The sequence below is a fragment of the Meriones unguiculatus genome, chromosome X (genome assembly GCF_030254825.1).
Source record: "Meriones unguiculatus strain TT.TT164.6M chromosome X, Bangor_MerUng_6.1, whole genome shotgun sequence".
Classification (NCBI taxonomy): Eukaryota; Metazoa; Chordata; class Mammalia; order Rodentia; family Muridae; genus Meriones; species Meriones unguiculatus.
The window spans coordinates 32,936,292-33,008,380 of NC_083369.1; the positions used below are offsets into that span (position 1 = coordinate 32,936,292).

Sequence of the window (72,089 nt, forward strand, 5' to 3'; positions counted from 1 at the left end):
TGGAACCTGAGACAGACGGGGACATGAAACTCCTGGGGCCATACAATTAGGAAGTGATGGAGTGCTGTTCGAACTCCAGTAGTCTGGTTGCAGGATTTGTTCTCTGAGTTCAAGGCATTACCAGGTCTTCCTTATATGTGCAGAGTTAATTCCTAGGGTGTGACAGTGTGCCATAACCTACCTCAGAAGGGAGAATGCAAATGGCCTGAAGGCCCCACTACACTGGTCCTTTTTAGGTTCACCAAATAAGATGAATTATATCTCTTCTGTCCATCTCCTGGGCAGTTAAGTTGGAGGTCCATCACCTCTCATAGGGAGGGAATTCAGAAACCACGGTCCAAGTGGAGAAAAGTACAGAGGAAAAGAATTGTGAATGAAGTTAACCATTTTCTAAACTATGTATGTATGTATGCATGTATGTATGTATGTATGTACTTTTGTGTACATGTATGCACATTTTAGGTTTGAGGGTAAGCATGCGTGTAGAGGTCAGAAGACACACAGTCTGGATTTTACATGGGTTCAGGAGATTCTAACAAAGTCATGAAGACTGTGCTGCAAGTTCCTTTACCTTCTGAGCCATCTCCCTGGTCTAGGCAGTTTATATTTTAAACAAACTTATTATAAGGAATTCTACATTTCCTGGCAACAATCTTTGCAAAGGTGCAGGAAGGTCACAGCTTTTTAAAGAGGGAATTAACAAGATAGTCCCGTACAGTTCATGCTATATAAGTGATTAAACAAGTGAGTGAGAATTTACAAATCTTCCTTACAAAATGATTCAAAATATATGTACAAATCCTTTCCTCAGGAGGCAGGGCTTAATCACTTCCTGTTTGATTGCTTCAAATGAATATATGTATAGAATAAACATGTACATTAAAGTATAAACAATAATTTTATGGTAGAGAAGCAAGCGGTACCTTACCCAGGTGATGAAACTTAATATCACCAATGACACCTGCTAGGATGACTATAATTAAAGATGATGCAAAAAAAATAGTGGGAATATAAAACTTCCAGTGTCTTTTGTCACATGTGTGGCATGCACCCTCCATGCATTTCACCGCAGTATTCTTTTCCAAAACAATGACATTAGGGAAGACATCAGATAAATCCAAAGTTATGGGTTCTCAAAAAATAACTGATCAGTATTTTCAAACTGTGAAGGTCCAAAAAATCAAAGAAAAACTGAGAAGCTAACAGACCAGAGGAAATTAAGGAGGAATAATGACTAATGGTAGTATAACATCTTCAGTTGAGTCTCTGGACAGAAAAGAATCTTAGCAACAAACAAACTAGGAAAAGACAAAATAGAAGCAGTATATAGTTCAATAGTAATGTCCCAGTTTTGATCAAAAGATCATGGTTATGAAGGATAAGGCGAAATTGAGAGACCTCTCAGCAATATCTTTGAAACATCTACATTAATTTAAAATTATTTCAAAATAAGTTTATTGAAAAAGGAATACTCTCAAGATTCAGTTAAAAGAACTTAAGTGGCTGTAATTTAACTAGTCGTTGAAGGCTATTAGTGAGAGGAGAGAAAAATAAGACAGGGAATGAAACAAATGAAGCTGTGTTTGACTTTAGCAGTAAAGTTCTCTTATACATAATTCAATTATCTGGATAAAAAGAAAAACTCTTCAGAGGGTACAAGATGGAGGCAAAGGTGAGGGTTGGGGTTATTTTGATGGACAGGGAGGGAGTTGAGAGAGGAAGAAGAGAAAAGGGAAGTGGGAAAGGAAAGAGAGAAAGAGAAGAAAGGAGAGATGGGGAGGGGAAGAAGAGAGGGAGAGGAAAAACTTTGTGGAGTTTATTTTCTTCTTTCACCTTTATGTAGGTTCAGGGATTGATCTCAGGTCACTAGACTTGCACGACAAATGCTTTAACCCAATGATCCGTTTCTTTGGCCCTGTACCTACATTTGTGTGTGTGTGTGTGTGTGTGTGTGTGTGTGTGTGTATGTGCGTGTGCATAAGATTAGTTGTTATTGGGTTACTTGTTCAACTGAAAGACTTCAACAAATTAAGGTGCTTTCCCTCTTTATATGGCTGACTGTCATCTATATGTACCCAGCAGTGAGTGAGTTGCTAATATTTGGTGAGACAAGGAATATAATATAATATAATATACAATATTAGCTAGTCTAAGTCTAACAGTTTGGGGATGAAGCATATCCAGTGAGACTATGGCTAAATATATAATTTCAGATTTGATAACTGCTAGGAAGAAAACAGAAAACATTTTACATGTTAAGGCTTTATTTCAAAATTAAATTTGGTACCCAAATGTGCCCTCTCTGAAAAGACAATATTTTAATTGATATGGAGAGAATGAGTTGTGAAAAATGCAAGGACTTGTGGGAACAAGAAACATTGTGACGAAATAAGTGATGAAAGGAATGTTATAAAGGGTGGAAACAGGAAGAAGGAGATACTATGACCACTGACTTGCAGATTAAATGTCCTGTTCTGGATTACACACATGGGTATGACAAATGAGAGGCTAACGAGCTCTATATAGAAAGGGAAAAAGGGAAATTTGAACAGGGTTGCGGAGTTTCTAGGAGGCCTTTAACAAGAGACCTTGGAGATCTCTCTCTCTCTCTCTCTCTCTCTCTCTCTCTCTCTTTCTCTCTCTCTCTCTCTCTGTGTATGTGTGTATGTGTGTTTGTATTTCTCTTTCTCTGTCTCTCTTCCTGCCTCCATCTTGTCTTCTTTCCCTCTTCCCTCTCTCCTGTATCTGGAATGTGGTGGAGAACTGAAGGGATGGAGAGGTCTTTAGAGAAGGACATATCAGTTTCCCCAGATTATGGCTTACAGCCTTTATCTTGCTTCAGATCCCATAGTAAGGAGCAAAATCAGGAGTGGTACCCACATCTGGCAAGTTCTTCCTTCTACTAAATCACATTTTTAACCAGACAAATCTTTACCTGAGAAAATATTTCAACAGAAAAGTCTCTTTTGGCTCATGGTTTTAGAGGTTTCATTCTGTGGTCCCTTGGCTCCATTACTATGAGCCTTTGATGCCTCATCAAAGATAGTAGAGAGGGCACAAAAGAGCAAGACATACTTCAGAGCTATATACATAGTGACCTCCTTCCTATCATGATCATGCTCACTTTCATAAGTCTCTACCCTCCCCTTTCTTTTCCTTTTTCCTTCCTATTACTCTCTTGAATTCTCTAGGCAGTTTCACTTCTATATTAATATCATATCATATAATATATATACATATATATATACATATATATATGTAAAATTGCATTTTCTACATGTGGGTATCCAGTTTTACCAGCACCATTTGTTGAAGATGTAGACTTTTTTCCAGTGTGTATTTTTGTAACTTTGTCAAATATCAAATGACATAATTTCATGTTTTGTTTTTTGTTCTATTTACCTACATGTCTGTTTTGTGCCATTGCAATGCTGTTTTTAATCTGCACTGTAATAAATCTTGAAGTCTAGAATGGCAATTCCTCCAACATTATTCTTATTTGTGTTTGTGTGTATGTTTGTGTGTATGTGTGCTTCTTACTGGTTTGCTCATCCTGCTTTCTTATACCACCCAGGATCACCAGCCTAGCAGTGACACTGCCCACTGTGGTCTGGGCCCACCCAGATCCATTATCAATCAAGAACTATAGGCCAATCTTGCAAGGGTATTTTCTCAATTAAATTTCTTTCTTCCCAAATGACTCTAACTTGTATACAGTGACATAAAATTAGCCAGTATACATAGAACAACAAATACGTTTTCTCTTATTTGTGAATCTTAGATTTCATATAAATACATAAAATCATGTGTGTGTGTGTGTGTGTGTGTGCGTACATATGTGTACATGCGTTCATGTATGTTTGGACATATGAATGCTGGTGCCCATGGAGGCCAGCGACATTGCATTACCCTTTGGCTGGAGATAAAGGCAACTGTTTGCTGCATGATGTGGGTGCTAGGTCTTCTGCAAGAGCTGTGCCAACTGTTGAGCCATCTCTCCAGCCCCAAGACCAATGTATTTTCTGGTACTGATGTAACCCAATTCCAAACACAAGTTGCTATCCAGCTAGAAGATATTGAGGATCCCCTGTGGCCAAACCTTTTGGACACTGCACTGGAGACTGCTAAGCAAGGTGGGTAACATCCAAAGGTGTTTTACAGGTAGTGTGGTCTAATCCTCTATGATTTAGCTTTTATGAGAAAGGAACCTTGGAAGATCAGGCAATGATACTGGGAGAGAAGCCTGTCTACCAGTGTCAGAGAAAGACCAGGCAGTGGATATTGAAAGACAGAGGACCGAACAGTATGGGTGGTTTGACATCTTTTCCTTATTTGTCCTTTTACTGTGTGGCTGGCTTCCTTTAATAAAAAGTGCTATCAATTCTGAAACTTTTGAACATAGTATAATGACAAAGAGAATAAGCTGTGAGTTTTTTTTGGTAACTTTAGCTAATTACCTTACCTCATTGAACCTGGGTTTAACCCACCTGGAATACGAGAACATTGATCATACCTGCCTCATAGGATTACTGATGTGATTGTGTAATGGGGAAAGCAACAGGAACAGACTCTGATATACACTCGGCCAACAGTGCATATTCTCTCTCATTTTCTTCCACTGACTGAAAATGAAAATGGATTTTGGATTGTCCAGGTTACTGCATACATCTTTGAGGATAAATTATGAAGCCTCTCAGCTGGAAGAACCATTAGCAATCTGTTGTTCTTTCTTAATTCAATGCATAAAGAAATGAAGACCCAAGGGAGATAAGAACATTTGGAGGAAAAGAAAAAAAAAAGCTTTTATAGAAGTAAACAGTGTGAGAGGAAATCCAGAAGGGAATTAGAGCATCTGCAATGTCATGTGAGTGATGTTTGTACTTATGCAGTTTGGAACTGTGGGCAAGAAAGAGGAAGATGAGAGGAGAGACAAGGCTATAAAAGAGGCAAATACCAAGATTGGTGTGCTTTCGTGTTAAAGTCAGAAGCATGGAGTTTACCTAGACTGTTGCTGTCCATTAAGACTATAATATTAGTCACAGATGCCATTTAAAATTTCATGGCAGTTACATTAATAATAGAGAAAATGAGGAGGCTGGTATATGGCTCAAGAGTAGAGTACGTACTTAGCACACAAGCAGACCTGAGCTCTATTTTGGGCACCAAATTAAAAAATAAAAAAGGAAGTTATTATCATTTTTAATAAATATCAACAATAATCAATGACATTTAAATATTTTTTCTGGACTTGAAGTCATTATGTATTTACAGCAACAATATGCTGAAGTAACCATATTTACAATGATTCAATGTGGCTGAGGGTGGAGTGAATGCATTTGTGTTATGAGATGTGCTCCAAACCCAATCTGTTTACGATAGGAAGGGAGCATTAAGAGAAGAGCCTACCATTGAGGATTGCTGTGTGTAGCTGTTTGGGTTACTTCAGCCCACAGTTCCACCCTGATGAAACACTACCAGCACAGGGGGAAAAAAAAGTTTAGCCCAGAGGTAGTGTCTACAACCAGTTTTAAATTATATTTTTTCAGTAGATTGTTCTAGAATTACTCGCTAGGAATGACAGACAATAGAAATATCACATCGCTTTAAGAAATTTGGGGCAAACTTCACTTCTAATTTTTCTAGTTCCTTCAGTCCTAAGAGAAAACTACCCTCAGTTATTCTTGGGATCCCCTCACTCAGTTATGTGTCCAAGTTCTGAGGCTTTATATGCCTAGAGTATTATCCTGAAAAACAGGTGTCCATCTAATCCCATCAAGTCATCTGCTCACACTGGCTGCTGCTGAAACATTCATAGGTCCCTGAGCAGGGTCTGCAGGTCTGGAAGCACAAGAGCTTTTGTTTGTTTGTTTTTAATTTTTGCCCATTATTCTAACCTCTTAGATTCCCTTCCTCACTGTTCTGAGATTTTGCTGGCTGCAAACTTGCCAGGACCAGGATAGTTAGGACCTGTCACTCTGGGACTTTCTTGTCTCTCTCTATTATTAAGGAAATATATCTTCAAAGTTGAGAAAATTCTTTTCCCTGCATGTTTCTTCTAAGATTTTCTTTTTTTATGTGCCAACTTTACTTTCATCCCTGTGGGGCTCAAGAGGGCTATTAGTAAAACTCAGTAAGTGTTGTTGGAAATGTCAGCTCTCAGATGTGTTAGAAATTCTGTGGGAGTCAAGAGGGCCAGAAATACTACCTGCTTAACAGATGGGAAATAAAGGAGAAATACACAAACAGAAAAGGGACATGAATACATCACCACTATTACTGGCACAAATGTGTACGTTAGAAAAAGTTCAGATACACATTCAGTATAAAAGAGCTCTAAAAGACAAGAATAGGGTTAGAAACAACTCAAATGTCCAAAATGATATGAAAAGACATTGTATGTTCTATAGCATTGAGAATAAAACAATATGCAGCAGCATGATTGATTTTCACAAACTTAATGTTAGCTAAGGAAAGTAGACACTCAAATCAGATAATATAGTTCTCTCTATGTATGTTTTTTTTTCATGGTATAGTCCAGCTGTGATGTCAAGAGTCAGTGCTGTGGTCACCTATAAGGAAAATGAAAGAGGTAGTGTCTGAGAGGAAGGACAAAGGGATCCTTGGAGGCTGGGGATGCTCTGTTTCTTGGCAATGGGCGGGTTCAGTTTTTGAGAAGAAAATCTGTAACTTTTCTCCTTTCTGAAAACAGCCAACCAAAAGCAAAAGAAAGAAAACAGAGCACCAGTCACCACACATCTTACTTTAGCACTAATACAAGTGGGCAAGACTAAAGACTGAGTAGTTTTAGTTGGTAGAAGGAAGGACGAGAACCCACACACTAAGGTGTGGATATTAGAAAGAGTAAGTTCATACCCTGAGTCCAAACTGGACAGCAGGGTGAGTGATAGGAACTGACTGGGAGATGGGACATCGGAAGAGGTGAGACTGTAAGACTGGATGAAGCACACATGATGGATAATTTAGACTGCTAACTTGACTTGATTGAGATCCTTAGGAAAACGTACCTCCAGTGTGTCCTTGAGAAGGATTCCAGAGAGGAATGGTTTATGCCAGAGGAACTGAGGGAGAAAGAACCACTTTGAATGTAGGTGCTGTTATTTCAGGTCTAGGGACCTGAAAAATAAGAAAAAGAAGCTCATGTAAGTGCCTTTCCCCTGAATGTTCATATCCTTCTATTGTCATTGCCTTTCAATGAAAACTCATACTGCCAGCTCTCTAGGCCATCAGACTGACCCTGCATTATTGCTTCTTCGTATTCTGAGGTTGCCAGTTTCTTGGACTGAGCAACTCCTGGTTTTCATCAATCTCCAGCAGTTGTTGAACTACCCAGCCTCCCATCATGCAAGATGATTCAATAAACCGATTCTTTCTCCTAGAGAACCCTGGCTTATATAATGCATAGTGTCTAAAGGACATTTCTTTGGAGAGGCGCAATGATTTAGGTTTTAAAGGTGACTTGAGGGCTTTAGTGGTTGAGAGTGCCTGCTGATCTTGGAGAGAACCAGAGTTTGGGTCCCAACACACCTGGATCCCGGCCCCCAGTAACTCCAGCCCTGAAGGAGGGATCCAAATCTTTCCTCTGACCTCAACCAGGACCCATACGCATGTGTGGATACACACACAGACACATAAAAAATGAATAGAAAGACCTTAATATAAATTTTTCTTTATAGAAGTGACATGAGCTTTATGTCTGAATAGACTAGAACTTAACTCTAAAACTTGTAAGGACTACAACTGTACCTTCCTCTCCTCAGTTTCCTCAGAGAACCAAAGATGGGAGGCCAGTGAAATGTATGAGGGAATATAAAGTGGAACTCTTGAAAAAAAAAATAAAAGGGGGGAGGGAAGGCTGGGAATTGAACCTAGGCCCTTATTTGTGATAGTCAAATACTCTACCTTAACACCACACCCTCAGCCTGAATGTAATCTGTCTAAAATGGCATGATGAAGATGCTATGCCTTTTGCTAACTAGTCCTCGTGGAGTCAGGACTTAGAACACAGTTAGATCCACTTCCACGAACCCAATACTCAGAAATATTTTAAATGACCCTTCTTGCGTGAACCTACGGTTCTCAGTTCTCAAAACCACACACAGTAAACTGTTCTTTTAACGTACTTAGCTAAACAATCCTCCCTGTGACTCAACTGACTGATCATGGTTGTGTGGATCATGCGAGTAAAGTGAATTATCTCTGCAATTTCATGGCACATGCTTAGGCCCAGTACCTGACACATATTACACTCTCAATAAATGTCTGTATGCTGTAGATATTCTATGTAAGGCCCCAATTACTGCTGGATATTTGCATATTTATAGCCAAAGGAACAATAGCTGCTGTAATCTTACATATTAATTAATTTGATTTTTGGTTGACAATTGTATATATCTGGGATGAAGAACATGTTGGCTCATTGGCTAATGATACATAAAATCCATTGAGTATTGGGAACAGAAAAGCTCCAAAACAATATTTGAAAACCAGGTGAATGGGACCATGAAAAGAAGTGACTGGGAATTGAACTAAAGGGCCTACTAATTGGAAGTTGAGAGTTCTTCCCTTAAGTCAGATTCCCAGCCAGGGAAGACGTTCCCAAATAGCATAAAAAGACTCTATGGCCCAAGCTAAAGCATACTAATGAAATGAAGACTGATAATTTAGCTAAACCCATTTCTACAGACCCAAGACTCACAACAATCTACATCTACCTAAAGGATAGTAGGGTGAAAATCGTTAACAATGGACTGTTTATTTAAAAATAAAAGAGGTTTGAAAGTACTAATCTTACAGGTTTAAGACATACAATATATCTAGCCATCCATTCTTCCTTAGCTCACGCCTGACCTTCACAGTTCCTAGATCTCCACTCTGATTTCCAGTTAATTCATTGGCTATTCATGACCTCTCCAAATCAAGTTGTTTTTTTTTTAAATCAATCTTGCCTGCAGATCATAATCTCTCCGTCTACAAAACTCTTTTTAAAAGTTCCAGTTTCATAAAAGAGCATGAAATAAAAAAAAAAAGAAGTCAGTGAATATTGTAGATGAAAGGACACCAAAAGGACATGATAAATGCAATAAATGGATTTTGGATAGCATAGAGGGTAACAGCTATGAAAGCTCTTACTGAGATATTTAAGAGGATTGCATATAAATTTTATGTCTCTTTCCCTAGAAAATACACATCCCATTGGTGATCATCATGATGCCTGCTCAAATCTTAAACAAGGTTCAGCAAAATTATTTTTCTCTGTAATACTTTTTATTGATACATGGCATGTTATTTGTGGGCTAGATTAAGCAAGATGCAAAATATTAGCAGTTGAAGCTGGATAAAGGGTACTCATTGTACTCATCTTAAACTTTCTGTAGGGTTTAATTTCTGCAAAATAAAAAAGGGGCAATGAAATATTATTTGCAAAAGAGTTTTCAAGAGAAACACAGCCATGTTGCAGCCTGAATAGAGAATTTTCTGGGAGTGGGGCAAGTTGAGAGGGTGCATTGAATTGTCTCAGGATCACAGGGAAGAAGCCCACCTGGGAGAAGTTTGTCTTATGCCTCCTCCGTCTCTGATTCTTGCTCTCCTTTAGAACCCAAACATTGTCACTGGTTCTATTTGGCAATTTTCTAGTTGGGTCTGCTCAGCTAGGCAGTAGGAGCATCAAGAAGAATATTGATGAGACCGGATCATTGGGGTAGTTCAGAGGGACAGAGAAACATAATTGTGCACAAGAGAATGAGAAGAAAGGAAAAGCCAGAGGAGTATGAATGACTCCTTAAGAGCACACTTAGAAAAAGATGGAGAGAGATGAGTCACTAAATCTCTACAGGGCTGCCTGATTGAGGGATGCTAAAGGAGGACTAGAACCAAGTTGCTAGCATTGTTCAGACACTGTAGACCATGTATCCCTAGAGCAGTGGTTCTCAACCTTTCTAATGCTGTGACCCTTTAATACAATTCCTCATGCTGTGGTGACCACCAACCATAACATTATTTTCATTGCTGCTACATAGCTGTAATTTTGCTGCTGTAACGAATTGTAATGTAAATGGCTGATATGAGACTCCCAGTGGGGTCATGACCCATTGCTTGAGAACTGCTGCTCTAGACATTTTTCTGGACATCTTCCCTCTGCCAGATGGTCGAAGCCACAGGGCTGAATGACAAAGACACCTGCTGTCTCTGGCAGGAGAATTTCTTTTTCCAAAAGCAAAGTTTCTGAGAGCAAGTTTGGTAAAAGTCCAGGTATTTGCTTTTGTTTTCCTCTTGCTGAATTCAGGGGCAGGATTTATATTTTCAAGGAAGTGCTGTATGAAACCGTCCTAGGGTCAGAGAAAATACAACCAGTTGTCACCTGGAGTTGGGGAGAGCATGGAATCTGGAGACTACTGTTCTTAGCATCTAGTGGGAGTGAGACTAGCAAATATGGTCTGGGAGGCAAACTGCAGCATCAGAGAAGAAAAGAAAACCCATAACATCCTCTCAACAATGTGTCTATCACATCTGGAAGTTTCTAGGAAGACATGAGGGGCACATTTCCTTTCCCTTCTCTACCTGCCTCATAAGCAATATTGCCCCAGATGCTGAGAAAACCTTTCTACCCTCAGTAAAGTTCATCAAGATTGGCATTAATTTTTAAGAAACAAAAATAAGGGGTGGAGAGATGGCTCAGTGGTTAAGACTGTGTGTAACTCTTGTAGAGGATCTGAGTTCAGTACCTAACACCCATACTGGCTGGTTCACAACCATCTGTAACTGCAGTTCTGGGTAGGTCTCATGCCTCTGGCTTCCTTTGGCACCTGCACACACACACTTTTTAAAAATGATACAAAGAAGAAAAAAATAAACAAGTTTTTTTTTTTTTTTTTTTTTTTTTTTTAAGTTAAGAAGGTTGCCATTGCCACCAATGCACCCATTTCATGCAGCAAAAGCAAATCAGCATACCACAATGCAAACTTTACCTGAAACGTCAGGGCTCAAATCCTTCAAGAGCCTTCTTGATCTTAGGAGTCAGACCATTTTAGAAGATGATATGCAATCTGCTACCACCTGACCTAGCTGTCACTTTCCTTTAACCAATATTCCAGCAAACCCTACATCTGTGTTCACAAACAAGCCATACTTGATTCACCTCTGACTTTTTGCACATATACATCCTCCACCAACTACCTAAATCTAGGGAGTTAAAGGTACATACTTCAGAGTCATTTTGCTTGAGTATAATTCTAGATAAAAGTAAGCTTCTTATCTCCAAGCTGCCCCATCCGTTAGGCTCCAACAAGGCTGGCGTGAAGAGATGAGAGAATTTGTGAAAAGAGCCTAACAGGGGATTATACCCCAAATCAGCATGCAGGTCATGCTTGGCTCAACAAACATTCATTATATGGCTGCCCAATAGGTAGGAAGCCTTTGATGTCCATCTAGTTATAGTCTAGTTGGAAGGCAGGCACAAAACCAGGACTTTAATAAGAGCAAAACTACTCAGGGATAGAAGGCAACTTGTGGGTTCTCTGCCTTCTACCTGGTCCTTAGTCAGACCCAGTTCAGGTGCAATCCTGAATTTCTAAGGCCTGAGGAGGAAAGGAGGCAGTAAAGAATTTCCAACCTAAGGCTGCTACTCATGCTTATATATACTCCTAAGAGCCATTAAAATGGTAGACTACCTGTGTACCAACCATGAATTCCCCACAACTTTTCCTCTACCTCTACCTTCACCTCTGGCTCCACATTGTCCTTGTCTATCATCGATGTGTTCATGTGTTAACCTATTTCTAGTTGCTCTTTCACACACAATAAGCAGTTAAAAACTTTGTGAGCAAATCTTTTTCTGGGATTCATTTTTGGCATAACCTCCACTTGTGCTTGTGCCCCACTACCTTGCAGTAGCATTCTTATGAGCCAAGCCAAATGCCTGCAAGTCTTTTGAAAACTCATACCTATCCATTAGGCTGGATTCCTTCAGCCAACCTACTCATCTTGTTCTGGTTATTTAGCCTGTCTGGAACTCAATCACTCCATTTCTAAGACGAGATGATGATAGTACTTTTTACATAGGGTTGCTGGAAAGATTAAATGCTATAATACTAGAAAAGACTTAGAAGGATGTCTGGCCAACAGTAAATAATAATAATAATAATAATAATAATAATAAATTAATAACATAATTAGAATTATTATCTAGTATATAATATTAACATATTAAAGTTACTTAATATCAATATTAATTAATAAATTAATATTAATATTAATATTAACATTAACATTTCAACATCAATTAAAAAATTTTTTTTTGTGGAACAGATTTTATCAGTCACTTTTTACTTATATTTACATTTGTGCTTATAAACATATATTACATATTTATATAAATACATACATACTTGCATCATAGTTGGCATTCAACTTTTATTTTCTTTTTCTTTCTAAAATATGATATCCTGTGTATTTATTTTAACAGTCAGACTGTTAGTCTCTTCTATCTCTTTAGCCTCTGTGAGCCTTTCCGCTCAGAATTCATCCATGTCAAATAATGAACCTATAGGATGCTTTCCTGTTTTAATTACGGTGCTCTTAAGAACTGCCTCCTTCTCAACAGCAGCAAGCGATGTCCCTTCTCACCCCACCTCAGTTTGCTGGCACTGGAGATTACCTGTCTTTAAAAGGTTTGGCAATCTTACCTATAAAACCCCAGTCTCGCTGTTGACTGAATTTGCGTCTCCCTGATTGCTAGTAAGGTTCTTCACACTTTCGTGTGTATCTACCTATTCGTATTCCTTGCCTTGTTTTCCTATGAGGATAGGCTGTCTCTTCATTCTTAAGAGTGTGTTATACATTATGAATACTAATCATCTGGGGATGTTATGTTTTTATTTTTATTTTTATTTTTTTTTATCAGTTACATTTTATTAACTCTGTATCCCAGCCGTGTCCCGATCCCTCATTCCCTCCCAGTCCCTCCCTCCCTCCCTCATCTCCACCGTGCCCCTTTCCAAGTCCACTGATGGGGGGACCTCCTCCCCATTCATCTGATCCTGTTTTATCAGGTATCTTCAGGACTGGCAGCAAAGTCCTCCTCTGTGGCCTAACAGGACTGCTCCTCCCTTCGGGGGTGGGGAGACCAAAGAGCCAGTCATTGAGTTCCTGTCAGAAACAGTCCCTGTTCCCCTCACTTTGGGAAACCAATTGGTTACTGAGTTACCACAGGCTACATCTGAGTGGAGGTTCTAGGTTATATCCATACATGGTCCTTGGTTGAATGTCAGTCTCAGAAAAGACCCTGTGCCCAGATATATTTGGTCCTTGTGGAGCTCCTATCCTTTCCCCATCAGACTAACTCCCCTTCTTTCTTGTGATTGCCTGTACTCTGCCAAAGGTTTGGTCATGAGTCTTTGCTTTGAAAACACTGCTAGTTAGAGTCTTTCAGATGCGCTCAGTAGACTCCTGTCATATGTTCAATGCACATCCCATCTGTCTTTCTAAACGAGGATTGATCATCTTACCCCATGTCCGCTCAATTGATTATCTTTTTTAGGTGTATAGATTTCATTATGTTTATCATATCTTATAGGTCTATATAAGTGAGTATATCCCATGTTTGTTTTTCTCCTTCTGGGATATTTCACTCAGAATGATCTTTTCTAGCTCCCACCATTTGCCTGCAAATTTCATGATTTCCTCCTTTTTGATTGCTGAGTAGTATTCCATTGTATAAAAATACCACAATTTCTGTACCCATTCCTCCGTTGATGGACATCTGGGTTGATTCCAGGTTCTCGCTATTATAAATAAAGCTGCTATAAACATGGTTGAGCAATTTAACATATCAATTTAACATATAAATATAAATTAATAAATTAATATCGACTTAACACATTAATATCAATTAATAAATTAATATCAATTTTAACACATCAATATCAACAAATAAATTAATATCAATATTAACATATCAATATTAATAAATAAATTAATATAAATATAAATAAATTAACATCAATATCAACACATCAATATTAATAAATAAATTAATATCAATTTTGACATATCAATATTAATTACTAAATTAATATTAATTTTAACACATCAATATAATTACTAAATTAATATTAATTTCAGCACATCAATATCAATTAATAAATTAATATCAATTTATCAATATTGATTAATAAATTAATATAATTCATCAATGTTAATTAATAAATTAATATTTATATTAAAATATTGGTACAAAAAACAAATTGATATTGATTGCATTAATGTAACAGTAATCAATTGGTATAATTAATTAATGTAATTAAATAATCTATTATTAATAATGTTTTAATAATATGATAATAATATAATAATAGTTATTATTTCTTACTACCATTTTGTATTGAAGCTCAATAATCAACTAATTAATGGTAGAATATATCATTTTGTGAGATTAAAAGTAAAGCAGTGTTGTAAGCAAGATGACATGGTAGGAAAGGAAGACTTCCCTGAGGTGACAACTTTTATGACAAGAAGGAGTTGACCTGGAGACTACTCACTGTAGGGATATAGCTAGAAAATTTATTTTGAAATTTAGAGATTATAGCTAAGATATGGGAGGGAAGTTTCCATAAAGAGGAGGATTCAAGATTCTATTATGGTCCACTACAGACAAAAAGAAAGAACATGACAGATGTCTACACATTAAAGGTGGCTCAGACCCTTGATCAGAGAGATGTGAAAGTGAGGACTTTCTGAAAAAAGTTTCTCTTTCTGGTAGAAAAAAATGGCTGGGAACTGGGAAAGCCATAGTTTCCCCTATAGATGTTAATTAAGTTTAAATATGTTTGTGTATGTGCTGGGATTGAATCTAAACTTAGGCATCCTCTGAATTACACTCCTAGCCCTAAACACACTTTAAACCAACATTTTTGAGACTAAAATTCAGTAAATTTAAGGGTACAGGTTTGTTGAGTCCTGAGGAATGTGTTTATGTCTATTGTCTGCCTATCTATTTATCCATCCATCCATCCATCTATCTATCTATAGCTTTGTTGGGCATTTCCTCTATAAAGGTAAGTAGAATATTTTTATCACCCTAAAATTTCTCATTGTGTTTTTGAAGTCAGTTCTGGTCAAAGGTGACACAGAATATAACTCAATTTGTGTCTGTCTAATGGCATTTCATACTTAGACTGGGTGTTTGGTGTTTAGGCCAGAAGGAAATACAAGTGATCTACCCACCTCACTATATCATAGCAGGAGATATGGGTGATAGTAACTTGCCTTCACTGAAGCCTGGAGTGGTGGCTCATACCTATAATTTTATCACCTAGAATCTGGAACCAGGAGGGTTCCTGTTCAAGACCATTATGGACTACATAGAGACACCCTATCTCAACAAACAAACAAGGGACTAAAGAGTTTACCCACTATCCAGTTACTATTAATAAATACTTTGGATATATGAGATTACTCTATAAATTTAAATGAACATCACAAAAAGTCTATGTTCGAATTAGAGAGTGTTAAGTTTGTACTATGTAAAGTCTACGTGCTGAATTAGAGTGTGCTAAACTGACAATATATAAGGTCTACTTTGTTAAATTAGAGAGTGCCTTTAAACCAGTCAGGAGCGTAGTTTAATTTGACTCATTAGTTTTTACTTTACTTTTGATTTTCCTTACTCATGTTTTATAGCAGTGGTTCTCAAACTGTGAGTCTCACCCCCCCCCCCCCTTTACAAACCTTTATCTCCAAAATCATTTACATTACAATTCATAAGAGTAGCACATTTACAGTTAGGAAGTAGCAACAAAATTAATTTTATGGTTGGCAGTGACCACAACATGAGGAACTGTATTAGGGGGCCACAGAATTAGAAAGATTGAGGACCATTGTTTTACAGGTTTTGCTCTTTAATAAGCATAGATCTAACTAAAAGGAAGTCAGTATATTTTAAGGACATAGAATTTGGCCTGAGGTAAATCTGGATCTCTCAACTCCCACTTACTGGCAGACCTTGAGAAAGGAAATTGAATCCATCCCTTTGACTTCTCATACATAAAAATGCAGTTAATATGAAACATCTCACAAGGTTTTCTGAATGAATTAAAGCACCCAGTGCCTGGAACACCTCTTAAAACAAACAAACAAACAAACAAACAAAAACCCAAGAGTCTATTTTTACTATTGTAAATAGACTTTGATGTTTTCTATAACAGGATGACTAAATTATTTTAGATTTATTTGGTTCTGTGACATCTCAGTGTACTGTGGGGGGACTGCTAGGCATCTTTACATGTTTAAATAACTGTGGAGAAAGTGGCTGGGACTGTTTCAGTTGATGATAAATTCTTACAGTTTGCCAATGTCTTCTATCATACCCATTTGCAAATCTCTTTGGGGTTTTGATTTCATGGATATACCAAAATATCAGTGGCAGTTTAACTCAACATTTTTCTTGTACTGTCCCAGATTCTGATGTTAGCAAGAAAGTATCTAAGAGCTTTTTTTTTTTTTTTTTTTTTTTTTGGAAAGATGGACTCCTATCAAGTTAAAAAGCTACTTGGTTTTTTAAGGCTTAAGTGAAATGTTTTACTTTTTTTTTTTAAGTTTCACAGTTTTCTGCCTTGCTTCAAATTTCATTTTCCCTTATTAAACTTGTTTGATTTGGATTTTGTTTCCTTCCTAAGTTCGTTAGATGGGTGTTTTGTTGTCTCTCTTTTTGTATCTTTTAGGGCAACATATTGTCTAAATACTGTCTCAGTCAACTGCAGTAAAGTATTATTCTCACAAATAAATTTTTACCAGTGTTTCCTCTTAATTGTGGTGTGGCTGATCTTTTGTATTACAACTTTTTGGTATTTTATTCACTGTGTGGGTTATGGCATTATTTTAAAATGTCATTAAAATTTGTTTATCTTAGTCCTGCAACTGAAGAATCAGGAAGCGCTCTCCCTGCTGACTAACTGTCTTGGTACTGATAGGTGCTATGCCAGGCTGCTGGGGCAGAAAGACAGCAATGGTCTTACTCAGTGCTGGCTTTTGCATACTACAATACTGACCTGCAGGGCAAGATCTGTCCATTGATGCAAAGTGGCACAATTGTTTATGGACATATCAACCATTATCCTGGTTGGATTTCAGGCCTGTTCCTATAAATATGGTCAAAAACCATGGCTAAGGAAGGCACAGACCCTAGATAAGAAGCTATTGGCTTCTTTTATGTATGCCCACATTGTCAAACTGCTTTCTAAATATTAATGTTTATTATTTGTAGATTTGTACGGTTGCCAACCATGGTCAGAGAAACTTAATGCAGAGGGTAGTGGTTAATATACTCATAAGAGTTCAAAGTACTGAGGATGTTCTACTACTATGAGTGCTCAGCTATAGTGGAATGTCAGCCCTTCCACTTAAGACTCAAGGAATAGCATGGGAGAAGGGAAGAGGTAGTAGAAAGAATATGAGAGCTGGAGGATGGAGAGGAGTGCTGTGAGATACTGTTCTTGGGGTGTGACATGGCTGTTGCACACATGAACTCATAGGAGCCATAAGTCTTTTCTACATAGGTCCTACTCTCCAAGAGCTGTTGGCAGTTAACAGCCACTGAGGAAGGCAGTGTCACTTTTTTTTGGTTGCTTATGCCCCATTGGATGACCTCACATGTATGTGTGGACAGTACAAACTGAACTTAGTGGGTTATAAAAAAAAAAAAAAAACTGAACTCAGTGGGTTATAAAAAAGACACATTGTATACTTGCATGGGATGAATCTTGCTAGCTCAATTTTTGACCCAGACAAGCACCTCTTTTGCCACAGCACAGTGCGGCTATAGTCTTGTGATAACCTACACAACTTCCACTCAGGACTCTTTTGAAATGGAGGCCTCATTTTAGAGAGGCTGAAATGTTCTATCAAGAAGATTGTACTTGCCAGGAGAGGATCATGTTTCCCTGCCTTGCTTCCTTTCCCAACTAACACAGGGCTCCCAGTTTAGCATAAGCCCTGAGCTTTTCCAGCTGCTGTCATTGAGCATGGCCACATTGCTATTGGAATGCCTAGGATCACCGCTCATTTAGAGGTCAAAGGTCAGGGCCTCAGTCTCTAGGAATAAACCCTGAGGACTATTGAGATCCTCCATACCCCTGTCAGGGTTCTTGTATCCCAAAGCATTCCTCTCTCTGCTGAGATCTGTCAGCTAGTTCTGGAAAAGATCAAATTTCCTCACTCCAAATTTACCTATTATGCACACACAGTTCCTGGAGAAAGCCTGGAGAAAAGACATGTTCTCATAATCCTCAAATGTCCGAACTGAAGGTCCCTTAGAGAGCATCATGCCTCAAGCTGCCTTGTTTAACAAAACATGTAACTTCCTTTGCTCTATTTCCACATTTCAAGGACTCACCAAGGCTGCCTTATAATACAAACCAGGAGCAAGGTAAGAACCAAGTTAATCAAGAAAGTAAGCTATCATGGGACCCAGCTGTGCTTGGGAAGGACCGAGTTATTATAAATGCAACCTTGGCCTCAGGAGTTGTTTATCAAGGATTTTCTTCAAGGGCAAAAAGAGATCTGTGCTCACTCAACTCCACAGCTTTACACAGGGGTTGGCTGGAGAATGTTGAATTCAGTTTCAACCTGGGATGATTTGGGGTTTGAAAGATCCTGTTCTGAGGCGGCCTGGCTTTCCTTCTTACTGGTCCTTGGGTACTGTGAAGCGCTGGCAATCTTGGCCTACGTCCCTTGCCTCTTCCCTGCCTCTTACCTGCCCGAGTCCTTTTGTGCAGATGTTCTTGTGTTCAGTTCTGAAATTAAGAGAACACTCCCAGTTTTGTTAGGGCAGGCTTTGTGAAGTGGGAATTTCCGCACATCTTTACATTTATAACAAAATCTACCAGATACAAAACACTCTCATGCCCACTCCTCCCTCTAGTCTAGCCTCAAAAGTGTGCATGATCTTCAGCTACATTTTCCAGATGAAGGCTCCAGGAAGGACACACCACATTCGGTACCACCCAGCACTTCAAGAGTGACAAAGCATGCTATGGGTCTATAATAACTGAGTCGACAGAGGCCACAGAGTTGAGACCACTCAATCTGGTCTGCAATGAATTCCATAATCGTTGATTACTGGGAGGTGTAGAAAGATGTAGGACCTAAGTGCCTGGGCCCTAAGGAGACTTTGGCATGGTATGTTATTAGGATAGATGGTCAATTTACCAACTTTTAACTTCATTCTTAGAATATATTTTTTTTTTCAGATTAGTGAAGGATAAGGAAGTCTCATCAGTTGAAATTACATAAAAGCTTAGTGGAGAATCACAGTATTTAGCCATGTGTAATGAACTGTTTGTGTGTGTGGGGGTGTCTTTGTCATTGTGTGTTTTGTATGTGCATGTGTTTGTGTCTCTGTGTATATATGTTTTTGTCTTTGTGTGTGTGTGCACATGTGTGTTTTTGTCTGTGTTTGTCTTTGTGTGTGTGTGTGTGCGTTTGTCTGTGTGTGTCTGTGTGTTTATTTTAAACAATTCTATCTGTGTACTGTTACCAAACACTAAGAAAGCTGTATGCCTGCCTGGGATTCGAAAAGGTATTGTCTCGTTTGGTTTGCTAGTCTAACAGAAACAAGGCCATAGGTGACGGAATTCTAAATAGACTGTGGAACAGACCTCGTGTCTTGGGGTAGCCAGAAAATAGCCCAATGTGAGATCCGAACACAAATCCAACACAGTTACCAGCCACCCCTCCCTTTCCTCCAATATCAAGAATATGACAACAAGTTTTTGAATTCTTTTTATTCATGTTGCCCAGCAAGGGCACCCAGTATCTTCACAGTGCGACTGCTCAGATTGGTAAACATCATCGCAGTTGTGTAGTTCGTCAGCCTGACGGTTGAGGGTGGCTCCAGCTGGGGTGGAATTGCTGCTGGGGAGAGGACAGTGGAAGGGAGTTCAAAGGAGTTTTCAGCTTACAGGTTAGTGAGAAGCCAGTCTAGCAGTTGCTTTCTAGCCATGTTGCCCACTGCTTCATCCAGTTGTCGTTCCTTGGCAAACTTCATGACCTCCTGAAGAAGATCTCCTACGCTGTAGCCTTTTTCTGCTGCCTTGGCAGAAACTTCAGGGAGCTGTGAAGAGAGCAGAGTTAGCTTAATACTTTTTTGGAAAGAGGACCCACTGGGCAAAGTGAACTAAAATCTCCCTGTGTCTGTCCACTGGGTTAAAGTCTTTTTCCTTAAGCTTTGTGAAACTAAGTTGTGTTCACTAAGTACTTCTCACCAGGTCACAGACCCTCAAGTTAGTCTGTGAGGATTTCTAGGTCAAGGTTGCCATTACTTTCTATCCCTTATCAAACAGATGAGAGGGGTATAAGGAAAATTACACGGTTTCATTTCAACTACTGTACTGAAAATGATTTAACTATGTGATTTCTCTGGAATCTAATGTGGAAATTAGTGTGTGTGCAGGCACACACATGAGTGTATAGATAGAGGATGTGGTTATAAATGAATGCTAGTCTGCTCCCATCTACCCATACTACCTTTAATTTCTTGGGCCTGAATGCATTTCTTACCTTCTCGAGAAGTCCATCATCATCTCCCATGAAGTACAGCATTGGCACATTAAACTGAGAGGCTGCAATCCACTGCAGGACAGCCTGCAGCTGCTTCTGCAAGTTACTTGTAGTGCACTGATTGTTGACGATCACTTCAGGGCCAGGAGTATCTGGATAGTTCTGTGCTGCTGCTGCTGCGCCTTCACGAGCACATCTTTGGGCACCAGTTGCCAGGGCTGCTTGTTCTTCCAGCTCAGCCAGGGCTGGTCCATTGTTGCTGTATTTGGCCATGATCAGGCACAGTTTCATCACGGATTCTACCAGTTGATCTATAAACTGGCGGTTCATTTGCTTCATCCCGCTGATGAAGTCCAGTTCAAGATTGTCTTGGCAGTGATCTTCAGGTCTCTTGGACATGGGAGAAGCTTTGTTGGATCTGGCATCACAACAGCGCTTATTCTCATTTTCAGGTAGTTGTTCTTCACAGTTGAAAGGGCTCTCACTAAGAAGTTTTTGAATCAGGGACAGAACCATGTTTGACATATCCAGCTTCTGGGAGTCCAGTTGCGCGTCCTTTGGACATGTAGATGGTCCAGGAGCTCCACGACTTTCAAAATGCTTCAGTGAAAGTGACTTAGAACTTTGGCCACTTCCACACTTTTCAAAGTGTGAGCTTTGGGACATATACCCCATGGAGGAACCAGGACATTCTTCTTCACACGTATCTTTGCCCTTGGCTTGTTGGGTCAGATGGTATTGAATGAGCATAAGGGCAGAGACAATCAGATCTTTGGCTAGTGAATCCGTGGAAGGACTGATCTTTTCTCTCTTCTCATCTTTAGTGGGGCATATTTTGGTAGGCATCCTGCCTTGGTTTCCTTGCTTCTGATTCCACATAGTGAGGCTCTCTTTGAGGATATGTTCGCTGACTTTCTCAGCACTTGTCAGTGCTTTGCAGCATGGATCTGTTTTTGGTTTGCATTTATCTTTTCCCTTCATCTCAGCTTTCATAGCTGAGAACTCAAGGCTCTGATTCTTGCATTTCGGATCATGAGTTCCTGTTTTTAATGTTGCGTATGCCAGACTCTGAGATTTAGTTTCCTTCTTCTCACCGAGAAGAGCGCTGACCAGACGCTTTAGCATGGCCTCCATGATGTCCGCTGCATTTTGTTTTCCATGATTGAAAAGATTCCTCTTGACAGCCGAAACGAAGTCTGAGTCTGTCATCAGGACTCCTGTTATGTTATGCAAGTTCTTCATGCATGAATCAATCAGATCAGACACAATTTCCTTGGTGTGCTTTAACAGTACCCTTTTCAGGACCACACAAGCTGGAATTGGCTTCCCACAGCTGTGCACTTTTAACGTTTTCATAACCGAGACCATCATGTCAGATGCCACCTGATTTGCATAAACCATAAGCCCCTTGCTGATGGAATCTGCAAACTCTTTGCTGTCTTTTGGGCACATCTGCTTCTCTCCACACTTGTTCTTGTTAGATAATTCACTATACAGAAAGGTTTTCCTGCCATCCCTGCATTCCTCCCCATTGCCACGCATTTCTGCTGAGGTCAGTTCTACAGCTTCATGGGCCATCTCGGAAGCTATTTTGCTCACAGCGCTTCGGGGGCTGATTTTTCCCTTTTCTCCTGTGGGTGCATACACTGAATGATGGAGGCATTTGTTCCCACCCTCCAATTTGTCCTTGATTTCCTTACGGGCCATTTGGATTACCAGAGAAGACAACCGGTTGACATAGTAGGAAAGGTCATCCATAGAGCATTCTCCATCAGGAGTGGCAACTGATCTCTGATTGCTAGGAGATTTGGCTGCAAGATTTGAGGGACTTTGGTTATTGTTGGTGTTTTTGGATGCTGTCATTTCTAGGCGTAGGCTTTGAGGTCCTTTGTTTAGATAATCAGCGTTTAGTTGATCAGCGTACACACTGTAGCAGTTCTCATAGCGTATTCTTTGATATTCACCATCTAAATCTCCTACTTTATGTTTACAGCTAGAGGCTGAGGGGCTTAACGCATGTTGAAAACCCAAGGCATACTTCTGGAGATCATTGAGGAGCCAGTTGAAGACACTTATGGGATCAGAGGGAGCTTGTTTGAAAAGACACACAGATCCCTCCGTCTAGAAAAAGAAGAACACCTCTCCATAAGAGTTTGAAGAGTTTGGGTAGGCCACTTCTGCCCTCTTATTTTCTGTTTGCTAGAAGGTATAGCTTGTAAGTAACACAGATATTTGACTGACTTTATTAGCATCTAATAATATCCATTAATAAACATTGAAGCCTTGATAGCAACAAAAGCCTGGAGTATATATATTGTATACTTTCCTAGGCTTAACTATTCATAAGTGTTGCCAATTTCATATGAGTATGTGTGTATGTCTCAATGTGTAAACAAGGTGTCAGTGTATATTGTGTGTATATTAATATGGCAATTCATATTTTTGGGTATTTCCGTAGATATGAGAGTGGGTCAATCTGTATTGTTCATGTTGGATGTTGCTATTATATGTATATATGTATTAGTATGGCTATGTGTAACCATATATGGTAATGTGTTGACATCACTACCTATCATGCATGTCTACTGTGTAAGCCAACATAAGCATGCATTTTATACGTATTTGTGAATGGAAAAATTCACTTGTATATGTCAGCATGTGTGAATATGTAAAGAAGCCATTGTCAGTTTCAATAATGTTAATATGTTTAAAATAATGACATGTAGTTTATTCTACATTTATAAGATCTATAAGTATTTGATAATGTGTATATAAACGTTGCACATTCTCTAGGTGTTTTGAGTAGGTAGGTGAATGACATAAGTACATATTTGTGTAAGTGCATGTATCAAACTATCAAAAAAGTGTGTTAGTGAATATGTGTTACTTTACTTAAGTTTGTATGTATGCATGTGTGCACATCAGTCATGACTGTGTATTGTCACAAAGGTCTTTCCATATGCATTTATAAATGTATATGTCAGTGTCTGAATCCATTAGGGTCACTGTGTTCTGGCCAAGGCTCATATGTGCCAATGTGTGTTGGTGTGTGTTTTTTGCACTAATGTAATGGTGCTAATGTAAATGTGTGTGCATATGTAAAGGTCAGTGTAATTATCAATGCATATATGTGACATGCAGCACCATTTACCTACCTTGCACCTGTGGAGGCCAGGAAAGTGTGTCAGACCTCCTGGAATTGGAGTTGCAGCACTATGTGGGTGCAGGGAATGAAACCCAGGTTCTCTAGATGAGCTGTCAGTACTATTAACCTCTGGGGCATCTCTCTATCCCCAAGTTGTACCTTTCTTAAGCCTACATGATGGAACTGGCCACCCCCAAACAATTCCCAAAACTTCGAAGAATTTTACTGACTTGCTTTTTCTTCTTTCAGAGCCACTGGACTCATTCCAAATGTCTCTGAAATCATAAGTGATGTTTTGCTTATAACATATGAGCCTAGAGACATAGAACAGAAGGCATTTGATTTCTTCGCAATTAAGCCAAATGCCCTTCCAATTACCAGTCAGTCCAGGCTTATAGGAATGTGGGTGTATTTTGGTACCCTCTCTAAACAATGAGCCTGACAACTTGAAATACACAAAAAGAAATGGATTGGCCTCTGACCATAGCATGCAAGTCTACTTTGAACCCTTTCAACAGCTTGTGTATGTAATCTCTTAGGTACCCAAATTCTTAGTAGTTCTGTGTTTGTTTTGGTTTTTTATTTCTGTTACATATCTTTCTTCCTTGGATGGTGGATGATATGAGACACATGAGCACAGTATAATTCAGCAAGGAGCATTGCAAAGGTTGATACTAAGTGTACATCTTTCTTAGAGCAAGGATAGGAAAGTTTTGTTTGGAGTGTATACCTACAAGTCAAGGGGTGGTGGTCTGAACCTTTGAGATTAATGAACACCATTTTAAAAATACTGCATGTGGAATTTACCAATTAAACTTAGTCCCGTGTTTTCTTGAATGCCATGTGTTCCAGATTGGTGGGCCTATTGGACAATCTTTTCCTTACCATCTCTTAGCCAGTCTTCAGATTTACTATCAGCCCTAGAAATTAGAAGTGATAGAACCCCAGAGGCTAGGTCACCTTAGATTGGTCTTGTTTTTCAGTGTCCTTGATCACGATAATCTCTTTTTCTTCCAGATTCTCCAGGTTTAATTCACCTTCTGACCTGGAACCAGCAGCACCCTGTAGAATTAAAAGGTGAGATTTTTATTTAAAAGTTGATTTTTTGAGATTTCCCCACTTCTTAGGCTACAACTTCACAGCACGTCTCTCATCATCCTTTTATTTCTCCAGGAGAGGTAGGGTTTCGATGCTACAAAATTTGAAGAATGAGACAAGATTATAACCATACATTGTTAATCCATTCTTTGATGACACTCAAGACTATCAGTCTCAAGTTTATTTTGTTCCCACATTTTAGGACAGATTATGCATATCCATGCTTTTTTTTTTTTTAGCCTAACCAATGACATGAGTGACTTCTAAAATGAAATTTGTTATCAAGAGTGGCAATAAATATAGAAGCAGAGACCCTGGGCCTTCCACCTGAATCTCCTCTATCTTTCCTCCCTCTGTTTTCCCCTCTCCCTTTACTCATAGTTCACAGAAAGCCCTGCTCATTTTCACAGCCTCTTTGACTTTGAGCAGACAAGACCCACCTTGGAATCTTTATCTTCCACATTCAGGGTGGACACATCCACAAAGCATATCTGTATAAAATTAGGAGGGCACATTTAGATAAGTTCTAGAGGAAAGGTCATTAATTTCTTTCTTGGAGATGATAATAACACTTACCTTGTGGGATTCTTGGGAAAATGAACTGATAGAGTAAGTTTCTAAGGAGAATGTGGCACAAAAGAGAGTGTGGTCCAAAAGAAATATCTATAAATATTGATTGGAACAAACAAACCAAAGAAGGCATGGCCCAACTGGCACAAGTGAAAAGGCTGATTTTTGTACCAGAATTTCAATTCCCCTACCTTCAAATTTAGGGCATTTTTTTACTAAATCGGTCTTTTTCAAGATGTGCTATTTTACTGTTGATAGTATCAAATGTTTTAATAGTACACGAGTAAACATTCCTGTGTTTAATAGGTACATTGTACTAGACTATGAAGTTTGTGGTGTTATGAATAATATTGCTTCGGGTGATGGTCATGTTTAAATAGAAACTATTTTTGATGTTACAACGTTATATATCAAGTAACTAATATAATGGTTGGTACTTGATCAGGATGAAAATGTGAAAAACTATCCAAATGATTTGAAATTTGGGAAGCAGTATAAAATACTTGATGTAATTTGCCTTTCTGAGTGAACCCAGTGCAGCTTATTGGTAGCTCTATATTATGACTTTAGGATTAGGTAACTAAAACTGGCCATTAGGCAACCACTACTAGTCCCTCCTCTTAGGCTCCTCCCCTTCTTAGGCTCCCCATCGCTGGTTCCTTCCACTCAGCCCATCACCTAGCAGGGCCCACCCCACTAAGGACCCTCCCCTCTCAGGCCCCACCCACCACAAATCCCTCCCACGGCAGGCCCCTTCCACCTCAAGTCACTCCCCTCTTAGGCCCCTTCCACCTCAAGTCACTCCCCTCTTAGGCCCCTACCACCTCAGGCCCCTTCCACCTCAGGTCACTCTGTTCTTAGGCCCCCCCCCGGCCCCCCCACCATCCCCCCCCCGCCCTCAGGCCCCTTTACCTCAGGCCCCCTTCCACCCCCTCTTAAGCCCCTCCCCACTCAGGCTCCTTCCATCTCAGGCCTCTCTGTCCTTAGGCCCCTTCCATCTTAGGCCTCTCCCCTCTTAGGCCCCTTCCACCCCAGGCACCTCCCCTCTTAGGCCCTTTCACCTTAGACCATTCCCCTCTTAGGCCTCTCCCACCTCAGGCCCCTTCCACCTCAGGCTTCTCTCCTCTTAGAACCCTCCCACCACAGGCCCCTTCCACCTCAGCCTCCTCCCCTCTTAGGACCCTTTCACCTCAGGCCCCTCCCCCTCAGGCCCCTTCCACCTCAGCCTCCTCCCCTCTTAGGACCCTCCCACCAGAGGCCCCTTTTACCTCAGGCCCCTTCCACCTCAGGTCACTCTGTTCTTAGGCCCCTTTCACCTCAGGCCCCTGAGGCCACTACCCTCTTCGGCCCCTCCCACCTCAGAACCCCCTCTTAGGCCACTCCCCTCTTGGCCTCGTCCTCCTCTTATGCTCCTCCCTCCTCCCTCCCTGCAGGCTTCTCCTTCCCTTCACACTCCTCCCTCCACTTTCCAAGTTGCCTTATATCACTTCACACTCTGCTCTCCTTTGATTCGTCTCTATGTGACATAGATGTGTGTGCTTGCCCTTGAAAGCTCTTTTTGAGCTTGGATACTTGCAGAAGCCACATATCAACTTCCATGAATTTATCTAGGTCTCCAGCATATGGGTATACATGTGGAATGTTTTTCTACTCCTTGGAATCAGTTTGTATCTTACCACTTTTCGGTCCTGATATTGTTGCTCTTTCGGGTTGTAAAGATCTACTTTGCACACGCCCCTGCGGCTGTGTAACCAGTCAATATCGTCAGACATCTGCAGGAAAAAGCAAAAGATATGTGACGTTCTTATATGTGGTTTATAAAATGAAGTCAGTTTAAATAAAACTCTTGAGGGTCTCAGATACCCATCTCTGTATCATAGAGGTTCAGTCTAAGAACCACAGAGAAGGAAGGATGTGAAAGTGGAGAATGATGCTGAAATGTTTGAAATCGAGGCACAGGTCAATAACTTTTATTAAAGTATATGGTCTCCTTTCTTTTAGACTTACCCTACTAAGTATCTTGAACCATGGTAATATCACATTGACTTGAGAAGAAACCAGCAGGAAAAGTGGTGCATGAGGAAGCAAATTTAAGCACAGAGACTAGGGGTAGTATTTTGTGATTTAGTTCTACCTAAATAGCTGTTTCACAAAGTATTCTCTTTAGCTCTTCAAACTAGTCTCACATTCTGTTCTTTCCCTCTGCCTTTCCTTTTATTTCCTCCTCCTGCCTCTTTCTCCCTCCTTCCTCCTCTTCCTACCACCTTTTTATCCCTCCTCCACCCTTCCCTCCCCCTTTCCTCCATCCTCTTCCCCTTTCATCTCCCTCCCTTTGTTATCATCCCTTCCTCCTTCTCCCTCTTTCCATCCCTCCTTCCTCCCCTTCACTACCCTCTTCCCTCCCTTCTCCACTCTTTCCTCCCTCTTCCCTCCCTTTATTCTCCCTCCTTTTTCCCTCCTCCCTCCTCTTCATCCTTCTACTCTCCTCCACTCTCTCCTCCCTTCCCTTATTCTGCCTCCTCCACTACATCCTCCTTCTCCCCTCTTAGGCCCCTCCCCTCTTAGGCCCCTTCCACCTCAGGCCCCTCCCCTGTTAGGCTCTTCTACCTTAGACCATTCTCCTCTTAGGCCTCTTCCACCTCAGGCCAGTCTACCTCAGGCCCCGCCCCTCTTAGGCCCCTCCCCACTCAGGCTCCTCCCACCGCAGGCCCCTTCCACTTCAGGCCCCTCCCCTGCTAGGCCCCTCCCCACTCAGGCTCCTTACACCACAGGCCCCTTCTACCTCAAGCCCCTCCCCTCTTAGGCCCCTCCCACTACAGGCCCCTTCCACCTCAGACCCCTCCCTCTTAGGCCCCTCCTACCGCAGGCCCCTTCCACCTCAGGCCCCTCCCCTGTTAGGCTCCTTCCACCTCAAGCCCCTCCCCTCTTAGGCCCCTCCCACCTCAGACCCCTTCCACCTCAAGCCCCTCCCCTCTTAGGCCCCGCCCACCGCAGGCCTCTTCCACCTCAGACCCCTCCCCTCTTAGGCCCCTCCCACCGCAGGCCTCTTCCACCTCAGACCCCTCCCCTCTTAGGCCCCTCCCACCTCAAGCCCCTCCCCTCTTAGGCCCCTCCCACCTCAGACCCCTTCCACCTCAAACCCCTCCCCTCTTAGGCCCCTCCCACTGCAGGCCCCTTCCACCTCAAGCCCCTCCCCTCTTAGGCCCCTCCCACCTCAAGCCCCTCCCCTCTTAGGCCCCTCCCACTGCAGGCCTCTTCCACCTCAGACCCCTCCCCTCTTAGGCCCCTCCCACCTCAGACCCCTTCCACCTCAAACCCCTCCCCTCTTAGGCCCCTCCCACTGCAAGCCCCTTCCCTCTTAGGCCCCTCCCACTGCAGGCCCCTTCCACCTCAAGCCCCTCCCCTCTTAGGCCCCTCCCACTGCAGGCCTCTTCCACCTCAGACCCCTCCCCTCTTAGGTCCCTCCCACCTCAGACCCCTTCCACCTCAAGCCCCTCCCCTCTTAGGCCCCTCCCACTGCAGGCCCCTTCCACCTCAAGCCCCTCCCCTCTTAGGCCCCTCCCACCTCAAGGCACTCCGCTCTTAGGCCCCTCCCCTCTTAGCCCCTCCCACCTCAGACCCCTTCCACCTCAAGCCCCTCCCCTCTTAGGCCCCTCCCACCTCAAGCCCCTCCCCTCTTAGGCCCCTCCCACTGCAGGCCCCTCCCACCTCAAGCCCCTCCCCTCTTAGGCCCCTCCCACCGCAGGCCTCTTCCACCTCAGACCCCTCCCCTCTTAGGCCCCTCCCACCTCAAGCCCCTCCCCTCTTAGGCCCCTCCCACCTCAGACCCCTTCCACCTCAGACCCCTCCCCTCTTAGGCCCCTCCCACTGCAGGCCCCTTCCACCTCAAGCCCCTCCCCTCTTAGGCCCCTCCCACTGCAGGCCTCTTCCACCTCAGACCCCTCCCCTCTTAGGCCCCTCCCACCTCAGACCCCTTCCACCTCAAGCCCCTCCCCTCTTAGGCCCCTCCCACTGCAGGCCCCTTCCACTTCAAGCCCCTCCCCTCTTAGGCCCCTCCCACTGCAGGCCTCTTCCACCTCAGACCCCTCCCCTCTTAGGCCCCTCCCACCTCAGACCCCTTCCACCTCAAACCCCTCCCCTCTTAGGCCCCTCCCACTGCAGGCCCCTTCCCTCTTAGGCCCCTCCCACTGCAGGCCCCTTCCACCTCAAGCCCCTCCCCTCTTAGGCCCCTCCCACTGCAGGCCTCTTCCACCTCAGACCCCTCCCCTCTTAGGTCCCTCCCACCTCAGACCCCTTCCACCTCAAGCCCCTCCCCTCTTAGGCCCCTCCCACTGCAGGCCCCTTCCACCTCAAGCCCCTCCCCTCTTAGGCCCCTCCCACCTCAAGGCACTCCGCTCTTAGGCCCCTCCCCTCTTAGCCCCTCCCACCTCAGACCCCTTCCCTCTTAGGCCCCTCCCACCTCAAGCCCCTCCCCTCTTAGGCCCCTCCCACTGCAGGCCTCTTCCACCTCAGACCCCTCCCCTCTTAGGCCCCTCCCACCTCAAACCCCTCCCCTCTTAGGCCCCTCCCACTGCAGGCCCCTTCCACCTCAAGCCCCTCCCCTCTTAGGCCCCTCCCACCTCAAGCCCCTCCCCTCTTAGGCCCCTCCCACCGCAGGCCTCTTCCACCTCAGACCCCTCCCCTCTTAGGCCCCTCCCACCTCAAGCCCCTCCCCTCTTAGGCCCCTCCCACCTCAGACCCCTTCCACCTCAGACCCCTCCCCTCTTAGGCCCCTCCCACTGCAGGCCCCTTCCACCTCAAGCCCCTCCCCTCTTAGGCCCCTCCCACTGCAGGCCTCTTCCACCTCAGACCCCTCCCCTCTTAGGCCCCTCCCACCTCAGACCCCTTTCACCTCAAGCCCCTCCCCTCTTAGGCCCCTCCCACTGCAGGCCCCTTCCACTTCAAGCCCCTCCCCTCTTAGGCCCCTCCCACTGCAGGCCTCTTCCACCTCAGACCCCTCCCCTCTTAGGCCCCTCCCACCTCAGACCCCTTCCACCTCAAGCCCCTCCCCTCTTAGGCCCCTCCCACCTCAGACCCCTTCCACCTCAAGCCCCTCCCCTCTTAGGCCCCTCCCACCTCAGACCCCTCCCCCTCTCAGGCCCCTCCCACTGGAGGCCCCTTCCACCTCAGGCCCCTCCCCCTCTTAGGCCCCTCCCTACTCAGGCTCCTTCCAACACAGGCCCCTCCCCTCTTAGGCCCCTCCCACCGAAGGCTCCTTCCACCTCAGGCCACTCCCCTCTTAGGCCCCTCCCACTGCAGGCCCCTTCTACCTTGGACCACTTCCTTCTTGGCCCTGCCCTTCCTTCTCCCCTCCCTCCTCCCTCTCTATCCTCCCCTCCCTCCTCCCTCTCCCTCCTCCCCATCCTTCCCTCCCTCCTCTCTCCCCTCCATCCTCCCTTCAGTCCTCCCCTCAGTCCTCCTCTCCTTCCTCCCCTCCCTCCTCCTCTCCTTCCTCCCTCCCTCCTCCTCTTCTTCCTCCCCTCCTTCCTCCCCTAACACCACCTCCCTCCCTTTATTCTTCCTCCTCACTCTCCTTCCTCCTCTCCTTCCTCCCTTCCCTCCTCCTCCTTCCTCCCTTCCCTCCTCCTCTCCTTCCTCCCCTGCCACCTCCCTCCCTTTATTCTCCCTCCTCCCCTCCCTCCTCCTCTCCTTCCTCCCCTCCCTCCTCCTCTCCTTTCTCCCCTCCCTCCTCCTCTCCTTCCTCCCCTCCCTCCTCCCTCCCTTTATTCTCCCTCCTCCCCTCCCTCCTCCTCTCCCTCCTCCCCTCCCTCCTCCTCTCCTTCCTCCCCTCCCTCCTCCTCTCCTTCCTCCCCTCCCTCCTCCCTCCCTTTATTCTCCCTCCTCCCCTCCTCCCTCCCTCCCTCCTCTCTTCATACCTCCTCTCTCCCTTCCCTCATCCTCTTTACTCTCCTATCCTCTATCCTCCTCCCTTCCCACCACCCTCACTGCTCTCCATTCTCCCTGACCTTTTCTCCCTCTCTTCAACCTTCCTGCCTCCCTTCCTTCCCTATGTCTCTCTTCATCCCTCTTTCCTCCATTTCCCTTTCTCCGTTCTCCCCCTCCCTTCTCTCTCTACCCTCCTCCGTTTAACCCCCTTTCTCGCCTTTCTTTCTCCATTTGCCTTCCTCTAACCTTCCTCTTTCCCTCTCCCCTATCTGCCCCTTTCTTGCCCCCATCCCACTTCTTTCCTTCCTCTCCTCTCCCGCTCTCCCCTCCTCCCTCTTTACTTTCTTTCCCCAATCCCTCTTTCACCCTGTGCTCTCTTGGCCTCACTTTTTAAAGAAGTTATCACCTAGTGACTATCTTCTTACGTGACACTTATCTAGACCACTTCCCAAGGTGTTTAGGAATGTTTCTAATTAAGAACCTGTACAAAACTTTGAAAAGCTCATAGAAAAAGGCTTACTACATCCTCAGATGAGAGGGTGTCTTTTTTGAAGAGCTAGTGAACAACTACTAGCTTCAAAGAGGTCAGAAGGCTAAGAGATCCCTTGTGTGATTTGAATCTTAAAAACCTGTAAAAAATAAGATGTATTAACTCATTACCTTGATGATAGAGTCGTTTTAGATCTTTGACTGGATGTGTGCCACCCAGAAGGGAGATGTGCCCCTTTAGATGGAAGTGGGCAGTGCCAAGTTCTTAGGCACTTGCAGCTGGCTGCCACCCTGGTCAGCTGTAGGACCAGACTGATGGGCCGAGCTGACTCCTGCTGGTTCTGGCCCTGGGCTATGACAAGGTTCTTTGTTGGGTCACAATACCTGACGCTGTGGCAACCTGGGCAAAGGCATGGCACACTTGGAAAACTCAGTAACCTCTTCATATCCAAAGTGTGCCAAGCCTGCCTGCTGTAGTACACATATTTCACAACATTTCCCACAGTTCACAACCTCTCAGTATCAAGCATCTCATTCCTTTCCCCACTAGACTTTGAAAATAATCTAATCACATTCATTACCAATGTCCTGGGGGATTATAGTTTTCACACACAGAGTTGCTCCTAGTCTTTACAAACAGAAATGCTTCCCCAGTTTATTCCACTTCTCTTTGAATTTCCCACTATAACACCAGAGTTATGTGGCAAGAGATGTTTAGGGTTATGTTGAAAGAGAAATTTTGATCAAAGTCAGTAGTTGTGCCAAATAAAATGAAAGTTAGAAACGAGAGGCTGCCTTAGCGTCTAGGGGGTAATGAGTTATTAGCCACTAACAAGATATCCCCCAAACTAGCTAAAAAGAAATCAGAAGATGTTTCTACCTTTGTATTACTGCAGTAGGCAATCATTTGGGACCTTTGGATGGTTCTTTGGGAGAATTTGGATGCTGGGATGACTCTTCCAGTCTGCCTCAAGATGTTATGTCTTTCCTCAACCCTCCATACTCTCCTAAAGCCTTACTTTCCAGCTGGCACTAGAACTTAAAATTCATGACATCACTGTTTCTATAGAGAACAGTGACAGCACAAAATGGTGGGCTTCATTCTTTGGATTCTAGGTGATCGAAGTGGTCTAAGAAACTCTGATATTGACTGTTGTATCTGCCAACCATGAAAAAGACTTAAGCCCCCACTTACTGTTACCCATTTTTGCTAGTGATCATTGCTGGCTACAGTATGTTTTAGAGATTTATCCATTATCTACTGAGATACCTTCTATTTAAACATATTACTGTACACCAAAGAGTTCTCATCTGTATCCAAATCACACTATCTTTTAATTTGTCCCTAACTGAACTCAAAATCATTTGAGATTATCCCTTAGATAGTATAGTTTCATATTATGGTCATAGCTTCAACTTCTTCTTGTTAAGTTTTCCTGAAAAGAAACAAGGAAATTACTATACACCCCAGATAGGGCACCTACGATGGATCAAAGAAATGATTTTACCAAACTCTAGTTAAGTGAACTAATGAATTTAATGGGGTCAGATATAAGAACATATGAAGGGACTCTGGTCAACTCAACTCTGGCAGGCCTTGCCCTTATCTCCCATTCCCTGTGCCTTTCTAAAAACCATTAGATTACATTCCTAAATGTAATAAACTCGTTATACTTTGGTGATCGAGTCTATGATGAGGTCTATTTCCTTATTTGACTACAGACGTAGGGACCTGTGTCTTAGTTATTGTTCTTTGCTGTGAAGAGACAACAGGACCAAGGCAGCTTTTAAAGGAAAACATTGAAATGGCAGTTTGCTGTCAGTTTCAGAGGACTGTTCTTTGACCATCATCGTAGGGAGTTTGGCAGCAGGCATGGTGCTAGAGCAGTAGCTGAAAGTTTACGTTTTATCATCAAGTTGAAAGGAGAAAGAAAAAAACGGGGCTTTTGAAACCTTAAGCCTACTCCCATTGACATATTTTCTCAAAAAGGACACATCTCCTAACCCTTCTAAACAGTCCACCAACTGTCAACCAAACATTCCGACATATGAGCCTATGGGGGCCATTCTCATTCAAACCACTATAACAAGTCTATGATTTCAATAGTTATCTTGATTAGTAATTGATGTGGGAGAGCCTAGCCTACATTACGTGGTTTTACGCCTGGGTACGTGGTCTTGGGACATGAAAGAAAGGTAGCTAAATATGAGCCTGGGAAGGAAGCCAATAAACAATATTCTTTAATGGCTTCTACTTCAGTCCCTGCCTCCAAGTTTCTGTCTTGGCTTCCTTCAATGATAGGCTATGTTTGGAATGTATAAGGCCCATCCTTCCCAACTTGCTTTTGGTCATTATCTTTGTTACAGCAAATAGAAAGCAAACAAGAACATGTCCTACCACTTTTATCAATTCATTTGTCAAAAACATAGTATTGGGTGCTATATTTTGGATAGGGGACACTGTTACATAAAGCCATCTGTAAGTTACAGTCATTTTCTGCAAACTGTCCGGTCTCCTTATCCTGGGGTGCTACTACTGCCATAGATTTCCTATGCATTTGCTTACCCTGATGGTTTCTATCAAGTTATCTTTTGCTATTCAACTCAGCTCAGGCCCAAGTGGGATCAGAGCCACACTCTATCCTCTGGAGCTAGCTTTTTGGTTTTGACAGGCTTTAAGACAGTATCATAACCCTTCCTTTTCCAACAGTCATAACTGACTACAGTATAGATAGAGGATGTGGTTATAAATGAATGCTAGTCTGCTCCCATCTACCCATACTACCTTTAATTTCTTGGGCCTGAACTGCCATTTCAATGTTTTCCTTTAAAAGCTGCCTTGGTCCTGTTGTCTCTTCACAGCAAAGAACAATAACTAAGACACAGGCCCCTACGTCTATAGTCAAATAAGGGAATAGACCTCATCATAGACTCGATCACCAAGGTACAACGAGTTTATTACATTTAGGAATGTAATCTAATGGTTTTTAGAAAGGCACAGGGAATGGGAGATAAGGGCAAGGCCTGCCAGAGTTGAGTTGACCAGAGTCCCTTCATATGTTCTTATATCTGACCCCATTGAATGACTGAGTAGACAGTATTTACTCACAGCACACTTTCTTTCAAGGGAAAATGTACAGTTTCTAGGGAGAATAACACCCCAAATCCTAGGACAAGTTTAATATTTTTCACTTGCAGTGTTTTGTTATTTATGTCTTTTGTTGCTCATCTTGAAAGCCTTTAACAAACTGACTAATACAGCATTTGGCTTTCTTTCAATATTGTTCCCCCAGAAATTCTGTCTTAACACAAATCTTGCGACATTTGTCTGTGAGTGGCACAGAGAGACCCCTTCTTGGTTACTTTATAACTATAGGAGTCCAATTTACATGTGCTTTAAACAATTTAGATGTCAGTAAACCCCTCTTACCTTGAAAAACCCTTATCCCACTATGGGGTTCAGCCATAATACTAAAGCCCCATGCCAGATTTAAAGTACCTGTCCAATCAACAGATTTCTTCCTATTTCTTTTATAAAAGGTTATTTTTAATTTATGTCTACATATGTGGGTCTAAGTGTAGGTATGTACACATACAAGTGCAATGTCTCTAGATCTCAAAAGAAGTGGGGAAGACCCTAGAACTCATTGGCACAGGAGACAACTTCCTGAATAGAACACCAACAGCACAGGCTCTAAGATCAACAATCAATAAATGGGACCTCATGAAACTGAGAAGCTTCCAGAAGGAGAAAGACTCACATGGTATATACTAACTTATAAGTGGATACTAGACCTATAGGATAGGATAAATATACTAAAATCTGTACACCTGAAGAAGCTAAGCAACAAGGAGGACCCTGGGTAAGATGATCAATCTTCACACAGAAAGACAAACAGGATGGACATTGGAAGAAGGAGAAAACAGGAAATAAGGCAGGAGCCTACCACAGAGGGCCTCTGAAAGACTCTACCCAGCAGTGTATCAAAGCAGATCCTGAGACTCATAACCAAACTTTGGGCAGAGTGCAGGGAATCCTAGGAAAGAAAGGGAGATAGGAAGACCTGGAAAGGACAGAAGCTCCACAAGGAAAGCAACAGAATAAAAAAAAATCTGGGCACAGGGGTCTTTTTTTGAGACTGATACTCCAACCAAGGACCATTTATGGATACTGAAGGAGAACAGGGTCTGTCTCTTACATGAACTGAGTGGCAGGCTCCCTGATCACCTCCCCCTAAGGGGAGGAGCAACCTTGCCAGGCCACAGAGGGAGAAAATGCAGCCAGTGCTGATGAGACCTGATAGATTAGGATCAGATGGAAGGGGAGGAGGACCTCCCCTATCAGTGGACTTAGAGAGTGTCATGGAAGGAGATGAAGGGGGGTGGGACTAGGAGGAAATGATGGGGGGGGGACTACAGTTGGTATAAAAAATGAATAAACTGTAATTAATACAAAAAAATAACAATGAAGTACCGTATCTTCTGAAGCTGAATTTACAGGTGTTCGTAAGTCCCAATTTGGGTCCTGAGACTAAATGCAGGCCCTCTGGGAAGGCACTAAGTTCTCTTAACCATGAAGCTATCTCTCTAGCCCTCAACTTTTTCTTAATTTTCCTATAAATATTGTTCTATCAGGCCTGGTAAAATGGGCATCATACACTGCCTCTCTCATACCCAGTTCTCTTAGTAATGCTTCTTTCCCCTCCATTGCCTGTTAATTTCTGATGAAGACCTTAACCCATGATGGCCATGTATCCCTAAGTATGAGACTGTCTGTCAGCAACATCAGGGAATATGATTTCAGGGAATATTGCCTCAAGTTATGTAGCCTTTGTCTCAAGGGGAGATGGTTATTTATATTACTCATACTACTCTAGTTCTCTGTTTTCACAATACTCAAACTGATCCACGTATCCCCATGTCCTACAAGCTCCTAAGATAAACTGGAAAAGGCTTTTTGCTGAAAAGTTATACATAATTCAAGCAGTTCAAATGCTAAATATGTCCCCTGTTAACACAGTTTCCTGTACCAGGCCATTAAGGCTCTTATCTACACGCTGAACCATGAATTTTATTAAAGGTCTTGCTTGAGGAGTACCTTCTAACACTGCTATTTCATGTTCTCCTTTTGTATTGCCCAGTTCTTCTCATGGGTTTCAAATTTTTGGATCCTGGGGGAGCGCTAGCAAATATCCAACTTATATTCTTTTTCTCTTGTATCTTGCCAGTGGTAAGAAATGTCATGTCATCAACTCCATCTTATGTTCTATTTCCCTTGATTTTTCCCCTCCAACATTAAAGACTAATATGATATGGAAGATCCCACATGTCCTTGGTTTATTGTAATTTTTTCCTTACATAAGCAAATTCTTTCTGTGAAAATAATCAGTTTTAGTGGCATGTCTTATTTACTTACAACAAAGACCACATAACAGCTGCCATAGCCTGCTTATGAACTTACTTGCTATATGCAAATTTTAGAGATTGGAATGTATTTCCGAACCCATCAGTTATTTAGGGACATCATTATGCTCACAAGGTAGACCTCATTCATCAAGGAGGCTTGCCTTTCCATACCACATAGAGAAAGATGGTCACTCTGTGATTCTCACCAAAAGATGCTCTCCTCTCTGTTAGCTTGGTCTTGGTTTTTGTGAGGATGCAGTGAAACAACTAAATTGAGCCACTTCATGAGTAGAAGGAAATGTTTATTGGGGATCAAAATGCCAATGATATCACTCAGGTGAACAGAGAGAAGCACGTGTTGGAAGAGCAAACAGATTTTGTAAGGCAAACAGTAAGGTGGGGATCTTGGAACTCTTTGGATTGACCAGGGGCAGATGCCCTTGCCTGAGGAAGTTGCTGTTTGGGGGCAAATTAAGGGAGGTCCTGATAAACAGAAATCTATCTCAGGAGGTATGATTTCCTGGTAAACAGAAATACACCTTATGAGATTTCGGATGATGATGAATTTAGGCTTCTGTATACCCAATAAGAATCCTTCTGTTTAACTGTTCAAATATTGCCATTTGGGGGACCCATTTTGGACATAACATCCTAGACTTTTATTGATGATACAGATGACAATAGTCCACTGTCTACTTCCTACTGATTGGGGGTTTAAAAGGATGGTTTCTGGAATGCTGGCTCAAAGCAGGGGCTCCAGGAAAGATGGTAGTAGACCCGAGGAAATTCCATTAGAAGCATCTGTTTTACTGCCTGATGTCTCACTACTTCTCTCCTGAAGGAACCAGAAGAGGCAAGAGCAATTATTATTATTATGAGAAGTACAGAGAAAAGTAGGTTGAGGAGAAGTAGAAGCTAAGGCTCCGGAAAAGACCATAACAAGAGTCTTGAATTGGAATTGGCCCCAGGAGGCTGCAGTTTGTAAGCCATGTACGTTTTGAATGCTTTCTTGTACTTGGCTGATTGGTTCACATAGTAGAAACATCATTAGCAGTTGTAGAACTAGTGGTTGATTCCTGGATGGTATCTGGCAGCTGGGTTGAAATCTGTTGAGATAGATATAGAATATGGAAAGAAGATAAAGTTAAGGAGCTTAGAAGGATCTTTATTTTAAAATGGTCTGGGCAATAGGATCAGTAGAGGGTTGAGGAAAGGCATCATCAGCATGTTCCCAGAGAAGGTGTCTTAAGAGAGTGAGAGAAGCTAAGTAGTCATGGAATGGAACTGGTTCCAGAGGAGGGAAATTTGCCCCAAACAAAAGGATGACTGTGCATTAACTCAAATGGGCTCAGGAAGGAGGTGGTTCATTTTGTGGCTAGCATGTAAATTAGGGCTACAGGTAAGAGTTAAGGCCAAGGAAGGTAAAGTTCAAAAGACAGTTTTGATAAATGTGTCTTAATAAGTCCACTAGCTCTTTCTACCTTTTCTGGAGAGTAGGGGCAGTAGGAAATGTGAAGGTATTGCTCAGGCTCTTGCAAAGAGCTGAGTGACTTTAGATAAAGATGACTACTAGGCCATTATTCAGATTTAGGAAGTCTAAATCTAAGTAAAATAGTGTTCATGAGGTAGGAATGTTGTGAGATAACAACCAGAGAAGACTGCTCAGATATGGGCTTAAGCCAACAGAAAGTCTTTATTAATTGATTGGCGACTACACTGGGTGTTTGGAATCCCATTGTAGCCCTGAGCTTTTACCATGGTGAGTGTTTAAGCTCAAGAGCCATGTTCTGGGTTGACATATTTCAGTCATCAAGAATGGTAAGAAGCAAAACTACAGAAATAAAAAAGCAAGGTTAGTGCATTTAGAGACTTTCCCAGAACTGTGAACTTTGATGGATTTAGTTTTTTGTTTTAGTTTTGGCGTGTGGTGCTGTCTACATGCTGAGTTTTGCAGCCTGAATGGTACTTACATCGTGGAGTCAATTGTACTAAGGTCTGGGGCCTCCTAAATCTGAGACGCTGTTACATTTCCAACTGGTCTTAGTGAATGAGTCAAATCATGGACTCATCCTGCTACAAAAGGTCTATTGGTCCTAAGGACCATTAATTTTATTAAACGGATACACAATTGGCCACATAGTTTAAGAGGCAGAGCCCCTCTGTCAGTCCAATCAGAATTCTAAGACCAAGTCAGTGGTGACAGCAGAGTAGGCTAGCAAGAGGATCAAGAGAATAGAGAGTGGCAGCAATAATTTTATATATGCATGTGTTTCTTTTTGAGGTTTTTCCCAACCATAACAAGATTTTTTAAATTGCTCCTGATAAATAAAAACAGAAACACATGTTTCTCCTAAAGCCATAGTTTTCTTTGTCTCATAAGAAGTCTTTTTTTTTTTTCTTTTTAGGACCATTTTAAAGAATCATTTCCTCAAGGGAACCTAACTGTTGTTTTAATACCTCTAGGTCCTGATCAACCTGTCTACTCAGTTTGGGAAGCATCAGAAGAGGGACATTTGGTCAAACATGCCTACCAAATAGTCTCAGGGGCTCAGTAATATTGCTGTTAACCTGATGAATTAACATACAAGGCATAATAGCAGGCAATAGAATAAGGGGAAGGGCCTAAAGGTTTTGGCCATTAGACAAGTTTCATTCCCTTGTAAGTACTCTAATATTAATTTGGGCTGCCCCCAGTCACAGTTCATTTTGTCAGTTAATGGGCTAACAGCACAGAGGCTCGCTGTCTAAGCATAACCATCAATCCTGGCTGATTTCTGGCTGGGAATGATTAACTCTACCCTTAGGGTCCCTTCCAGTGGCATAGAATCTGATTCCTCAGGTTTTTCCTGTTTCCCAAAGGCCAGAATTTTTTAAAAGAAAAATTTCAGGAAAACTCAGTTTTGTTGTTGCATTTTTCCCCCCAAAGGAAACGTCTTTGTTTCTGGCAACAGGGAGCTCAGCCCCAGGACATACATAGATTTTTAAGTTCTGTATTCTTATCTCAAATGATACATTTCTACATCTTTTCTTTTCTCCATACAACCAAACACTTAAAGTGGGTGTCAGGAAGTAAAGGTCAATATGGAATATGGGTTGCTGGTTTGTAGTCACACTAACTAATACATTCCCTGTATTTGTTTTCCTCAGTTTCTATTCCAGGCTTAAAGAGGGTAGTGGGGGGTGGACCATGACCCTTATTCATACCCATAGTGTAAAACACAAGATTCAAGAGGAGGTAGATGGGCAGGGAGTGGAAAGGCCCTAGGGTAGAATGAAACCTTAATTTCAGTGGGTCCGTAGTCCAGAGACAGTTTATTTGGTTTCTGCTTTCTTGACTTGGATGTTGTGGGTGCATGATGTAATGCCAACTACCTTCACAGCCATAGGAGTGGAGAAAATTGCCTTGTAGGGTCCTTTCCAGGTTAGTTCCAGCTCCCATTTGCTACCTCCTTGCTTCAGATATTATCACTGATCTTGAACAGGGGAAAATGGTGGTGGACTATAAGGTCATATGGGTCTCCCGGATAGTCCAATGAATTGTTGGTATGGAGAATTGGAGGGCCTGTAGTGACTGGAGAAAGGAATGGTTAGAGAGTTCTGCCAACTGTCATCTCTGAGCCTGAGAAGCAGCGAGGAGGTCTTCCAAACATAATCTCACGGTGGGTAAATCTCTCCCTATACAGGATGCATTGGTGTCAAAGTAAACAAATGAAGGCAGACTATTTACCCTTTATGTCAGAGTTTCTTTTAACATCCCATTTTTTTTCTACCTGGCCAGAACTTTAAAGTTTATATGCCAATGACGTTTTTAATCTATGTCTAAAGCTTTAGCTATTAATTGAGCGGTTTTGGTGATGCAAGCCAGACCACTGTTGGATCCCAGGGAGAGGCCAAACTGGGGGACCAATTCCTGGAGATACTTTTTAGCTACTATTTGAGTAGTTTCAGTGTGGGTGGAGAACGTTTCTTTCCACCCAGAAAAGGTATCTACAAAAACTAGTACTTTTATTCTTCTCTCACAGGTTGGATCGTGGTGAAGTCAGTTTTTTCAGACTTTGCCAGGGTGTTGGTCTCTTGTTCTGACCCCTTCCTGGGTAAGGGCTTTCTGTATTGGATTTATTTAAGCACAAACCTGGCGTCTGGCTGAGAAATTCCACTGTAGGTTGTCCAGTCTAAGTATACCATGCCTTGGTCTGAGTAACTAAGAAAGTTTTGTGAATTCCAGATGAGTAGCCTGGTGCATGTCAGTTACCAACAGCCCTGCCAGTTGTTTCTGGAAGAATTATCTTTCTCCCTGGTGTCCTCCACCAACCCATGGGTGTGAGCTGTACATTATATACCATTGAGTCTCAGACAGCACCAAGTCATTGTATGTCATCAGAATATCAATAGGCCCTACTGAGCTCAAGGCCATTTGTTTGGCAGCCAGAACAGCAGCCCAGCAGTGGAAAACAGTAATTTGTAGGGGACAATTTTTAAATGTCCCTTTCTCCAATAGTGAAAAGCCCTCTGTCTCTACAGATCATACTGTAGACATACCCAGTAGTAAAATCATATAGGCTGACAGTTGGTGTATAGGAAAGCACGGGTCAGGTTGATCAGTTCTGTGCTGTAGGCAAAGTTACCTAGCTTGGGCTCAAACTGTTTTGATTAAAGTAACTACTGAAGCTTCCACATACCTGGTTTCATCTTTCATCTCATGACAGTCATGTCTAAACATCTGTATCATCAGGCCAGAGGGTAGCCAAACTGATGGAGGTGGGTTTCCCAAATTGGACTCGAGGGTGTGCTAGGAATAGGGCCTGGTACATGGTCACATAGTTATTAGATAACCAGCATTCTGGTGTTCCTCATAAAAGGGCCTCAACAGCATCGTGGAGTGCTGTGAGTATAAGATCCTGACCCAGAGTTAACTTGTTTGCTTTCTTTTGTTAAACTAGCCTTAGTACTAGTACTTCTAGTATTAGTGGCAGTAGTAGTTAGACTACTCTTAGAAAAGTGGGTCATCCTGTGGCTACAGGATCCAGTTGTTTGCATAGTGGGTATTTCCATGGTCCCATTGTTTGGGTTAAAACCATTAAGTAATGATTTTGAGAGATTTTGAAAAGATTTTGAGAGATCTGGAATTTCTAGGCCTAGAGCAGAAATCAGAACTGTTTTTTTAAGGCCTCAAATGTCTTTTGTACAGTTTCAGTCCATATTAGAGGCTTGGTGCCTGTCTTAGTTTGGGTTTTATTGATGTGAAGAGACACCATGACCATGACAACTCTTAAAAAGGATAACATTTAACTGGGCCGGCTGACAGTTCAGAAGTTTAGTCTATTATCATCATGGCAGGAAACACGGCAGTATGCAGGCAGACCTGATGCTGGAGAAGGAGCTGTGAGTTCTACACCTTGATCCACAGGCAACAGAAAGAGACTGTGTATCACACTGGCCCTAGCTTGAGCCATCTTCAACCTCAAAGACTGCCCCCACAGTGACACACTTCCTCCAACCAGGCAATACCACCTAACAGTGCTACTCCCTATAGACCAAGCAGTCAAACACATGAGTTTATGGGGGGGAGGGTTCCCACCCAGACCACCAAAGTGTCCTTTTTGTGCTGGTGTATAGAGGCCTAGATAGTTCCATAAACTCTGGTATCCAGAGGCACCAATATGCAGCTGTACCTAGGAACTCTTGAACCTGTCTCTTAGTGTTTGGAGTTGGGATCAAAGGATGGCATCAATCCTACTCTGAGACAGGCTTCCTAAAAACAAAACAAAACAAAACAAAACAAAACAAAAAGCAAAAAACCTAGTAGCCAAGATAGGTAGCTTTTTACAAAGTTGGTCTTTTTACCTGACATTTTGTAGCTCAAGGTCTGTAACTTTTGCAGCAGCCATCCCTCCCCTCAGTGGCTCTTTTATATCTATCTTTCCAGTAAACCACTGATGGAAGGTCAGGAAGTTGTCCGTATTTGGTGCTGTTTTTTAAATCCTGGAGCAACTGGGTGATCTAGGTACATTATCCACTGTGTAACCCCCCAGTAAGTCTGTTCATTTAAAATTTTAAGATCAGTTGACTCAACTCTGCCAATGGAAGGCTGAAGAACAGTTCTTTCAGGTCTAAGACAGTGTACAGAATCAGATTCATGAGAATCAGAAGTTCCAAGTGTGTTCACAGGCAGGAGAGGTATATTTCAAGGTGACTGGCAGGACACCAGAATGCCTGCAATTTAAGCCAGGCAATATGGACTGCAATTTCCCCTTTTGCTTGCAGGATCATTTGGTATTGCTTAATCTTTATGGAGGTAGCTGAACTGGTTAGCTGAACAATTTTAGAAGCCTGGTGTTGGGCCAGTCCTGTTCTTTTCTTCTGACAAAGGGTGAGACACTAAAATTCTGCTGGGTATCTGTACATCTAACTGTGTCTCCTCATCAGAGAAGGAGATGACGGCTTTTAGATTATGCAGAAAGTTTTATCCCAATCAGTTAAGCACCCTTTAAGCTACCTTCAGCAAATAGGACCTACCTTTACCTTTAAATTCTTTTATACCTTTTCTGTAATATTTAGTTTAGGCTAGGTGACAGAGGACATCTTTGTAGCAGCTGCCTTTTTTGATTTATTTTATTTTATTTTATTTTTCTTTATTAATTACACTTTACTCACTTTGTATCCCCCCCCCCCCGTGGTTGCCTCCCTCCTCCCGTCCCAATCCCTCCTTCCACCCTCTGCATGCATGCCCCTCCCCAAGTCCACTGATAGGGGAGGACTTCTTTTCCTTCCTTCTGATCCTAGTCAATTAGGTCTCATCAGGAGTGGCTGCCAGCAGCTGCCTTTAATCCTTTAAAAAGGATCTAGCAAAAGTTGTTAAATGTCTCCTTGGTCAATGTTAAACAGAAGGAAAATCCATTCTGTCCAGTCTGTGTTGTCTGGCAGCTATCCCCCTGCCCAGCCCAGGGGCCATTTTTTGTTTGTTTGTTTGTTTGTATTTTATGGATCATTGGTTAAAAAGGAGACATAAATCATGAATGAAAAAGAAGTGGAACTTTTTCTTCTCCTTTGGGCTCAGCCCAGGGAAACTTTTCTCTTCCTGGCGGCTGCTTAGAGCAGGCTGAGCGGAGGGAATGCTCACCTGGGAAACAATTTCCCCCTTACTGTATGCATTCGGCTTAGGTGGCAGGAGGCTCTGGATGAGAGACTTGGCCTCAGCCTCTCCACACCTCCACACAGGGACCAACTCTGGCAGGAACAGGAGTTAAACAACAAAACAGTTGAGCACTCCTGCTCCCAGAGTGGGACAGGTGGAGGGTTTGGGGTGTCTTTGGATGAGAGAGAGAGAGAGAGAGAGAGAGAGAGAGAGAGAGAGAGAGAACAACCATGCGTGGCCACCACACATCCATACACCCAGATCCAGTGACATATTAACCAGCCTCACTTCCCAAAGTGAGACCAGGAAACTTTCTAATTTGTTTTCTTTTGGGTTGGAGGTATCAGATTCATCTGAGATGTTAAGCAGTGATTGATCAAAGGGAGCCCTGGAGAGATGGAACATCTCAGCTTTAGCATCCCCTAGGAGCCCCCTGGCTACCACACTTTTCCTCTCTCAAAGGGGCTCTGAGAGTCTGGTCTTTGGAGATTCCAGTGGAACCTCCAGAAATATTGTGGGGAACTCACCAGAAAAGACTGCTTGGACAGGGATTTAAGCTAATAGTCTTTGTTAGCATGTTGGAAACTATAGTGTGTGTTTGGAATTCCAGTATAGCCCTGAGCTTTTCCTAGGGTGAGCTTGTAAGTACAAAAACTATGTTCTAGGTTGACATACTCCACTTAACAAGAACAATTAAAAAGAAGCAGAACTACAGAAGCCAAAAAGCAAGGTTAGTACAGTTAAAGACTTTCCCAGAATTATGGGCTTTGATAGAATAGGCTTTTGTTTTAGTTTTGGAAAGTGCTATCTATGTGCTCAGTTTTACATGTTGAGTGTGAGTGACATTCTGTCAAGGAGTCAGTTGTGCTAAGATCTTGGTGCCCTACTAAGTCTGGGGTTCTGTTACAATAGGAGCCAGCATATGTAAATAAACTGTACTTGGGAGGACCAAACCAGCAGTTTGGTTCTGTTAGAAGGGACAGGACCCTTTGGAAGATAACCCAGTGTCCTCTTCTGAGTGTCACCACCAAGTGTAAATGAGAGTACATTAAATGCACTGAACTGGACCACTGAGTAAAAAGAAAGTTTTATTAGGGATCACACTGCCAAGGGTATCTCTTGAGGAGAAGGGATGGTAGAAAAAAAAAAAAAAAAAACAAGAAGATTTTATATGACAGTCATCAGGGTGGGGGGGTCTCTGAGCTGATGCAGGTGGTTTACATTGATCAGGATCTAGATGATCTTTCCCAAGGTAGTTGACCTTTGGGGATGGATTAAGGGAGGTCCTGGTAAGCAGAAACCTGCCTTATGGGATTCCTGAGGAATATTGAATTTAGGCCTCTGTTTACCCAGTAACAATCTTTCTTTTTCCCTGGTCCAGAGTCCTTCTACTTAGAATGTTGTAACTAGCACTGCCTTTTTGAGGGCTCACTTTAAACCCAACAGTTGTATGTTTTACCACCCACTGAGGGAGCATGCAGCAAGAAGAACTATCACCTAATATTCTTGAGGTGGAGACGTAGCTCTGTCAGGACTGCTCCTGCAGACCCCTCACTCTCAGACGGATTGGCTTCAATGAAGACACCATGCAAACACTCCTTTACTTTTAAATTCAACCTTGGCTCTGTTAGTTTCCGTTCAAGTGCCAATTATGTTGTGTGATTTTCTAAAGAGATTTAAACAACTATTATTTACACAAGATAGGGTACCAATGATATCAAAGAAACAGTTCCATCCAAGTATGGCTTGGTGAGCAGTATGTTTACTTGGGTTACACACAGGAGCATAAGTGAGTAGTTAGATTGATGGGACAAAGGCATCTATCTGCAACATCCCTGCATGCATCATAATTCCCCAAATCCTCAACCCTGGTGCTCTATGCAGGGCTTGAGACAGCTTTGCTAGCCCTGTATTCGCCAATTATTACTGCTTATATTTCCTTGTGAATCTTGTAATTCTCACAGCTTTCATTCAAGCTTCTAGAGCCTTGAAAGGTTTATTTGCTTCTTGAATCACTTCTAAACATTTCTCCTCTCTATTGAGTAAGTGTTTCCATTTAATGAAAAGAACTACATTCTCAGGTTACCATCAGCCTCCATGTCTTAACTAATTTTTAACTTGTTAGTTCACAGTGTCAAAGTGAATTAAAGCCAGATGTTCGTTCCAAGGTAGAAATACAGATTCTATTCAGGCCACCACAGTAGAGGAAAGAGACTTCAGGTGAACAAAGCACAGCATTGCCAAGACAAAAATCAAGCAATCTTAAAAGTGCTGAGTACTAGGCCACAGAGAAAGAGCATTCAGACAGTTCTGTTGAGACCTGATAGGCTAGGGTCAGATAGAAGAGGAGGAGGACCGTCTCTAATAGTGGACTAAGGGGAGGGGCATAGGGAGAGAAGAAGGAATGAGGGTGGGACTGGAAGAAGATGAGGGAGGGTACTACATCTGGGACACAATGTGAATAAATTGTAATAAATAATAATAGTAATAATAATAATGAAAATAAGAAAAAAGTGCTGAGTACTTTGGAGGAGAGGTTAGGAAATATGTTTAGTGTATCTTTGTTTGCTCTCTGGTGCCAGTTGGTTTATCTTTTCTTGTGTCAAGGAATCTGAGAGACACTGGCTTTACCTTTCTTTTTTCTTTTTTAAGTTTCTTTTTTTCTTCCTTTAGTTTTTAAAAATTTTTTATATTAATTACAATTTATTCACTTTGTATTCCAGCTGTAACCCTTTCCTTCATTCCCTCCCAATCCCACCCTCCCTAACTCACCTTTTCCCATGCCCCTCTCCAAGTCCACTGATAGGGGAGGCCCTCCTCCACTTCCATCTGACCGTAGTCTATCGGGTCTCATCAGGACTGCGTGCATTGTCTTACCTTTCTTGATGACTACAGTTCAAAGGCATGGCTCCCAGGTATTTAAGAAACATGTTTCTAAGTTGTAGAAAATAACATCTCAATTAGATAAAGATTTTTTATAAGTTTTTTAAAGTATATATGCTCTTGGGAAAGAGAGTTAATGTCTTTAGCAAGAGCCAACAGGAACAAACAGTAAATTCCTTTGGTGGCATTGAGATCTCTTAGGCAGGGATTTTAGGGGTCTTTAGTTTTCATTAATTTAAGAACGTGGTCTTGTGCTTATATAAACAAACTATTTGCTCAAGAATCCTAGTGTGTATGTATGTGTGTGGGTGAGGGAGGGTTGTTCTGAAGTAATTTGTCTTGAAAGTTGCAGTTCTGAAAGTTGAGAGGCCTTAAAGGAGCCTGACTAAAATTTGGTCATGAAGAGAATCTTTGTCAGTATTGATCAATTAAAATCCACACATAGGAGTTACCCACCCTATGGCATCTTTTTCTCAGAGGTATATATACACACACACACCCCAAATATACACATTTTAGTGTATCATGTAATTTTTCATTATATCCATGCATCGTATGATGTTTCCATCAGGTTAAATATGACTATTTCCTCATTCACCATTTCTTAATACTAATAATACTTAAATATTTTCTTTTAGTTTATTGAAATGTGCAATGCATTATTGTTGTTTATAATCACTGTTATAAAATGACACATCAGAATGTTTAAGTCCTATTTGACTCTGCATTAGTCAATTTTTAATTATCCTTACCTCCCTACTGTCTCAGGTGGCAAGGGGTGAAGGAGTGTAGGGCATCACCACCACCCCCCCCCTGCACCCAAGCCACCTCATGGCAGGGTAAGTTCTCCAGAGCGCACACCCTCTAGGCTGACCCTTACCCCCAACACCACCAGAGCCAGCTCTTCTATGCTGCCTAGGTGGGGTTCAGGGCCTGCACTCCTGAGTGTTGATGAATAGTGACTTCAACTTTTTCATATGCTTGTTGCCTATTTATATATCTTGTTTTGAGAAATATTTATTTCAACCAATGGTGCTGGTAAAAGTGCCTGTTTTATACAGAAGAATGAATCAAGCACATTGTCTCTTACTAGTTAGAAGAATCAATTCCAAATCGATTAAATAAGTAAATGTAAGTCTGAAAAATGAAGTTAGAAGAAATATAACTTGTTTCACAATATTGGAGTGGGTAGGGATTTTCTTACACAAAGCTCTGAAAAAGTATGGAAAAAAAAGCAAATATTAGACTTAAAAGCTTTCAGATAGCAAAACTGAAGACACAACCTACCTAATAGGAGAAAATATTTGTAAATTACAGGTGACTCTAAACAGAGACCTTTTGGTGATTAAACACAAAATTGAGTTTTCTATGTCTGCCTTCTCTTTGTGGAATAAGACGAAAAGGGGAGTCTCCATACCAACCCACTCCAGTTCATCGAGTCACATCACAACTGATCCCATCCTCTTCCCCTGTGGTCTTTCGAGGCAGCCTTGCCAGGGGAAAGTGATCAAACATCAGGCAATAGAGTCCATGTTGGAGAAAGCCCCTGCTCCCTTTACTAGTGAACCCACATGAAACCCAAGCTGGAAGACAGAATCTTATGGAGTTCAAGGTGGCCTAGAACTCATTATGTCATGTAGGGTAGCCTTGAACCTGTAATATTATTTGCTGTTCTCCTTCCTATATTGTTTGGATTACAGTTTTGTGTCACCACAACCAGTGTATTTTTTTGCCACCAAAGCAGCTTCTCTCCCACATAGACTGCGATAATAGTACACATCAACACTTTCAGTTTACGTTTGGTTTAAAAAAGCTATTAAGATAATACAAGTGAGACTCGTATTTCTTTTTCCTTTTTTAAATTTTTCTTCTCTCAAGTATTACATCTTCTCCCTACTCTCTTCCCAGTCTCTCCTCCAACCTCCTCTCTCCCCCTGCCCATCCACTCTTCCTCCTGTTTCCCTTCATGAAACAGCAGGCTTCTCAGGGATATCAACCAAACATGGCATATCAAATTACAGTAAGACTAGACCCCCCCATATTAAGGCTGAACAAGGCAACCCCCATGGGAGGAAAAGAGTCCCCACACAGTGGTGTTTAGAGTAGCTTCCTGTAAGTATACTATAGTAAAAACTTAGATGGCTATTTTGGACATGTCTGCAATGGTGCTGCATTGTCACTTCTGTCAAGTATTTGTTATTATGTTATGTATTATGTACCTCTGCCCTTTCTTATGACTGAGAGAAGGAATAAAGAAAAAAAGGACTTAAATATCTCTAAAACCTCTTATTTAAAAATTTCATTTTACAGGGGAACTGTTCAAGATAAATGCAAATTCCTCTGCAGTCAGAAGCTTAATTAGATAGCTAAGCATTATACTATTGCCTTGTGGTAGAAAATGAATATCTTAGGGTTACTATTGCTGTGATGAAACACCATGACCAAAAAGCAACTTGGGGAGAAAAAGGTTTATTTGGCTTACACTTACACATTACTGTTCATCACTGAAGGAAGTCAGGATAGGAGCTCAAAAAGGGCAGAAAACTGGAGGTTGAGGCCAAGAAAGGATGCTTCTTACTGGCTTTGCTCCTCATAGGTTACTCAGCTGCTGTCTTACAGAACCCAGGACCACCAGCCCAGGGATGGCATCACCCTCAATGGGCTGGGCCCTCCCACATCGATCACTAAATTGCAGCTTACCTACAATCAATCTTACAGAGGCATTTTTTTTAATGATACTCCTCCTCTCATATGACTTTAGTTTGTGTCAAAGTGACATGAAACTATGCATCACAATGACTCACAACCTTTTTAAGAAAAGGTTTGGTTTGACCATGACTATTTCTGAGTCTGTTCTCCCTCTTATAACTGAGATTTCCTTCTTTTTATTTCCTGGAATCCTGATTTATTGTCAGTGTAATTCATATGACCTTTACTGGCTCTGGTCTTACAAAACAAACTCATGTTTCCTATGCCTGGAGCATCTATATTGCAAGTCTGGAAATTAAATTATTTATGTTGTCTTCATTGTATTCACCACAATAATAGGTGTACAGTTGGTGGTCAAGAAATAAACAATAGTTTTCAAATTTAGGCAGGAAGCGTAATTGAGAAGCCACAGAGTTGTGGGATCTGTAAAAAAAAAAAAAGATAAAATAAAGCTTGTTCATTTACCCAAGTGAGAAATAGTGTTCCCAGAACAATGAATGTCATACTTTAGGGCATATGACAGTTATCTGGCAGCCACCTAATACAAATATTTGAGCTCTATCCCTGGCTTCATAATTTTTCAGAACTGAAGTACTGCTTGAAAATATGTCTGCTTATTGGGATTCACATGGAATCTCTTATGAGATAAGTCTTCTTTTATTTATTTATTTAGGAGACAAGGTTTCATTGTGTAGCCATGGCTGACCTGTAATGTGCTATGTACGTCAGACAGGACTTGAACTCATAAAGATCTGCCTGTCTCTGCCTCTTGAGTATTGAGATTAAAGGCACATTCTAGCAAAACAGCCTCGTTTGTTTGTTTGTTTATTTATTTATTTATTTATTTGTTTATTTAATTTTTGAAGCAAGGGCTCACTATGTTTTTGAGGTTGTCTTAGAATTTATAATGTTATTGTCAAAATTGCCTGGGCAATTTGCTGCATGCTAGCTGCATAAAATTATGTATGCAGACAGAGTTACCATGCTGGGTACATTTTATTTTTGATATATAATCCTACATATTCATGAGTTATGAAGTGATGTGGTGATTAGTTAAAGGTGAATGGAGTATCCATTTTCTAAAACATGTATTTTTTGTGGTTAAAAATGTTTACAAAAATAGTCTTTCCTGGGACTGGAGCTTCCACAAGGAGAGCAACAGAACCAAAAAATCTGGGCACAGGGATCTTTTCTGAGACTGACACTCCAATCAAGGACCATGCATGGAGATAACCTAGAACCCCTGCACAGATGTAGCTCAGTCTCCAAGTGGGTTCCATAGTAATGGGAACAGGGACTGCTTCTGACATGAACTGATTGGCTTGCTCTTTGATCACCTCCCCCTGGGGGGAGCAGCCTTACCAGGCCACAGAGGAAGACAATGCAGACAGTCCTGATGAGACCTGACAGGCTAGGGTCAGAGGGAAGGGGAGGAGGTCCTCCCTCTCAGTGGAATTGGAGAGGAGCATGGGAGGAGAAGAGGAAGGGAGGATTGGATTGGGGAGGGAATGAGAGAGGGGGCTATAGCAGGGATACAAAATGAATAAATTGTAATAAGTAAAAAAAAAATAGTCTTCTCACATCCACAAAGCACTTCTGCACTTAAGGTTCAGGGAATGTTGTGTAAGGGGGCATGGAAAGACTGTAAGAGCCAAAAGATCAAGGAAATTGCTCTGAGATCATGTCTCTTAGAAAAGTCAGAAGCTATATCTATAAAGTCTCATCAGCATGAATGCCAAATATGAGCTGAATAAGGAGGACAACCATGAATATACCAATCTTAATGGGGAAAAGTCCATAAGGTCTGAATCCTACACAAAGAACTATAGGTAACTGAGGAAAGTTGGGAATGGGGAAGGTAGTTTTCCTCACGGGAGAACATACCAATTACTTGCCCAGTGCCAAATATCCCTGAAAACATGCATACAGGTAACATTATATAGATTGAACAGGTTATATTTCGGAACATGTTTGTATATACAAATACATATATGCATGCAATAACAACTAGTGAAAAAGAGTGTTTGTTATCACGTTATATATTACTTACAGCTGTCCTTTCCTAGAAATGAAAGGAATAGCGGGAAAAAAAATAAAGGACTTAAATATTGAAGTGACTAAGGTGGTACCATCTTGATCTGACTTTATTTTGTATGTGCCTAGACACTTTACAGCTTTCCATCCCCCAATAGACACATCTGCCTTGGCAATGCTTTTGAGACTGTCTAGGACCCTGGGTGTGGTCCATCTGTATTAATTAATTAATGTTGGTGTAAGCTAAAACATAGAATTAGAGGAGGTGTAAATTAAAAATTATTGTACTGTTGTGTCTGGAAAATACTGCTAATTGCTGCAAAATGACAGATGTTACAAGGCAGTTCAATCCTCTCCAAAGCTGATGCACCACCCCTTGAACACTGATATGATTGTGTTTGTTTGTTTATTTATTTATTATGTCTTTTCTTGGTCTGGCCATGATTAAAGGACTCTGATATTTTAATCAGCTTAGTGTGACTGTCAGTAACTAGCATGGGTCGTTTCAATATCTCTAAACAATTTATAGTTTTATTTTATATGGGAATTGTTAATATTAATGTAAATTTCTCTGCAGTCAGAAGCTTAATTAGATGGATAGAAAAACAACTATTTTTGAGTGGCAGGTTTGGTTTGGCAGTAAAATTTGAAGGAGAGTGGGAAGGAATATATAGAAAGGATTGAAGGAAGGAAAGGAAAGGGAGAAATGTTGGAATTGTGTTATAATATCAAATAAATTGAGGCTTAGACCATCAATGAGGTAGTAAATTTCTGTAAGAAAGACAAGATCATCCTGAGTGAGGTAACCCAGAAACAGAAAGACAGGCATGGCATACACTCACTTATAAGTGGATATTAGTTGTATAATATAGGATAAACATACTAAAATCTACAGACCTAAAGAGTTTAAACACTAAGGAGGACCCTAGGGAGGATGCTTAAATCTTATTCAGAATGGCAAACAGGATAGACACTAGAAGCCACGGAAGAGAGGAAACAGGATGGGAGTCTACTATAGAGGGTCCTCTGAAAGGATCCATCCAACATGGGATCAAAGCACATGCTGAGACTCAGGGCCTATCTTTGGACAGAGCACAGGGAGTCTTATGGAAGAAGAGAGGGGTGTATGGATAGAGGGACATGGAGGGGACAGGAACCCCACAAGGAGACCAACAAAGTCAAAGGATCTGAGCTCAGGGGGTTCTGCAGAGACTCATGCACCAAAGGAGGACCATGCATGGAGAGGATCTAGACCCTCTGCTCAGATGTGGCCAATTGGCAGCTCAGTCTCCATGTGGATCTCCGAGTGAGGGGAGCAGGTGCTGCCTCTATCTTGAGCTTGGTTGCCTGCTCTTTAACCACTTGCCCCTGGTTATGCGGTTTTGACAGGCCACGGAGGAAGAGGATCCAGGCAGTCCTGATGACACTTGATAAGCTATGGGCAGAGGAGACTCCTCTCAGTGGACTAGGGGAAGGGGATGGGGGAAGAGACAGGGAGGGTGGGACTGGGAGCAGTTGAGAGAGGGGGTGTCAATCGGGATATATAATAAATAAACCGTGAAAAAATTTAAATTACAAAAAAGAAAGAAAAAAAAAAGTCTTTCATCTTAGTCTAACGTTATGGGCTAGTTACAGAGCAGCCTGAGATATTTAGGGAGACCTTGCCTTTAAAACAAAACAAAACACTTTTTTTTTTAACAGTATGTCATTAGGGGTCATTTTATTTTTTTAATTAAATTTTCGCTTTTTTATATTGATTACAGTTTATTTACTTTGTATCCCAGCAGTTTTCAAAACAAATCCCTTGTGCTGACCCGGCTTGGCAAGCTGTCTCCTCTAGCCACCCTATTCCGCCAGCAAACTGTCTCTTCTGTTCATCTTATTGCTCAAGATAATCCTACAATTTATTGTAATGTATTCTTCAGAAGTTTAAGTTACTTAAAACACTATTATTTTGTCCTGAAATATAGTCCGTCTTCTGGTAGCGTCGGGATTTGAATCGACGCTACAGGCGTTACAGCCTCGGAGGCTTAGCCTCCATTTTATAAAACCTGAGGTGGCACACGGCGGAGGGCGGGGGGGGGGGGGAGGGGGCGGAGCCGGGAGCAGGAAATAGGTTGCTGGTCACTTCAATTGTCTTGAGGCTGGCGGGGGTGTACTAACTCTCGGAGATTCATAAATTTTTTTTCTTTCTTCTAGACTCTTGGAGAGTCAGACAAGAAATAATTTGACAAACGAGTCAAAACTCCCTACTATGATCTGTGACCCCATCGCTTGGCTTAAAGTCGTCTGAGAGAAGCACTGATTCCATATCTCCCCCCCGGTGCTCAAAATGGTGGGGTCCTTGGCAGTTTTTCTTCACGCCTTCTGGGTAGTCCCGGAAAGAAGGTCGAGGAGATGGTTATGCTGAGGTAATCGACACCGTCCGCTCCCCACCCCAGCCCACTTTATTTTTAATTAATTTCGGTTGGGATTTTTAATCCCCCTTTTCTGATTTGAGCGAAACTTTTGTTTGTTTTTTTGTCATTATTGGTTTTGTTTCTTTTTCTCCATAGGTAGGAACATTTCCGGTGGTCCGCGTTTCCTCTAATAGTCTATAGTTGTTCTTTAGCTTGGTAAAAGTACTTATTTTATTGTCTGTTAAAATATTTTTGCCTCAAAAATTTATATTTGGTGTCGCGGGTCAAGGTGCTAGAACAAATTTGGCTGATAGAATTAGCAGTTTAATCTGGACACCCAATGGGGGGGTGATAACATTTTAAAAAGTACATGTAATATTATTTTATGTAAAAGCTTTATTTTTTAAGTCTAGATATTGGCGCCCGCTGCACGTACCACGGGCTCCTGAAGATGTTCTTCGGCTTCGTCTCAGGTTTTGCCTGGAGTCCCCTCTCTGAGGTTACCTGTCAGTCATACATTGCCCATGTCTGGTGCCAATGAATCAGGATCCTGAACAGAAGCACCAGGTTTATGTGGTTTTTAGAAAAATGTTTTCTTAAAAAGTACATCTTAATTTTTTATTAATTATTTATTACAATTTATTCACTTTTTATCCCTGCTGTGGCCTCTTTCCTCATCTCCTTCCAATCCCACCCTCCCTCCATCTCTCATCTCCTCCTCTGCCCCTCCCCTAGTCCACTGATAGGGGAGGACCTCCTCCCCTTCTATCTGATCCCAGCCTATCAGGTCTCATCAGGACTGGCTGCCTTGTTTTTTTCTGTGGCCTGCCTATATGTGCATGTAAGGGTGTCAAATCCCCCGGAACTGGAGTTACAGGCACACACGAGCTGTCATGTGGGTGCTGGGAATTGAACCTGGGTGCTTTGGAAGAGCAGGCCATGCTCTTAACCCCTGAGCCATCTCTCCAGGTCCCCTGTTATGATCTTCTTAAGGATTTTGCTTTTATATTATAAGTGAACTGGCCTGTAATTTCCTTTTTGTGTGCTGTCTTTGAAAGGTTTTGGTATTGCTGAGTTGGCATGTTAACCCCCTGAGGTTTTTTTCTTAGTTTAGTTTTGTTTTTGAGATAGGGATAGAAGTAATGTTAAACATTTTTTAAATGCTTGGTTTATTTCTCTATGTAAAGTACCTGGGCCTGGAGATTAATATTTGGAGGAATTCTAAGTTAAAATTTTAATATTTTAAGCTGTGGGCTCATATACATGTACATGTTAAGTCATTTGCTTCTATATTGTGGTGATATTGGCCTGTAATTTTCTCTCCCCCCTCTCTCTCTTTGGATGGTTTATGGTACCACTGAGTTTGCATATTGCCTCATGAGGGTTTTTTAGGATAGGCATGGCAGTAATGTTAAAACATTGGGCTCAGGGAGTTATTAATAATAAAAATTCAAATCAGGATGTGGAACTGGAAGCATTGGGGTAGAGGTGTGCTAGGGGTAGTTGTAGGGAGGTAGATATGGGTGGATATAATAAAGATAAATTTATTGAATTTTTCATTACTTAATAAATTAATTAAAGTAAAGTACATTAATTTATTACTGTAAAGTAAATAAATTAATTAATTTCATTAATTAATTTATTTCATTAATTAATTTATTTACTTTACAACCTGATCGAAGGCCCCCTTTCCTCCTCTTCTCCCATTCCCACCCTCACACTGCCTCCCTTTCCCCTTTTCCTTTGAGAAGAGGAAGGCCCCACATGGGTACCAACCCACTTTGGTACATCAGGTCTCAACAAGATTAAGTGTATCCTCTCCCACTGAGGCCAGACAAGGCAGCCCAGACAGGGAGAAGGGATCCAGAAGCAGGCAACATCATCCACGTCAGAGACAGGCCCTGTTCTAATTGTTAAGGGATCCACATGATGTCCAAACTGCACATCTGCTACATCTGTATAGGGGGCCTAGGTCCAGCCCATGCATGCTCTTTTGTTAGTGGTTCAGTCTCTGTGAACCCCTATGGGTCCAGGTTAGTTGACTCTGTAGGTCTTCTTGTGATGTCCTTGATCTCTAGCTCCCTTAGTTGTTACCCCAACTCTTCCATAAGAATCCCCGAGATCTGTCTGATGTTTGTCTGTGGGTCTCTGCATCTGTTTTTATCAGCTACTGGGTGGAGCCTCTCAGAGGACAGCTATGCTAGACTCCTGTCTGCAAGCATAGCAGAGTACCATTAATAGTGTCAGGGTTTGGCTCTCTCCCATGAGGTGGGTCTCAAGTAGGGCCAGTCATTTATTTGCCATTCCGTAAATCTCTGCTCCATTTTTATCCCTGCACTACTTGTAGGCAGGGCATTTATTATTATTATTATTTTTACTTTTAAATTTATTTGCTTTACATTCCAACTGTAACCCCCTCCCTCATCCCCTCCAGGTCCCATCCTCCTTCCCTCTTTTCTCCTGTCTCCTCAGAAATGGGGAGTCCTCCTCCCTTACCAACTGGTCACAGACTATCAGGTCTCTTCAGGACTGCCTGCATCCTTTTCCTCTGTCGACTGGTAAGGCTGCTCTGCTCAGGGGAAGTGATTGAGGAGCAGGCATCAGAGACCATGCCAGAGACAGCCCCTGCTCCCTTTACTAGGGGAAACACATGGAGACTGAGCTGCCTTCCAGCTATTTGAGATGACTGTTTTATGGGTGGGTTGGTGTCTCCTTCCTTCCATCTGAAGTCTGACCTTGCTACAGGAGGTGGGCACTTTAGTCTACATATCCCCCACTGCTAGGAGTCTCAGCCAGGGTCATCCCCATAGACTCCTGGGAGCCACTCCTGTCCCAGAGATGCCTCCCAACTGGTTTCCATTCTCTTTCTCAGCCCTTGCCCTATCTCCCCACACCTGATCCCCAACCTTGAACAGGGCCCCTCCCCACCCTTTTTCTCACTCATTTCCTTTCCTCCATGTACTTCAGCTGTCTGTTTTATTTTAATATGTGTGAATATTAAGTATTTTGCTTCTGTATTAGGAGAGATGTTGTCCTGTACATTTTTGTTGTTGTTCTGTCTTTGGATGGTTTCTGTATCATTGAGTTGTCGTGTTACTACCTGAGGTTTTTTTTGTTTGTTTGTTTTTAAGTATGCATTAATGTTAAATATTCTTTAAATGCTTGGTTTATTTCTTCATGTAAAGTACCTGATCCTCGAAATTAATTTTTGGAGTAATTTTAAGTTAAAATTTTAATTTTTAAAACTATGGTCTTATATACGTGTATACATATTAATATTTTGCTTCTATATTATGAGTGATGTTGGCCTATAATTTTCATTTTTGGGAGGCTGTGTTTGGATGGTTTATAGTATCACTGATTTTTCATATTACCTCATGAAGGTTTTTTTGTTTTGTTTTTCTTAAGGATAGGCATAGAACTAATGTTAACACACGGGCAGCAGTAATTGGACTCTGGGAGTTATTAATAATAAAACTTAAAATCAGGATGTGCAGTTGTGAGGGATGTGAGGAAGACAGATGCTAGGAATAGATGTAAGGAGTTAGATATGGGTGGGTATACTAAACATTGTATAAATGTATTGAATGTTTTTATTATTTAATTTATTATTAACATTATTTACTATTTATTCACTTTGTATCCCAGTTGTAGCTCCTCCCTCATCTCCTCTTGGTCCCACCTTTTCTGCCTCTTCCTCCCCTCTCCCCCTTTCCTAGGCCACTGATAGAGGAAGTCCTCCTCCCCTACTGCCTGACCCTAGCCTATCAGGTCCCATCAGGACTGCTTAGATCCTCTTCCTCTGTGGCCTAGCTAGGTCCCCCCACCAGGGAGCAGTGATCAAGGAGCAGGCAACTGAGTTCGTGTCAGAGACTGTCTCTTCTCCTCTTACTCCTCCACGTGGAGACTGAGCTGTCTTGGCTACATCTGAGCAGTGGGTCTAGTTCCTCTCTATGTATGGTCTTTGGTTGCTGCATCTGTCTCTACAGTATCCCCTGTGCCTTGCTTGTTTCATATTGGATGTGCTATAGATATTTGCAATTTCTAAGGAATTGCTGTATTTAAGTTGACAAGCTTGTTTGCATATAAATATTCACTGAATTTTTTATATTAGTAGGATCTTTAGTGATATGTTCTGTTCGATATCTCATTTTAAATAGTTTTACTGAAATGTAAGACTTGCAAATATTTAATATGTATGATTTGTTTAATTTAGTCATATATAAATATCTGTGATAACATCACTACAATTGAGGTATTTCTTTTATTTTATTTTTTTCTCTCTGTCTCTCTGTTTCTCTCCCCCAGCTCCTTCTTTATTTTTTGGATCTACATAGGTAGCTCGGCTGGCTTTAAACTAAACTATCTTGCCTCAACCTTGTGCACGAAGGCTGAGATTACAGGTGGCACCATACCCTGGGCCAGTAAGATCTAATTTCTTAAATTTGGATCCTAGTCACTATTGTGTAAATTACCTCTTCAACTTATTACTATCTCTTAATATTTGTTTTTATTAATTGTGTGAGCGTGTGTTGTGTGTATTGCATGCATAGACTCCTGGAGTCTAGAACTAGGCACTGGATCCCCTGGAACTGGACTTACAGTGGGTACTAGAAACCAAACTTGAGTCCTCTGTAAGAACAACAGGTGCTCCTAACTGCCGAGTCATTGCTTTAAATTCCCCGTTTTTTTTTTCTTTTAATATTGTTAAGTTCTCTCTCTTCCTTGTCTGTCTTGCTAGAGCCTGTCAAGAGTTTCAGCTCTTAAGTACCAGCTTTTTGTTTTATATCTTCACTAATTTTCCCTCTTTTCATTGTCAGATGCCCTGGAACTGGAGTTACAGGCAACTGTGAGTTGTCATGGGAGTGTGTGCTAGGAATTGAACCTAGGTCCACTGCAAGAGTAGTAAACAACCTTAACCACCAAGCTTTCTCTCTAGCCCCTCTATTATTTTTCACTCTTTTTATTGGTTTCTTCTTCTTCTTGGTGTTCCAGTACTTACCCTATTACTTTTTCAAAAAATATGTTTGTTTGCTTGCTTTTTTATTTTATTATTTTGTGAACATTCTGTTTGTAGATTGTTGGTGACAGATTCTCTTGGTTTTTCATAATCTGAGAAACACTTAATTTTTCTTCTTCACCCCTAAAGTATATTGTCTCTGTATATATTTCTGAGTTGGCAGATCTCTACTTTTAGTTCTAAGAAAATATTGTGTTACTCTTTCTGGCATCATGGTTCCTGATGAGAAATCCATTCTCATTCACAAATTTTGACCCCCATTTAAAAGGTGGCATTCCTTCTTTGCAGCTGTCAAGGGGATTCTTCATTGTTTAAAAGTTTTTCTCTAAAGTTATAGGAATGTTCTTTCATTTTAATCTATATTTTCATGGTTTCATTTTCACATTTAAGACATGGACCCATCTAGAATATATTTTAATGTGAGATAATAACTTTTCCTACTGTGCTTTAATGTAGGATGTAGAGAGGAAAGGAAAAGACAGCTCATATTTCATGTTTGGGCATGGTATATTGGAAAATGATGGCATTAAAATCTATCTCCTCTTTCCTCTGTGTTCTTTTGGGTTACTACCCCCAAGAGAAGGTTAAATGAACTTGAGTCATGAAGGCTAAGGGGAAATGCATCTATAAGTTTTAGAAGTGGCTGGCTTTTTGATCACTTCCTCCTGAGGGGGGAGCAGCCTTGCCAGGCCACAGAGGAAGACAATGCAGCCAGTCCTGATGATACCTGATAAGCTAGGGTCAGAAGGAATGGGAGGAAAACCTCTCCTATCAGTGGACTTGGAGAGGGGCACAGGAAGAGATGAGGGAGAGAGAGTGGAATTAGGGGGGAATGAGGGAGGGGGCTACAGCTGGGATATAAAGTGAATAAACTGTAAGTAATATAAAATAATTTTTAAAAAGAGCTAATCATGGTGGTACATGCCCATAATCTCAGCATTTGGAAAAATGGGATAGAACAATCCTGAATTTGAAGTTATCTCAAGGCTACATAGTGATATTCTATGTCAAAACCAAAAAGATTTTAAACAGCTTTAACTAAGTAGCATTCCTTCTTATGAGATCCCACCATTTGCCTGCAAATTTCATGATTTCATCCTTTTTGATTACTGAGTAGTATTCCATTGTGTAAAAATACCACAATTTCTGTACCCATCCCTCCGTTGATGGACATCTGGGTTGTTTCCAGGCCAGGTTCTGGCTATTACAAATAAAGCTGCTATAAACATGGTTGAGCAAGTATCCCTTTTGTGTACTTGAGCAAAGTTTGGGTATATACCTAGCAGTGGTATAGCTGGGTCTTGAGGAAGCACTATTCCTTATTGTCTTAGAAAGCACCAGATAGATTTCCAGAGTGGTTGTACCAGTTTACATTCCCACCAGCAGTGGAGGAGGGTTCCCCTTTCTCCACAACCTCTCCACCATGTGTTGTCACTTGAGTTTTTCATCTTGGCCATTCTGATGGGTGTAAGGTCGTTTTGATTTGCATTTCCCTGATGGCTAATGAGGTTGAGTATTTCTTTAAGTGTTTCTCTGCCATTCGATATTCCTCCACAGAGAGTTCTCTGTTTAGCTCTGTTCCCTATTTTTTAATTGGATTACTTGGTTTGCTGCTTTTCAGCTTCTTTAGTTCTTTGTATATACTGGATATTAGCCCTCTGTCAGATAAAGGGTTAGTGAAGATTCTTTCCCAATGTGTAGGCAGTCGTTTTGTTTTGATGACACTATCCTTTGCTTTACAGAAGCTTTTCAGTTTCATGAGGTCCCATTTATTGATTGTTGCTCTTAGAGCCTGTGCTGTTGGTGTTCTGTTCAGGAAGTTGTCTCCTGTGCCAATGAGTTCTAGGCTGTTCCCTACTTTTTCTTCTAACAGATTTAGAGTCTCTGGTTTTATGCTGAGGTCTTTGATCCACTTGGACTTTAGTTTTGTGCAGGGTGATAGATATAGATCTATTTTCATTTTTCTGCATGTGGACATCCAGTTGGACCAGCACCATTTGTTGAAGATGCTGTCTTTTTTCCATTGAATGGTTTTGGCTTCTTTGTCATAGGTGTGTGGGTTTATTTCTGGGTCTTCTATGAGGTTCCATTGATCCTCCTTTCTGTTTTTATGCCAATACCATGCAGTTTTTATTACTATTGCTCTGTAGTACAACTTGAGATCGGGGATGGAGATACCTCCAGATGATCTGTTGTTGTACAGGATTGTTTTGGAGATTCTGGGTTTTTTGTTTCTCCATATGAAGCTGAGAATCTTTTTTTCAAGGTCTGTAAGGAATTGAGTTGGTATTTTGATGGGAATTGCATTGAATCTGTAGATTGCTTTTGGCAGGATGGCCATTTTCACAATGTTAATCCTACCAATCCATGAGCACGGGAGATCTTTCCATCTTCTGATATCTTCTTCAATTTCTTTCTTCAGAGACTTCAAGTTTTTCTCAAACAGGTCTTTCACTTGCTTGGTTAGAGTCACACCAAGATACTTTATGTTATTAGTGGCTATTGTGAAGGGTGTTGTTTCCCTAATTTCTTTCTCAGCCCTTTTGTCTTTGGTATACAGGAAGGCTTCTGATTTTTTTGAGTTGATTTTGTATCCTGCCACTTTGCTGAAGGTGTTTATCAGCTGGAGGATTTCTCTGGTTGAAATTTTGGGGTCGCTCATATATATTATCATATCATCTGTGAATAGTGACACTTTGACCTCTTCCTTTCCGATTTGTATCCCCTTGATCTCCTTTAGTTGTCTTATTGCTCTGGATAGGATTTCAAGTACTATGTTGAAGAGGTATGGAGAGAGTGGGCAGCCTTGTCTTGTCCATGATTTCAGTGGGATTGATTTAAGTTTCTCTCCATTGAGTTTGATGTTGGCTATAGGCTTGCTGTATATTGCCTTTACTATGTTTAGATATGTGCCTTGTATCCCTGAAATCTCCAAGTCTTTAAACATGAATGGGTGTTGGACTTTGTCAAATGCTTTTTCGGCATCTAAGGAGATGATCATGTGGTTTTTCTCCTTCAGTTTGTTTATATGGTGGATTACATTGATGGATTTCCGTATGTTGAACCACCCTTACATGCCTGGGATGAAGCCTACTTGGTCATGGTGGATGATATCTTTGATGTGTTCTTGGATTCGGTTTGCAAGTATTTTATTGAGTATTTTTGCGTCAATGTTCATAAGAGAGATAGGTCTGAAGTTCTCTTTTTTGTTGGGTCTTTGTGTGGTTTAGGTATAGGGTGACTATCGCTTCATAGAATGAGTTTGGTAATGTACCTTCTGTTTCTATTTTGTGGAATAGTTTGAGGAGAATTGGTGTTAGCACTTCTTTGAAGGTCTGGTAGAATTCTGTGCTGAAACCATCTGGCCCAGGGCTTTTTTTTTGGAGGGGAGACTGTGAATAACTGCTTCAGTTTCCTTGGGGGATATAGGGCTATTCAGTCTTTCTACCTGATCTTGACTTAATGTTGGAAGATGGAATCTATCAAGAAAATTGTCCATTTCATTTAGGTTTTCAACTTTTGTGGCATATAGGCTTTTGTAGTATGACCTAATGATTGTTTGAATTTCCTAAGTGTCTGTAGTTATGTCACCCTTTTCATCTCTGATTTTGTGTATTGGATAGATTCTCTCTGCTTTTTAGTTAGTTTGGCTAAGGGTTTGTCTATCTTGTTGATTTTCTCAAAGAACCAGCTTTTTGTTTCATTGATTCTTTGAATAGTTTTATTTGTTTCTAATTGATTGATTTCAGCCCTGAGTTTGATTATTTCCAGCTGTCTGCTCCTCTAGGGTGTATCTGCTTCTTTTTTTTCTAGGGTTTTCAGTTGGGCCATTAAGTTGTTTGTATGTGATGCTATAAATTTCTTCTTGCAGGCACTTAGTGCTATAAATTTTTCCCTGAGCACTGCTTTCAGTGTGTCCCATAAATTTGGGTATGTTGTGCCTTCATTTTCATTGAATTCTAGTAAGTCTTTAATTTCTTTATTTCTTCCTTAACCCAGCTGTCATTGAGTAACAAGTTGTTCAGTTTCCATGTGCGTGTTGGCTTTTTGTTATTTCTGTTGTTGTTGAGGTCCAGCTTTAGTCCATGGTGGTCAGATAGAATACAAGGGATTATTTCAATCTTTTTGTATCTGTTGAGGCTTGCTTTATGACCACCTATATGGTCTATTTTGGAGAAGGTTCCATGTGGTGCTGAAAAGAAGTTATAATCTTTTGAGTTTGGATGAAAAGATCTGTAGACGTCTATTAGGTCCATTTGATTTAGGGTTTCTGTAAGTGCTTTTATTCCCTATTTGTTTTCTGTCTAGTTGATCTGTCCCACGGTGAGAGTGGAGTGTTGAAGTGTCCCACTATTAAGGTATTAGGATCAATGTGTGATTTAAGCTTTAATATTGTTTCATTTACGAATGTAGGTGCTCTTGTATTTGGGGCATAGATATTCAAAATTGTGATGTCCTCTTGGTGGACCTTTCCTTTGATGAGAATATAGTGGCCTTCCTTATCTTTTTTGATTAACTTGGGTTGAAAGTCTATTTTATTAGATATTAGGATGGCTACTCCAGCTTGTTTTCTGGAACCATTTGCTTGAAAAACATTTTTCCAGCCCTTTACTCTGAGGTAGTGTTTATCTTTGTTGCATAGGTGTGTTTCTTGGATGCAGCAGAATGTTGGATCCTGTTTCCACAACCATTCTGTTAGTCTGTGTCTTTTTATTGGGGAGTTGAGTCCGTTGATGTTGTTAGAAACTAGTGACCAACAATTGTTACTTACTTTAGATGTGGGGTTGGTGGTGTCACTGAGTTTCATTGCTTGTATTCTTTTGGTTTTTTTTTTTTGTTGTTGTTGTTGTTGTGTAGTTATCTATTTTCCTCTGTTTCCTTAGATGTAGTTGTTTTCTTTGGTTTGAAGTTTCCCTCTAGTAATTTCTGTAGAGCTGGGTTACTTTGTAGATACTGTTTAAATTTGGTTTTGTCTTGGAATATTTTGAATTCTCCGTCTATGTTGATTGAAAATTTTGCTGGGTATAGTAGTCTGGGTTGGAATCTGTGGTCCCTTAAGGACTGTATGATTTCTGTCCAGGCCCTTCTGGCTTTCATAGTTTCTGTTGAGAAATCTGGTGTGATCTGATAGGCCTACCTTCATATGTTACTTGGCCTTTTTCCCTTGCTGCTTTTAGAATTTTTTCTTTGTTCTGTAGGTTCAGTGTTTTGACTATGATGTGACGTGAAGAATTTCTTTTCTGGTCTAGTCTACTTGGTGTTCTGTAGGCCTCTTGTATGTTTATGGCCATCTCCTTCTTTAAGTTGGGAAAGTTTTCTTCTATAATTTTCTTGAAAATATTTTCCGGACCTTTGAGCCTGATGTCTTCTTTTTCTTCTACTCCTATTATTCTTAGGTTTTGTCTTTTCATGGTGTCCTTGATTTCTTTGATGTTTTGTGTTTGGAATTTTTCTGGTTTTATTTATTTATTTTTTTTTTTGAGAGACGTATCAATTTCCACAAGTGTATCTTTGGCTCCTGAGATTCTTTCTTCCATCTCTTGTATTCTGTTGGTGATGCTTACCTTTGTAGTTCCTGATCTTTTCTCTATGTTCTCCAGCTCCTGGTTTTTCTCTATTTGTGTTTTCTTTATTGATTCTAATTCTGTTTTCATGTCTTGCACCACTTCCTTCATCTGTCTGAATGTGGAGTCCTGCTTTTCAATTACAGATTCTATTTTTTTTTTTTTTGTCTGTTTTCTCTCTATGTATCACTAATGGTGCCTCTACTTCTTTGGGTATAATTGCCTGTATTTCTATGAGAGCTTTGTTTATTTCTTCTTTATTTGCCTTCATTTGTGTGGACATTTCTTTGAGAGCTTTGTGCATTTCTTCTTTGTTTGCCTCAATTTTCGTGGTCATTTCTCTGAGAGCACGATTTGTTTCCTCTTGGTTAGTCTCGATTTCTTTGGCTATTTCTCTGAGGGCTTTGTTCATTTCATCTTTATGGGCCTCGAATAGCTGGAGAAACGTAGTTTTGAGGTAGTTTTCTTGTATATCTAGTGAATTGAAGTGTCCATTGTTTTGTGAGGTTGCTGGTGAGGTCATTATGTCCTGATTTTTGTTGGGAGTGTTCTTACGTCTGCCTCTAGCCATCTGGTTATTTATAATCCTCACTGTTTGTTCCTCGAGATTTTAGTTTAGGCTATGATCGTCTCTTTCTGTTTTCTGGACTGTTTTTTTCAGGAAGATGAGAGAGGTTCACTGGTTTGGGAGTGTGCACTGTGGTTTCAGTTTTGCCTAAGTAAGGAATGTGACGCTGGCACTATTCGCGTGGGCTTTTAGCGGGCGCAGTGTGCATGCGCGGATTGTCTGACTATTGCAGTGGCCTGCAAGCCACTATTACGCAGTTCTGTCTGAGATCCAGGGATTGTTTGCCTGGATTACACTGGTGGATCCGCAAGGCAGAGGCTTCAACGTTGGGGTCGCTATCCCAAGAATCCCTATGATGCTCACACTAGGGGTGTGGGTGGCAGGGATCTCGTCTGGTTGCTTCTGTGGAGAGGCCCTGGGTCTGGGGCAAACTTTCCCTAGAAGGCTCACTCACTCTCTTGCAGGTCCAGTTGGAATGCACAGGGGTTCCCCTTGCTCTCTACTCTCTGATTTGGTCCTGCTGTGGAAAGTGCTCGGGTAGGCTAACAGTCAGCTCTGTGACACTGTGGCCGCAGGACTCGGTGTCCACCTTTCCTGTGTGCTGCCTCTCTGTCCTTTCCCTCTGCCAGGAGGGATTATGTTGACTGGTCCCAGGGTGGTGTGGGAAAGAGTTAGGTTGAGTGTTCTCAATCCCAGATCCTGGGCCCAGATCTCTCTGCCAGAAGCAGCCTGGTGGTAGAACCTATGTTTGCTGATCCCGAGAGAGTACCAGGTAGGGTTGAGTGTCCTTAGATCCAGAGCTTGGGTTTCTCTGCTAGGGACCACTGGGTGAGCTGGAGAGAGGGTGCTGTGTCCTTGGCAGGCTGCCTCTCTGTCCTTCCCCTCTGACCTTCCCCTCCGCTAGGGCAAGCTTATGGAGGTGCTCTCAGGGGAGTGCCAGAAGGGGTTGGGGCTTCTCAGTCCAATCCTGAGCAGGGGTTTCTCCGCCAGGGGTGGGGGGTGGGGGTGCCAGTGATAGAACTTGCTGATATACTTTATTGCGCTGGACCCAGGAGAATCTCAGGACGTGTAGAATGACCACAGTCCCAGATCCTGAGTTGTACTTTGTACTTTGTGCCTCTTTATCCTTCCGCTCCGCCGCGGCCGGGTTATGGCAGCGTTTGGAGGAGTGCCCAAAAGGATTGGGTTTTCTCAGCCCCGATCTCGGGTTGGGGTACAAACAATGTGGTCTGTGGCAGATTCTGCTGGACGCCTCCTGCCTCCTCCCAAGAGGGAGTAGGGATTTTGAGCTTGGCGCAGCTGCTCTCTGCTCGCAGTGGGAGCTCAGTTGTGATGGCGGTGGGTACCCGTGGTCAGCGAGACATTCCAGGGAAAGACTGGGTGACCTGTGATCAGTCTTGCAACTTTCCTTCCCCGTGGGGTTTTTTTGCGACTGGGACTCCCAGTCTCTGGCACCGTTGTGCCCATCAATCAGCCTGGGAAAGTGATCAGGACATGCAGGCTTGCGGCACCAGCCTGGAGACCCAAAGCCCGCATTACCCGGGTTCTCTTCTGGGTTCTGGCTGTGCGGCCCAAGAGTGGACCCGACCGATTCCCACACCGTGGGAGCCTCCCCTCACCTGGGAATCACGATAGCTGTTGTTTTAAGGCCCAGAGTTCAGTCTCCTGGACGGAGTGTGTTGTCCCACTTCTCAGACACAGTGCTCTCCCGGCGCCGCCATCTTGGCCCCTCGCATAAGTATATCTTAACTACTGATGGTTCACAAACTAAAAGAATCTTTTAGGATGTAAACTGAAATCCCATACTGAGATTGGCAAAGCTAGAACTCTCCTAAGGAATGTGATGACTGTTAAATTCTTATCACAAATTATTTTCCATAATTAATTTCCTTCTGCTCTTTTCTATTTACATTCTTACCTAGATGTCTAGATAAGACAGGTAGATACAGAATTATATTATAGTGTCTTCTAGTTGAATGCAAGCTTGGGGTATAGACTTGCCTGTCATGCATACCTGGCTGTATGCAGTTAACCTTCTGTATTTTTGCATAGTGTAATCATTTCTATGGCCAGGACTTAAAAAATATCAAGTCTACCAGGTAGTAACCGCTCTGTATGAGCTGTCATATATTTGATTGTTTCAGTGTACAACTCTTTTATGAATTTGTGCCTAGTATTCCACGGCCATAGCACCAATAGAAAGTGGCATGTCTCACCTAACTGAAAGACTCTGTAGATAGAGATAGGTATATTTATTTCTATTTTATGGGTGAAGTAGTTGAAGCCCATGTTGTTTAAGTCATTTTCTCAGGGTTAATTTGTGATAGAATGAAGCTTTGTATTCAGATCTACTCAGGCTTAAGGTATGCATTTTCCTAGAGATGTTATACAAGAACTGAGTTTTCTTAACAACAGCTGCAAAATTTTGTGGTACGTCTGGGGAATGGTAATTTAAAGCATCTCTTTCTGATTGCAGCTATGCCTTGGAGGAAACATTGCTGACTCTGCATTAAGATGCCACCAGAACTACGACAAAGAAAATCTACACTGGAGCCTAAGAAAGCTCAAGCTAACAAGAAAAAGCCCAAGGAGGAGGCACAATCTGAAAAGGTTACAGCAAATTATCTCTTCCAATAGTGTCTACTATAGTCTCTTTATGAATTGGTTTCCTGATTATCCTTACTTCTGTTTCTTTTATGATGTCTGCATTTCTCTGAGAAAGTGGGAATTTCTAGCAATCCTTGTAGTTGAAGACTGTCAGCAGGTTGGAACATGGGACTAGCAATTGAGGATTTAGTTCTGAGATGAGCTCTTGATTAACATATGCAAGGCCTTAGGTTCTATCCCAGTTGTCCCTTCAAAGTAACTTGAGCAAAAGTTAAAAAGTGTGTTCATACTTACCCTGTACTTTATGGCTAAAATACACTGATATGTAAGCACATACCATGAGTTCTTTCTGGGTCTAGGTTACATTACTCAGGATGGTCTTTTCTAGTTCCCACCATTTGCCAGCAAATTTCATGATTTCCTTGTTTTTAATAGCTAAATAGTATTCCATTATATAAATGTACCATATTTTCTTTATCTATTATTTGGTTGAGGGACATCAGGGTTGTTTCCAGACTTAAATATGTATGGATGAAATAAAGACCATTTTTCACATCTTTTAAAGGCAAGCAACATTGAATTTTCATTAGTGATCATGTTTACACTTTTATATTCTTCTAGAAGTTCCAAGTACCTTACCAGGAGGCTGTAGTACATTTCTGGTAGTATATTCTTTCAGTGAAAAAAATATTATCATGGTTTTTTAAGTATTCAGATGGATTATTCATAATTTGAAAATCCATTATTTAAAACTTTGAAAGTCTGAAACCTTTTAAGTGCTGACCTGATTCTGCAAGTGGAAAATTCCTTACTTAATATCAAACTGCAGGCATATATGAGGGTCCAAAGAGATTGCTCAGTGATTAAAGTGGTTGATGTGCAAGCACTAGGACCAGTTTGAATCTATAGCATGAGCATAAATGCTGAGTGGACATGACAGCTTGCCTGTAATTCTACTGCTCAGAAGGCAAAAAAACCAAAAGATCCTAGAGCAAGGTGGCTCGCCATACCAGCTTATATAGGCAAATGCTAGATTCAGCTGAGGAACACTGCCTAAGTGAATAAGGTGAGAACAACAGAAGGGGATTGCTGGTGTCGGCCTAGGGATTGCACATACATAGGCACATATTTGCACATAGAGATGCTTGCACACATATGTGTACCCATACATATGCAAACATGCATACACACGTATATATCTACATATATGCATGCATACAGCATATATACAAAAATTCAGGGCCACTAAAATTATATGAATTTGCCTCCAAGCTATACTTTTATAAGTTATATATACAATACAAATTGAATTTGTACAGTATGGGTAGGGTTAGGTAATGGAGGAGTAAATGTATCAAAGTAGATGATATACTTGAGCAGAATATTAATATAAAACCTTTTGCTTTGTTCAGTGAATATATATTAATGAAATTAAAAAAACAGTCTAGAGAGATGGCTTGGTGATTAAGACCTCTTGCTGCTCTTACAGAGGATTGTAGTTCAGTTCCCAGCACCCATATCTGGCAGCTTATAACATTTTGTAGCTCCAGTGCCATGGTATCTGAGACCCTTTTCTGCCTACTGTGGGTACCCACATTTACATGCAGAAACACAAACACATGCACATAATTAAAGTACATTTTGATGCTGGAAAGATTACTCAGGTTTTAGAGTATACACCTATTTTTCCAGAAGATCCAAGTTAAATTGCCAGCACCTACATTGGGAGGCTCACCACCACCTATAACCCCAGCTCCAGGGGGAATTTCATGCCTGTGGTATCTGTGGGTACCTGCAATCATATGCACATACAAAAAAACCATAGATAATACATATACATAAGTAAAAATAGTAAAAACAAACCTTTCAAAAAGAAGAATTAAAAAGAAAAATCCCTGGGTCCTATCCTGAAGATATTCAAGTATGTTTACATGAATACTTCAAATGTGAGGAAGCGAAATCCAAGAAACTTTTAGTCTGAAACCTGTTAAATATAGAATACTCAACCAGTATTAAATTTTAAGAGTGTATCAGGACACTTAAACTTGCCTGATTTGACTTTGGGGTAGTTTAACATTGACCTTCTAACCCTGTTATGTTCTGTGTTCATCACCATATATATTTTAACAAGAGTTATAGTAACACTTACGAATTATCATCAAGAGAGTTTCCTGAAGCAGAGAACCTTAGGCCAGTATAATTTTTTTGATAATACTGGACATGTAGCTCAGTGGCTACATGCAGCTTACTTGCCTATTAGGTCCAAGGTCCTGTATTCAGTCTTCTTTATAAGGGCAGAATATGTTTTCTATTAATTTTTACTTTGTGTTAGTAAAATGATTTTCATGGAAGGAATCAGGCATTTTCCCGTGTAAATTTAAGATTTAATACCTTAATCTTTTATTTTTATCAAATGTTTTGATTATAGTTATGACATTATAAGTATTCCTTCTTGGTCATTGTTTTTCCAACCCCAACTTTCTTCGGACACATTTTATAAATATAAGTTATATTGAGTTCAGTTTTTGCTATTAATTGAAGAGATTATTTCTAACAGTAATATTAAGTATGAATTAGACAAACTGTTTATTTTTAGATGGTTTGAAACAAAAGCAATGTTTTATTTCTTGCCAATTATTTCTAGAAGGATTTTTTATTTAAAATAAGATAAAGATAGCTGCTTTTTAGTTGAAATAGAGAGGGACGTTAATAGCTGGATGTGGTGGTACACGCCTTTAACTCAGTACTCAAGGAGACAGAGTCAGGCAGATCTCTGAGTTCAAGGCCAGCCTGGTCTAAAGAGCGAGTCCATGACAGCCAAGGCTACACAGAGAAATCCTGTCTCGGAAAAAAAAAAAGAAAGAAAAAGAAATTCTTAGCTCTTCTAGAATTACTGACTTTTGCTAGAATTATGTATTGTATCGTAAATACAATTCTATACAATCCATCAAGTTTTTGAGCACTAACAAGTTTTTGAGCACTTACTGCATTCACTATTAATGATGTAGCTAGCACAAAGCAAGTGGTCATATTCCAATGTTCTGCTTAATAATTTTAAGAACTTTCTTGTATAGGTAAGGCAGAGTTTGTTCTTAGAATTTCTTTTTCTTTAATTACTTTTATTTTTTATATTAATTATACTTTATTTACTTTGTATCCCAGCTGTAGGCCCCTCTCTTATTCCCTCCCAATCTCACCCTGCCTCCCTCATCTCCTCCCTGCCCCTCTCTAAGTCCACTGATAGGGGAGGTCATCCTCTCCTTCCATCTGACCCTAGCTTATCAGGTCTCACCAGGACTGGCTGCATTGTCCTCCTCTGTGACCTAGCTAACTTGTTCCTCCCACAGGAGGTGGGGAGGTCAAAGAGCTAGCTACTGAGTTCATGTCAGAGACATTCCCTGTTTCCCTTACTAAGGAGCTCACTTGGAGACTGAGCTGCCATGGGCTACATCTGAGCAGGGGTTCTAGGTTATATCCATGCATGGTCCTTGGTTGGAGAACCAGTCTCAGACAAAACTCCTGTGCCCAGATATATTTGGACCTTGTGGAGCTCCTGTCCTCTCCAGGTCTTACTATCTCCCCCTTCTTTCATATGATTCCCTGCACTCTGCCCAAAGTTTGGTTATGATTCTCAGCATTTGCTTTGATACACTGCTAGGAAGAGTCTTTCAGAGGCCCTCTGTGGTAGGCTCCTGTCCTGGTACTTGTTTTCTCCTACTTCCAATGTCCATCCCATTTGTCTTATTCTAAGGGAAGATTGATCACCCTACCCCAGGACGTCTTTCTTGTTTATCTTCTTTAAGTGTACAGATTTTAGTATGTTTATCCTATCTTATAAGTCTAGTATCCACTTATAAGTGTGTATCTTTCTGCTTCTGGGATACCTCACTCAGGATGATCTTTTCCATTTCCCACTGTTTATTTACCTGCAAATTTCATGATTTCCTTGTTTTTAATTGCTGAGTG

At 41.5% G+C, this 72,089-nt stretch overlaps 1 protein-coding gene across 2 annotated transcripts; it reads right to left on the minus strand.

The window, feature by feature from the left end:
• Positions 1-19,781: 19,781 nt before the first annotated feature.
• Positions 19,782-32,814, minus strand: Akap4 (A-kinase anchoring protein 4). 2 transcript variants are annotated; one of them, XM_060375140.1, is made up of 6 exons: positions 32,679-32,814; positions 27,061-27,156; positions 25,255-25,305; positions 24,677-24,778; positions 20,572-22,692; positions 19,782-20,125 (listed from the first exon to the last, which is right to left on the minus strand). In XM_060375140.1, the coding sequence occupies exons 1-6, from the start codon at positions 32,703-32,705 to the stop codon at positions 19,970-19,972; spliced, it is 2,553 nt and encodes an 850-aa protein (XP_060231123.1). In that variant the 5' UTR covers positions 32,706-32,814; the 3' UTR covers positions 19,782-19,969. The 2 variants fall into 2 exon arrangements, with proteins under 2 accessions (XP_060231123.1, XP_060231124.1); XM_060375141.1 differs by lacking the exon at positions 32,679-32,814 and adding an exon at positions 31,970-32,115.
• Between the last annotated feature and the right edge of the window lie 39,275 nt (positions 32,815-72,089).

What these genes read in the sequence shown, in the direction of transcription:
- Akap4 (XM_060375140.1), bottom strand. Translation starts at nt 32,705, where the DNA reads ATGATTGCCTACTGCAGTAATACAAAG. An exon ending in AATATCAGGACCGAAAAGTG is followed by an intron (nt 25,306 to 27,060) that starts GTAAGATACAAA and finishes AATTTTATACAG; the next exon opens with ATATGCTTTGTGGATGTGTC. An exon ending in ATGATGGACTTCTCGAGAAG is followed by an intron (nt 20,126 to 20,571) that starts GTAAGAAATGCA and finishes CTCTCTTCACAG; the next exon opens with CTCCCTGAAGTTTCTGCCAA.